At 41.3% G+C, this 72,089-nt stretch overlaps 1 protein-coding gene across 1 annotated transcript; it reads right to left on the reverse strand.

Annotated features, from left to right (window-relative positions):
- Positions 1-7,280: 7,280 nt before the first annotated feature.
- Positions 7,281-44,003, reverse strand: LOC140994437 (transducin-like enhancer protein 3-B). Its single transcript, XM_073464057.1, is given in 23 exon segments — positions 7,281-8,675; positions 10,537-10,613; positions 12,395-12,545; positions 12,677-12,824; positions 12,992-13,239; positions 14,340-14,589; positions 14,682-14,758; positions 15,324-15,496; positions 16,702-16,837; positions 17,785-17,940; positions 18,357-18,407; positions 19,171-19,293; positions 21,906-21,963; positions 22,857-23,062; positions 25,889-25,927; positions 30,111-30,185; positions 30,922-30,984; positions 38,203-38,225; positions 38,228-38,246; positions 41,900-41,963; positions 42,174-42,274; positions 42,824-43,037; positions 43,555-44,003. Coding segments are annotated over 22 exon segments (2,370 nt in total). The 5' UTR covers positions 42,848-43,037; positions 43,555-44,003; the 3' UTR covers positions 7,281-8,567.
- Positions 44,004-72,089: the final 28,086 nt, after the last annotated feature.

A 72,089-nucleotide genomic window follows, 5' to 3' on the forward strand; every position in this document is an offset into this window, starting at 1 on the left:
GAAGCACCGGCGCTCTCTGCCTCTACACAAGCTCCCTTTAATCTCCCACTGCTCTCCCAAAACACTTGCTTATCCAGTGAGTGAGAGACAGCAGAGAGCTCCTCGTTTTTTATCTTTTCCTGTCTTTTTTCTTTTAAAGTACACACCTCTCCGTTTTCTTTGGGCTGCTTGGTTCAGCTTAACGGATGCCCTGAAGAGGGGAGACACAGAGAAGACAGATGAGGAGGGGTGTAACTGCTGACAATGGGATGGAGAAATGGAGACGGTGGAAGAGGAAGATGAAACCATAAAAGGCTGTCTCGGTGAGAAAAGAGAGAAAAGGCTCATCATTTCGCCCTCCATTTGGTCGCACAGAGCTATAAAAGAGAGATGAAATCAGAAGGCTGTCAGGTAAAGGAGAGGAAAACCTCTGCCTACCCGCTGAAATGGGCCGAGCAAAGAGAGAGGAGAGAGGCAGGGCGCCCCGCATCACTTCTCCTTCACAGCAAAAGCTCTCGACTGTCAGGAGAACAAAAACACCTTCATCAGGACTTTACAGGCCGATCTTTCAAAGTGGTTAAAAGCCTTTACTGGAGCACGGTCGGCCTTTAGAGGCGATCAGAGGAAAATGTCCTGTGTGAATGGAAATGGAGAGATTCACTACTCAAAATTAGTCAGGGATATTTTAGTGTTTCACTTGCTTGCTTTTATTCTGTGACACATCTGAATTTTTATTTTTGTGTTTTGTGAATATTTTTGGTCCCCAATTTAGAATTACTCTAGTCAGTAACAAAATCCAAGTATCACAGTATTAAAGTAATGTAACTTGATTACTTTCTGTTACTTTTGGATTACCTCAGTACCAAACATATTTAAATAAAGACGAGAGAAAGATGAGGATGACTTTTAGTTACTTTTAGTTACCCTTTATTGTGTATTTGGTGTCAGTCAAGACCTCTCATGTGGATGGTTACAGACGAGTTTATCATTCTTTATTTTAAGAAACCCTGTTAGTAATCCTCTTTTTTACTGAATGTATCTGTAATCTAATTACACCTTTTTTTCTATGAATTTACCAGAAAACAGTTACCTCTTTTTTGTGAACCCTGATCATGTAATCCCATTACATGTATTCTGTTACTCCCCAATGACTGGGCAATATGGCCTTATAATAATATTAACAATAATAATAATAATAATAATAATAATAATAATAATAATAATAATAATAATATACAACATATATCTTGATATTTTTAAACCACCTCAAAAACATTTCATAAATGCTGGGACTGGGCGACAGAATCAAATATCACAATATTTTTGAACAGATATGGATATTGTGACAATATTTTAGGGATGACTAACTTTCACTTTAGTACCTTAACAAGAGATTTTTGACCAATAATCATCAGTAACATGGATATAATGAAGACTAAGTGGGTAAAGGCAAGTATTAGAACAAGTACAGTGTGGTAAGTTCAGAAAGTCAAGTTTGTAGTACAACATTCACTCCTCCTGTTACTTTACCTCTGTGGAGCTCCCTGACGAAACAGAAAATAATGGAATTTTGCACTAAAATGTCCAAAACGCTGACAGATACACACTTGGATTAACAGAGAAATTGCATAATTTTCCATTTGTCGCAGCCAAATTTCTCTTCACGATTCAGTTGAAGCTCTTGTTAAGGTTACTGAATAATCTTTGTCTTGGTCAAAGTCAACAGTGAATCAAGACAGGATGTGTTTACTCTCCCATTTATCTCAGTATTTCTCAATATTTAACCAAAGCCACTTTCTTTACTGAAGTTTAGTTTCTTAAACTGAACCACATGTGATAAAGCAGAACACAAACCCTGTTTTATTGTCCAACCTGACCACCTTCTCATGACTTGTTGTGAGCCACTTTATGAAAAACCAGTGAACATGATCCATACAACAACTCAGTTACCCTTAAAACCTGATAGGGAGAACTTAAAGGAAAAGTTCACATAAAAATGTAAATCTTGTCATTATCTACTCACCCACATGTTGAGGGTCAAGTTTTGTAGTTCACAAAACATTTCTGGAGCTTCACAGCAAAACAGCACTGCAACATTCACATAAACGACTGAAGTAGATGGGGACTTGTTTTAAAACCTAAAAAAACAAAACAACATGGCTCCATCCAGCACTCCCGGAAGTGGGTGTGTACGAGAGTACGGAAGCCCTGAAGGGCAAGAGAAGAAATGTTTTTTGTTTTTTTTTTCTTGTGATCCATTTTCTAAGTCTGATCTAAATTATTTTCTCTCCTGTGTTTATATCTGGAGAACTGGTGGAAAAAAAGTTTTGCTAAGCTAATATTTATTTTTTCATCTGTGAAAACTATTTTTTTTGCCGTCACTGTCACAGGTGAACAGTGGAAGAAGACATGAATGCTTGATGACTCATAATTTTTTTTTTCACCCAGTTTCACAAATGAAAAACACAGGTTTATTTGTAAGTTTCATTTTTCCAAGTGTTTTTGATTTGTATTACTAGTTTTTACCACAGGCTGTGCACCACTACCCCATGTTCTTAATAGGACTAAAAGCCTTCATGTTTCTTCCAGTGTCCACCTGTGACACTGACGGCAATTAAAACACATTCCTCGTCAAAAGAAAGACATGATAGTAATGTGACATAACCTGCTAAAACACAATAGATGTATGTTGTGTTTAGTGTGTGCAGAACACTCAGAGATGCTCACAAGTCAAGTCTCACTTCTCTTCTGGTTGTAATGAGCGTTCTATCGTCTGCTGCATGCCATCCTGTCTGCTTAGAACACTGCATAGTTATAAATAAGGAATTCAAAGCATGTACTGTATTATCATCACTCCTTTATCTGTTAGCATAGAGTATCATCAGCACTGATTAGTTGTTTGGTATATGATCACTTTAAACAGGCTATTGCAATGCAATATGAAAAAAACACAGTAAAATCTTTTCCTTTAAAATTAATAACTGTATTTTGCTTTGCAACATAACTATACAGCTACAGTAGCTAAATGCAAAACTTTTTATAGTTTTTTATAGTACGTCAGTCACTTGGTAATAACTTTCACATTACCAAGTGACTGACCTATCCGGGTGTGTTTTCAGGTGCCTGATAAAGTTTGATGTGGTTGATCCAGCATCCTTTATATTCATTCCTCAAACGTTGCATTTGGTGATTCTTTTGTTTGCGCCTTGTGTGTCGTTCCTGTGGGCAAAGCTCATGACAAATGGGAGAGCAGCAGCATTTGTTGTGCTCGCCGCCATAGTGCTGCATCTGTGGCCGCGCACCAGATGCATAAGGTTAGTCATGAGGGAAGCTGTGTCTCAATTCATCCAGGAATTGAGACACAGCTGGAATGATGTTCAGCTCTGCAGACATTTTCTTAATGTTGATGCGCCATACAAAATAAATTATTAAGATTGTTCACGAGTCCCAAATCTTGAGTCCGAGTCGAGTCTCAAGTCTTTTGAGGGCGAGTCTCAAGTCAAGTCTCAAGTCACAGAGATTGCGACATATGTGTGACTCGAGTCCAAGTCGCAAACTCGAGTCCCCATCTCTGCATACACAAAATGAGCCTTACAAAAAAGAGTTTTTCTTCTGAAAAACATGTTCTTTCATTCTGTTTCACACACGAAAAAAAAAAATGTCTTGGTTTCAAACATGTAAAAAAAATTGTTCTGCTAAAAAAAATCTTTTTTTCAGTCGGGTTCACAAATGAAGAAGAAAAATCTTTTGTTTTTTCCAAACCATTTTTTTTTCTCCTGAAATTTTTTTTGTGTGGAGCTTCACTGTTTTACTGTGAAGCTCCACAAATGTTTGGTGGACTACAAAGACTACAAAGCTTCCATCAGTATGACAAGAGTAGATTATGGCGGAATTTTCATTTCTGAGTGAACTGTTTCTTGAATGTTATAGTAAGCAGGGTCATACAGGGACAACTGATGTATTTGAAGAAAATATGTACATGTACGCATGCATAGCTCAGCCATATGCACAGAGCCTTAAGCCCACACAGTTTGCTGAAATGCATGGCAGAGAAAAAGCTCCATATTGCATCCCTAACCACGCTGTCTCCCCCCTCTCTCACACACACAGTCAGAAATCACAGCCTTACAGCCAGCACCCCCACACAAGTGAAAATGAATGCACTCACCACCTGTGGTGGGAGCAGAACAAGAGAGTGGGAAAGGACGTGGGAGGGGAAGAAAGACGAGGAAAAGAAAAATACATGGCGACGGCTCAGGGCCATGAGTCAGTGAAACAGGATCACAGACATTAATAGTAAAGATCATGAGTAATCTAATGACAACATACGTGACGGAAGACAAAGGATGCTGTTTCATAATTATGTCCGTTCATTCGTGAGACATTTTATCCTCAAATCCTGTTTCACAATCAGCAGTGATATCAGCACAAAGCCACAGATTCACAAAGTTTGTCTTTTTCTCAGGTGTGTGTGGGAGTGTGTGAAATGTGAGTGTGACTGAATGTGTCTGTGTGATTCAAGTGAGGCAACAGAGTAGTCACTGTGTGTGTGCGTGTGTGTGTGTGTGTGTGTGTGTGTGTGTGTGTGTGTGTGTGTGTGTGCGTGTGTGTGTGTTTGTGTGTGTGTGGTTTGCCAAGCCACACAGATCCTGGTCTGTGTGTCTCATCCCTCCCACCATTACTCCTGTCAGCAGGCCTGAAACCACAAACCATCCCGTCTGGAAACAAAGCCATTAACTCACAACAACCGTCTCCCTCACACATTCTTACTTCAGTTTAGATCTCCTCTCTCCGTCACACTTCACTTGTTCCATATCAGTGTGTGTGTGTGTGTGTGTGTGTGTGTGTGTACTGACAGATACGTTAGCAGTCTGTGTGTCACAGCCATGACATTTAACTGTTCCCATTCCCAAGAATTACACCAACAATAACGACTTCATTTCTTTGTCAACAGTGGCATTTGGTCACTGTTTTTTTTTTTTTTGTTTGTCTTTTTCATAACAATCCAATTTTACAGGCACAGAGTGTGTTTTTGAATTTGTAGTCTGAACATCAAACTGGACTGTTCATGAATACAGAACAGCACCCGGATGGTCAAGTACATTTTAAAAACATTGACTGTTCGGCTCTGGAATCTGAGGCACTCTGATGAAAAAAAAACATCTAAATCCTTTATTGAATTATTGATAAACCAACACATTTTCCCACTCAATAACACAGACTTCCATTATGCGTAGACTGAACAGTCAGTGTTTTAAACTTTACTCGATGATTGGCCTAGTCCTCGGAGAGCACCTGATTTTTTGCTTTTATATCACGTTATCACTGTTCCTGACCCACTGCAGCACTCACCACGTTTGTTCAAATGTTTACACTGGTAGATAAATGGGGAGTCACATGAGGAGATCACTAATAAATAGGCTATTTTTTGATAGCCTGTGAGATCAGTAAGGAAGGGCATAACACAAGTTATCTCTGCAAAAATGTGTCAGAACAAAACAGCTACAGCGAAGGGTAACATGTTAATCAACCTGCTGCCGTACCTGATCCTTTAACCTTAATGTAGGTCTGACTGAGCAGAACCTCACTGTGATTTGAATGTAATCAGTGCAAGACGGTTAAAATATAAAAATAATGACTTGTAGCAGCCAAACTGTGCTTTAAAATCAGGCATAATAACATCATGAATATTAATAGTAAAATAATATTTTGAAAATGTTTCAGTCCACTTTCTGTTGAATTATCACTGATCATCACTCGGCCGTTAGTAACAAAACACAGTCTTTTCTTTGCTCAGATTTACTTTGTGGTAAAATATCAGGAAATTAAGAGAAAAACAACAAACATGATTTTCAGTTGTGTGTCCGCTGTAACATTTCTTTACATTTAAACTCATACAACAACAGGTTCAGAGCGACAGTCGAGGTGTTTCAGATAACAGCTTCTGTTGGTTACGTAACGCTCACCAACATGTCGCAGCAAGAGTATGCCAGTTAAATGATTTCAAACTCTGAATGTATGTATTACATCGACCTTCATACAACTGAAGGTAGCAACTTGCAGTATGGCCTAAAAATCTATTTCCCCCACAGAGACATCTGTAAAACTGTTGACAGGACACAGAAGTTTTATATTTGTAAAACTGTCATCGAGCTTAGGGAAGGGGTTTAAAAAAACTTCTTGGGCGGGAACTTGCGGACAGGTTCAGGAGAAACTCTACTGTGCTTATTCTTTGGGCTGCAAAACCAGGAAGTAAAGCCAGAAGCTAGAACATGTTTTAAGTGTTTCTTGTCTAAGCCTGCAAAGTGTTTGTTTTGACTCATAAACAGGTCAGAATTTAACAAAAGATAGTGATGATTCATCTCATCTGCAATCTGAACATAACAAAACACCAATATCTTTCATTCTGTGTTTTCCTGTTTAATCAGAGATCAACATGGAATTTGCTAAATCGTGACGTCACACAGACAAGAGGACTGAATGAGTCACACTGAGGTGAGTCAAAACATATCCTTCAGACAAATACCAGTCTTATACAAACCTCCGATATGGGTTACTTTGTTAGATACAGAAATTATCTGACGTTAGAGGAGATTTGAGTTTGTTTGTTTTTTTTTTTACCTTTTTTTAAGCCTCCTCCGTTTCCGTTTTAGATTAGTGCTGCTCAGGGTAGCCAGGATTTCAGAAATATTATATCATGAGTCACTTTGTTGCTCCGCTCTGCTAACCTCAGAAAAATCTGGTGAGGTTTCTAACTTTTTTTTTTTTAAAATACCTGGATGTTTCAGTTACTTAATCCAGACAATGGTGTCGTCTTCAAATTTTATTATTGGAACAAGTCGTTCTGAATGCTGAAGTATTCATTACCATTTGTTGATACATTAAAATATATCGAGCATAAAAACATTCAAATCATGGATGCTTTCTAAACTAAAAATAGTATATTTTCTTTTAATAGCTCAATAAGTTGTTTTTTTATGGACCAGACTATTTCCTGGCCGGGATCAGGTACTTTCTGGAAGCGTCCTGTTGATGCCTTGATGTTGCCAGGCAACATGGCCGGACTAGCTGCTTCCCCTCTGTTTTCAGTCTTTAAGCCAACATTACCTTCTCATGATTGTAGCTTCATGTTCAGCAAGTGTTTCCAAAAATGTCTGTGTACCATTCCTCTAACTGTTCGATGTAAAGTTCTCTTTAAGTTGCTAAAACTCCACATAACACACAATAACTGATGCTTCACACAACACGCAGGCCTTCAGAAGAACATCAGAAGTGGGTAGGTCAATCACAAGGAAATGGGCCATTCTACAAAAACGGTTTTATTGATTTATTAACAACTGTACATTTCTTTTCAGTGCTGACAGCATTTGCTACATACTTTGGTGTGATTCAGAGGGACGGCTGCGGGTCGCCCCTTTAGTTCTCTTCTGGGAAATGCTGACAGGATCAGGAGCACAGTGTGCAAACCAGAATTCATCACTGTCGTCTTCACGTCAACATGGGAGACACTTGATTTACTAATTAATGATTTTGTCACCAGTCTCTCTGCTTCTCCCCATCACGGCCGACCAAACATGTTCCAGGAATATTGATAAGATACAAACGGGGCCAGAGTGATCCCAATAGCACAGATCGGACTGTTTGAGGAATCAATGGTGCAATTCAACATCCAGATTACGTCACATTAGCAAAAAGCACATTGTCACTCAGTTTGTGCCTGCTGCAGTGCTTCTGCTGCCAACTGAGGTCCAAGGGTTAGGCTAAACATTAAACGTTCCCATCTCCCACAATCTAACAAGGTAAAACAAACAGGTAGGAGGACAGCACAGACAGATGTACACTTTAAAAAGGTCTTTTTATATATATGAATTAAATTTACATCCATCTCTTCTCCTGAATCATAGCGTCCCACTCGGTCCAAAAGTGGTCCAAACCAGCCGAGGCGCCGCCTGAGTCAGGACTCCACATGTTCATCGTCCGGTAAGAGCACTGTGACAAAAGGCCATTTTAAAATCTCCACGAAACGTTCTTCTTACAAGCTTCATGCTCCTGTTTGATGTCTGAAAAAGTCAGCCTGGAGAATGTGCTTTAAGAAAATCAAAATTGTTAAAAAGTTCTTATCTATGTTCTGCTCTCCCACTCAGACATCATGGCATAAGACAGAGTGGGCCAAAAAGATCATCACAAGTACACCCAGGACATGAAAATATATATATTTTTATAATATATATAAAATGTCTTTATTTAATCCGATATGTACACTTTTCACAAGACGTCTGAGGAGCGATGTCCTCAGAAATGAAGCGCCGCTTCATCAGGTTACACCCAAATATTCTCAAGGAAAAACAGAAAAAAATTCAGAAGTCACAAAAAAGTGTAACCCAAAAATAAACCGAAACAAAAAAAGGACAAAAAACTTCTTTCCAGCACGAGTATCCTCAGGCCAACAGCTCCATTGATTTCCACCAGTTTAGTTTTCCAGATCTGTAGTCTGTCTCAGTTTGTTGTAGTCCACAGACTATGGTCAAAGGGGAAGTAAAAGTCATCTCATCAGAAGTGCTGAAGCAGAGCAGGAGCCTTGTTTGTCTCTAGTAGATGACCTCGTAGACGGTGGCCTTCTTGTCACCCGATCCTGTCACGATGTATTTATCATCTGCGGAGATGTCACAGCTCAGGACGGAGGACGACTCCTTCGACTGTGGATGTAAAAAAATAACAGTCACCATTAAATCCTCTATGTTCATCTTGATCATATCATCAGTCTTATTAGGCAGGATTAACAATTAAAGTTCCCTTGAAACAGCTAGTGGAGAGTTTTAAGTTTTTTGTTTTACAGTAGCCAATAGAGCTGGAAGGTTTTTGTACTGTAATCAGTGAGGCCTGGCTCTCAGGAACACAACACTCTGGTGACGTCCTTGTCTTTATACATCCATGGCAGCACCGTACATATTAAGAAAGCGTTAATTGGACACAGTATGAGTGTACGCCTCGAGCGCAGGATAAGTCATGTACTTTTTCAGTAGTTTCCAGGCTATTACAAACTGTACAATACCACTAGGAATACCTACAAGATGACTTTTTTTAGCCATTGTTGGGCCTGAAACTGGCGTATTGGTGAGATATTGAACAAGACGTGACTTCATGACTTTAACATCATGACAGGTGTAAGGGGACGTGTAGGTACATGAACCATTTTTCAGATTTTTTTAATTTAGTATAACTACTGTTACAAATACTTATTCAACGGATTTAGCTGTGGCTGAGATGTTGTCCACTGACTAGACCTATGAGATGAGACTAGATGCCAGTCAGATTAGCTTATATAGCGAAACAAAATCATAAACCAGAGCTGGATGAGCCTGAAGTCTGAAAGCATTACAGTTTTACAGAAAGTAAAAATATCACTAACTTACGTAGTCTTGACTGAGTTCAATGTTAGGAAACAACTACTGAATTGTATTTTAAGGTAATGAGAAATGAGCTGCATTTGTCTTGATTGACATTTTGTTCTGTTACTTTATATTTGAGTAGAGGGCTAAGGATAGGCAGATGGCCGCCCACCATTGAGTCCTGTTCTGCTCGAGGTTTCTGCCTGTTAAAAGGCTGTTCTTTCTCGCCACTGTCACAAAGTACTTGATCGTGTGGAAATGTTGGCTCTCTGTAAATATATTAATTAAAGAGTATGGTCTAGACCTGCTCAGAATGGAAAGTGCCACAAGATAACTTTTGTTGTGAATTGTGGACACTATACATATAGTTTGATTGAGGGCTGCAATGAATACTTTTTCAATCAATCAATTGTTAGTCTATTAAGGTCTCTAAGGTAAAAAAGATGAGACATCAACTGTTTTGTTTTGTCTGACTAACGGTTCAAAACCCAAGGAAATACAAAACAGAGAACAGCAACAAAACCTTCAATTTGAGAGGCTACAACTTTTTTTTTGTCTGAAAGAAATCCTTGATATAATTAATAGGTTATGAAAATAGTTGCCAATTATTTTTATGTCAGTTAATCAACTTATCATTTCAAGTTGGAGGACCAAATGCACGCTCCCACTCATAAACAAGTGATTAACATGTTTTAGCTTTTAAAGATTTACTGTGTCTGAACTGTCTGCATGATTGATGACAGCTTTATTAAAACAAGAAGGTTCATGTAACAAAATACTAATCTTCAATTTATTTTTAAAATATCCTCATTAGTTTGGGAGACATTGAGTTTTCAGAGAATTGAACTACATCTCAGAAAACTGAGTTACAATCTCCTTGCCTTTTACATACGACAAATTGTTATCAGGATCCACAGATGATTACATCTAGGCTGAAAGAGACTGAGATGAACCTTAAAGCTCCTAACATGACAGCAAATGGATTTTGAGACAATAATATGATGTCGAACAACAGTTAGTCCTTTTATTTATTTTTTCGACAAAACATAATATATAATAGAAACAATACTACTCTGAGAAATGATGTCCTCGTCCTAATTTCAGACCACTGAGGTTATTCAAACTGTAATACCTTTATACCTTTCAGCTGAAGTGTGTGTGTGTTTACCTGGAATATGCTGGCACCATAAGGAGTCCTCCATGCATTGAGCAGGTTGTCCTTCCCTGTGCTCACAAACCATTTTCCTGCAAACATACAACAGACGTGCTGAGAATATAGTCTGAAGGTATGTGTACTCACACACACCGTCGTGTTTGTCATCACTGAATAAAGATTTTTACTTTCAGCTAACGTGATGAATAACCTCCTCGAAGGCCATAAAAACCTCAGAGGAAAACACCAATGCATTAACAATCCTAAAATGCTCATAATGAAGGAGACTCACACCATTTCCACTCTGATAATTATTTAAATCACCCTCTGATTAATTACCCAACTGACTAGCTGGCTAATGATTTAATTAGTGACAGCAGAAGCTCTGAAGCAGCGAGTCTGGTCTGAATTAACCAGTTCTGTGGTGGTGGTGATATGGAGCAGTGCTGTGGGGGGTCCTGTGAGGGGAAATGAATACTGACAGTTCTGGCTAAAAGGCGATAGTAAAACCTCATTTATCTGAGCCTTAAACTTGAAACCAGCTGCTCTGCCCGACAGGCAGAATCATCCAAACTGAAGCAGCAATGACAAATTCCTCTAATGAGCCCATTTGTAAAATAACAGCTTCCTTACAGCTACAAGTCTGCTATGTGTAATTTAAACTGTACAGACAAATCTGACATGTGAACACAAAACAAACGCTCATGAATAAACAGCACTCATCAGAATTCTGACAAAAAATGTTCCGGAGCAAAAATAAACATGTTTAGTCACAACATCACCCTTCAAGTGACTCAACAACAGTCACTGGATGTTTTAATCATTCCAGCATCTACAGAAAACAAAGTCATCTCCAGATGATATTTTAGGCAACACAACCCAACAGTAACAAACTGTAGAAGATATACTGATGCTATAGCTAGTGCTTGTCTGGACTGCAAAGACAATCTAAAGGGACTGTAGCAAAATGATGTCAGCAAAAACCAGAATTAGACACAAAGAAATCTACGTTCATGACATTTAACAACAGGACAGTAACTGGGATTTTAACATTTCTCCCAACAGAATCCCTCCCACCCACCAGCTACACTACAACCAGTATTTATTCATGTAATTATTCAATTATATTATTTGGAAAAATGTTTCTCTCTACATTATGGTCTAAATGGTGTTTAAAAATCCTATCTACGCTGCCAGGCTTGTAATTCTGATGGAGAATACTACATCCCTTTCATTTTAGCCCAAAGACAGTCACATTTAATTTAGTCTTAAAAAAAACTCTTAAATATCACAATTAGTCTCAAACTGTAATATGGGTATAAATATTCAGGATTGACTGACTGTTTTTTTTTTTTTTGGATTGATACTGATTATCAGTTATCAAGGAGACTGATAACTGATATATGGAACTGATATTCATTTGCAGTAAAAGTAAAAATCTCAGTGTCAATAGCCCTGATATTTGGCCGGGCCAATAATCAGTCTATCACTATTAACTAATGTAGATTTCTCCTGACCTCCATGTCCTCAATTATAGCTACTGCTCTGCTCAACAGTCATCCAATAACCATCAAGTCTGGACTGATGGCACCGAGTGGTGCCAAAGTATTTTTCTCATGCCATCATATGGCAACAACATTCGAGTTTTCCAAACTAAAGTTGAGAAGTGTTGGAAATTTTGGTCTAACGTGGCCAAGATCCCAGGTCATGGTGTCATCAGAATCATGACAAATCTTATTCTGACACCCATGAAACTCAACAACAATTTAAAAGGGAGCCTACCAAAAAAAACCTCCTCTCTTCCACTAAAAATATTGTTTTTCTTCCCTGTAGGTCGGTGTTTGTGTGCTCACATGTATTGCCTGTGACTTACCACAGTAGGCGAACTTGAGTGAGAGGACACAGCTCTCGTGCAGGTGCAGCTGGTACTTGTCAGGCTTGGTGTGGTGAAGCACCTCCACATTGCTGCTCTCCATGCCCACAGCCAGCCACTCTCCAGTGGGACAGTAGCCAAGCGAGAAGATCTGTAACAAGGAAACAACACAATCTGATCAGCATCAAGCATCAACTATATTTAAACTTCAGAATAAAGCGTGTTTCACAACCAGCAATCACCTAAACCACTCTGAAGTGGGTGTGAAAAGCTTCTCCCTACCTGTGAGGTAAAGTCGTGTTGCTGGAGCTGCCGTCCCTCCCTCAGGTCCCAGGAGCGAACAGTGTTGTCGAGCCCTCCGGTCCACAGTTTGGTCCCATCATGCGAGATATCGATGCAGCTGGCTCCATCTGTGTGGCCCTGGAACTGCCTGCAACAACACAAGACACCAAACATCAAGTCAGAAACAGAGGAGACAGCCTTTCCAACTCTTGACAGCAACCATTTTGTTCTTCAAACACAAAGAGCTGTGTATTGAAGAATGCCTGGGGCACATTCCAGCTGAGTGAGTTAGGCCTTAACGTTTGCCACACTGACCTAACGAGGGTCTGGTTGTGGAGGTCCCACACAGCGATGTTTCCATCTGAGCAGCAGGAGAAGCAGACCTTAGCGTCGGGGCTTATGGCCAGTGCGTAGCAGGCTGGAGCAGAGGAAGTGAGCTCGGCCTTTATGCGGGGCGTCTGTGAGGCCAGGTCCCAGATGGTCAGCGTGCTGGCCTCGCCACCCACGATCAGGGTGCGGCCGTCAGGCAACAGCTTGCAGGAGCGGATGTAATTGTCCCGGTTCTAGAAGAGGAAACAAATATCGTGACTGGATGTCATTTATCTGTCAATTCTCCAACACATTAAATGTCTTCGTGAATGCGACAATTTCAGATTAAAAGGGACAGTTCACCCCAAAGTCAGAAATACATACTTTCCCTTTTATCTGTAGTGCTGGAAATCCTTGTAAAAGCTTGAATTTTAATGTGGTATTTTCTATATTTAAAAGGGGCTTGGATTTAGGATAAAGTGCTTGAAATGTAATATTTGTTGCATGGGATTTTGGGATCATTTTTCTTAAATTTTTCACCCTTCTGTGGAGTGAAACATAACATCTGATTTAAAGTGAAATAATAATTGAGTTTATATCAATAAAAAATATATATGTACTGTCCCTTTACGAACAAACTCAATTACGATTCTGTTGAACTAAAGGAGATCAGCAGCACACATCAGTGTATCAATGTCAAGACCTTCTCTATTTAAACTTGAGAGGAGCTGAGTGAAGTTTTTCGGCTGCTGCTGACTCCGTTTCATGTTTTAGTGAAGATGTGGATGTCAGCTTTAACAAGAGAAGCAGGGAGAGAGTGGCTCCAAGAGAGCAGGAAGACAGATCAATAGGACTGTGGAAGAAGCTCTTGGTCGAATTAAAACAGCACGCTGATAGCTTTATAAGACCCAACTGCACTCTGGACGCACCTTAAGGGTGTTGGAGGCCATATGAGTCGAACGGCATGAAGCCGAAGTATCAAAATGAGAAATGGGAGGCAGTTGGGAGGAAGTAATGAGCTGGGTAATGGCAGACAGGGTTGGCCAATCAGAACATCATTACTCAGCAGGCTTTTTTCCCCCCTCACCCAGGATTATTTCAGCACAGCAGCGAGACACTTTGCTGAATTATTCACATGTCTGTCTGTTGGGATCTGGGGGAAAGCTACAGTGGGATGTGGAGTCAGGCTACATTTGATGCTCAAGAAAATCTTAATGAAGGAGACCGATTGCAGAGACCTCAACATGAGCACATTATGTCTCTGCTCTGTTTGGACGCCTTGTTAGTACTTGAAGCATCCACTGTAATAACATTCTTCTGCTATGACTTCTAGAAAACATTAACGAGTAGTTACCAGGCAGTCGAGTTGGGACACCGGGCTCTTGCTGCCTGGTTGGCTGATGTCCCAGATCTTGACACAACCCTTGCCACCGGTGTAGACATGACGTGTGGGGTTGCTGATGGTGACGGCGCACACCACTTCCCCGTGGCTCAGCGTGTTGATCTGGCGAGCGTGTCGCGGGATGCCCGGGCCTATCAGTGCATCTGGAGGGAAGGGCACGGGCTGCATCTGACCATCCGCACTAACGTGAAAAGAATAAGCTCTGCAGAGGACAGAGGAATGAAAACATGGTGAGTTTGAAAGTAGGACATATGTGCTATCTGTTAATAAAAAAAAACTAAATCCAACACTCACGGTTTTCCTCCAGAAATGGACGTGAGGCTGGCTGGCAGGCCTGGAGCTCTCATGTGAGGATGAGGGTCAAACCCCGCCTGCATGAGCAAGAAGAGCAAAGAGTTAAGAAACAAACCTGCACAGATAAATTAGACTAAGCTAATATTCAAATTGAAAACTATGCTTCACTTTATCTGCTAACGCCCGGAGGAACTCTTGTACCATCGTTTCCAGGCAAATCCCTTGAAAGGCGCAGATTCAGCTTCACTGCATACTGAGAAGCTTTACACAAGGCTACAACATCCCACTTGCTAATGCTAATGAACGCCTGGGAGATTTTCAAACACGGAGATGCATTTTGGGGGGTGAGCCTTTTTTAAAGCCTTTAGAATGCTAACTAACTGACTAACATCAAAGTAAAGGAGCCAGGCCGTCTTTGTACTTTCTCATTATGTACACACAACAAGCTGCAGCCAGCCAAGCAGAAATATTCACAATGAGTTATGGAAATACACGCTGAATGCTTAAGTTACTCAAAGACTTTACAACCTACAGCCACGAAGGATAATTCATACAGATGCTGCTGAGGGCTTGTTGTGTCAAACTGATGGAGGTGGAATATATGAATGAATATATGTAAAGAGGAGAATCTGGAATAGTTACAATTGGTGAGCGTCCATAGGCGGCAGCAGCTGCAGCACTCATCTGTGGTGAGATGAGACCAGGATAGACGCCTGGGCTGGTCAGGGATCCGTTCATCTCATGATGACCCATCATCGCAAACGGGCTGGCGTAGGAGCCCGCAATGGACAGAGGTGTACGAAGGGCAGAGCCGGCTAGAGAAGAGAAAAGAAGATTTTAATATATTTATAGAAACTCTGCAGAACAGAAGACAATATTTAACAACTGGAAACACAAATTCCTTTGTTATTCAATTCTATCTGTGATATTATCGAAAGCTCCAGAGCAGATACTAAAAGAACCTTTTTATAGATTATTTTGTTAACTTTTGTTTCCACGGTCATGAATAAACTTTAAATCACAGGATTATTTCATCATCAATGAATCTGCAAATAAATTGGTCTATAAAAATCCCCATCAGAGTTTCCTAAAACCCAAACTGAGGTCATTAAAATTATAATTTTCAATAATTTTCCAACTAGAACTCCAGAACCTCAGAAAGGTGTTCGAATTGGCTCCTCTACATGCTACGATTACCCATAAAACCTGTCTCTGTGTGGGTTCATAAAGACATTAATGTGTGTCTTTGGAAAAAAGCATAACTCCAGCTCTAGTCATTTTTCAAGAATATAGCTTACTCTTTGTCAGTCGATGATTTGTTTTAGTTTTTAAATTTTCCTCCCACTAAAATCATAATTATGTCCCTGTAGAAATGTGGCAGTGCCCCTATCTGCAGAGACCCTGCCCTCTGCCTGTATTTTTTTTAAAGTATTTTGCTGTATTCGGGAAATTTCTGGGTGTCAACCTTTGGGCACTGTTGTGTACCCCTAGCCAATAACGGTGCTAGATCAGGGCTTTATTAATCCAGGTTAACAGCAAGTCTCTGTCTCTCCTTTACTCTCATGCTGTTATGGATTACTGTGTTTCTGTTTGACTGAGAGTGGGGCTGAGCTACACACATACAAGCAGAGGAAGAGCAGAGAGGCAAATAAAGAGCCAAAGTCACACCCTTTCCTGTTTACCTCATGGGACCTTATTTCGGAAGATATGTTTGGTAGTGAATGGAGAGAGAGACAAATCACTTTTTGATCCTGTTTGAAGTGTGCCATGAACTACACATATGATGTTTGTCATAAAACGAATGAAATATAAGACTGTTTGTGCTTTAGGACGTAACCACTGTGAAACAATCAGAAAATGCAACATTATTTATCTGACTCACTACTTTGTTCTCTCTTGCTCACTGTACCACTGCTGCTCTCTCTCAGTCTCGACCATTGAGCCGGTGTTTACCACAAACAACAACAAATCCTACATTGTAAGCCTATAAATGAGTGTGACAGTGAAGGTGTTTACATACCTAACGCCTCCATGCCAGGTGGTTTGCCCATCGTAAGAGGCCGCAGTCCTGGAGTGGTGCTGGTTCCTGGTGTTGGGGCCTCATTTCTTGGTGTAGGTGTGTTGGACTTCAGGCTCGGTGTAGATGACTTGTCATTCTGAAACAGATACTATTTAACCTCTGGGTGCAACTTTGTTTAATGTCCTTTTACTCACAGTTGTAAGTTCACATACTCTCAGACACACACACGAAAATGAAACAGTGTCCAAGCCAACAGTTAAAAAAAAAAATCCACCAGTGAGTCAAAAATACCCCCACTGGCAGGGAAATCCAGAGTGACAATCTAAGTGGACGGCTCAAGGTAATCCAATCTAACACTGACACGTCATTACAGCCATGTGTGTGTGTGTGTGTGTGTGTGTGTGTGTGTGTGTGTGTGTGTGTGTGTGTGTGGTGGGGGTAGAGGCATAAACCTTTGCTTAGAAGTCAAGCTTGTTAAGAGTGGCGAGACAAGCAAGATGGTGGGCCAAACACTTCTCTCATAATTAATCCATCTTTCATCCTTTGCAGATCGAGTTCAAGGACTTGGGAGGGGGGGTGACACAGACTAATGAGGGACAGAGAGAAGCTGGGTGTCATGCGAGGTGGAGTGTGGTGATGTGGGCTACAAATCTATCCTAATCCTTAACGAAATGGTTTATGTAGAACCGATGCATGAGGATTGTTTGAGCCTGGTTAGTGAGGGCTTCAGTATTAGAGAGAAAACTGGGGGGGAGGATGAGACGAAGCAAGAAAAGAGGGAGACAGCAGTTCCCTCGCCGCTGTGTCTCGGGGTTATTTACAGCCTTGGGTCGAGGAAGAAATGACCATTTATTGGGTAAGCCATAAAGGAGATTGAGAGGAGTGAGCCACAGGGTTTGATTTCCTGAGAGTGCATCCACCCTCTGCCCCTTCAAGCCCCTCATAGCAGCCAACTGCTAAGCCTCCTGCGTATTAGTCCTTCACAGACACCCACTCCACTTGACAAATGCCCTCTAGTCTGTCAGCTCACCCTTCACCCCCTCCACTGTAACCTCCTCATTTCATCTTCTCTCTAACACTCACATGGGCGTGGTCCTTGGCTTTGGAGGACGGCGTGCTGCCCGAGGAGGCGACCGAGGCAGGGCTGTTGGGGGCAGCGTCCTTCTTCAGGACTCGTGATTTATCCAGGCCGTTCTCTGGAGGAGAGTGAGCCGGGCTGACTCGAGGGGTGGCCGGATCCTACAGAGTTAAACGAGACAGACAGAGAGCGAGACTGAGCAAACAGACCGGAGGAAAGCCACTGGCATGTACATGTAGGTCAAACAAACTGGGGCCTCATGTGCAAACACAGATAAATATACCCGTGCGTGCTCGTACGCTGCCTCATACACATACACACACTTTTCATTCACCTGTCACTCCCTTTTCTCTTTGTGTTCTTTGTCTTACTTTCTGCATGAATGGCAAAAGAAATACAGCAAGTAAGCACACACTCAGGACACACACACACACACACACACACACACACAACCAATATTATGACAGACTCGTTGCTGTGAAAGGTGTCGAGGCTTCGACAGGCAAATGACAAAAGAGAGCTGTGTTTGGTTCACAGTGAGGAATGTGGCTGAGCAGCTCGGTTGAAACAGTCTTACCTCATTGGAAACATCCACCACCAGGTCGTCACTTTTGTCTCCGTCACTGTCCTGAAATCAAGGATTGACATGTTTGGTTTACTGGGAGACCACAAACAGTGATACATTTACAGTTTTTTGGACCACTAAATCAAAATGAAAGACCACACCAGATTTATGGACTTTGAAACCTGTTTTTACTGGAAAATTGAGCAAGCCGTATGATTTGTTTATTATTTAAGATACTGTATATAGACAGGAAATCAAACTGGTAACACTTCATTTTCCTAATAATCACAATTTCTTGAAAGTTTCCTGGAAAGAACTGGGTAACTTGGTAGTATAGTTATATAATTATAATAATTATAGGGAAAAACAGACAGTTTTGAGACTCTTGTACATTTATTGATATGCAGTGGAATTTCACTCAAAGAACCAGTCCACTTGAGCTCATACAACTCATAGTAAACTTTATTTAACTAACTAAAATATGCACCAGCTTAGCTTTTAATTGCAACTAATTAATTGGAAGTGTACCAATACTGTCTGTATTTTACCTATATTTAGAGCCAAATTCAATTTCTTTCCAGTACACTTTCTAGGACTTTAAACCCCATAAAATGAATCAATCCCAAAACTGTGATGGTCACATCATGACATAACTGGTAATAAACCATTTTTGAATAGTTTTCCAGATATATATTGGTTTGCTTTATGTCTGTCCTGAATTCTTACATTTTTCCCATCAAGAGTGGTCTCATATAATGAGTTAATTAAAATTCGAGCAAAAACAAGCTCAGGACCCCACAAACAATAACAACCAATAAACACTCACATATCTGCTCATGCTGTCTTTGTCATCCACTTTGCGTTTCTTGGAGTCGAGGCCGTAATCTGAAGAGCCGCGGTGCTTCTCGCTCGCTGCCCGCAGGCTGTCTGACGGCGACACAGAGTTATTCTGCCAACAACAATAACATGCAACCAGAAAACATCAGTCTCCAGTTCACTCTGAGTGTGATTTACCTTTGACCATTAGTATCCTCAAACAACTGTCAATAACCATATGTGTACTGAATATTGTGTAGACTTGCAGCTACAGCCAGCATTGTGATCTTGCTCCATCTTAACCCATCCTGACATGACATGGCATGACAAAATGTGTGCAAGATGTCAGTGACTAAAGAGCATGTCCTGTGAATGTTTTGGGCCTAAATGCAGACAGCAACAAATTCGCAGGACCCAGAAAATCCAGAAACTACCAAATGGTGTGTTTAAGTCCAGACATGGCTCTGGAGCCTTTTCGTTTGTCAGAGCTGTGACAATATTGACTGTAAGGCTAAACGGACAATGCTCCTGCACTGATTTGGGATAGAAGGTGCAGAAGAGGATTCTGGGACAGCTTAGCCTTTCTGCTGCTGCTGCCAAGGCAATGGAGCAAGAAGGAAACAGACGGGGCAGCTGAGCAAACCCACAAACACACACAACGCCTTTAGAAGACAAAAGCATTAACTCGCAAGCTAGGTGATGCATGGGGCAGACCAAGCAGAGGTGGAGAGGAAATGTGAGGTGGGAGCAGAGAGCAGCATGGGATATTTACACACACACAACCTGACATCTAATCCTCTTGTAGACCCTCGCAGTGACCTGGTCGGAGACACGCTTGAAGCAACTTAAACAATTTAAACCAAACACAGCTTACATTCCTGACTGCACTTTTTACATCTGTGTTGCATGCAAGTACATGTATATAACAACAAAAGTTACCAGGATCTGACTGTAAAACCAACGTTAATCACTGCTATAGCGTCCCTGAGTGTGTGTGTGTGTGTGTGTGTGTGTGTGCTGTGGCAGGTCAGTGACAAAACAGCAGAAAATGACAGCAGAGTTCATGAAAATCAACCAGAATCACAAAAAAGAGGATGGAAAGAAAGGGGCCATTGAGGGAACCTGGACAAGAGTGCAATGTGAAGACACAAAGAGGGTGTTGCCAGCAGAGAAAAGAGCCATGAAAGAGGCAAAGTGAGAAAATGAAAAAAAAAAGAGGAAGAAAGACAAGAGAGCAAAACAGGAAAGGAACTTGGCAAGCAATGAGAGCGTAGCAGTGTGGCAATGAGTTCTCCCGACTAGTGGGAATGCCCGGACAGGCTGGCACTCTCTCAGAAGCTGCAAACAGGGTTTTTGTAGTCTGGGCACTGGCGTGGTGGGGTAGCACTGCCAAACAGGCCGACAGGCAAGAAGAGAGGGAGGAGGAGGAGGGGGCGAAGGCGAGCAGACCCTGAGGCCAGCCCACACTGTCAGGCAGCTCAACAGATCCCTGCCTTCATCAAAAAAACAAAAAGATATGATGAAAGAAAGAGAAGGAAGATTTGTTGGCTGCAAATGACAAAAAGAGAACGAAGAGCAGCAGAGGAAGGTGAAAGTCTGAAAACTGAGTGAAAGGATGACATTAAAAAAGACCTGAGCTGAGGAGAGTGACAGTAAAAAAAGCACTGGTCTGGCAGTTTGGCACACACACTCGAACCACCACCACCAGCAGCCAACCCAGCAGCAATCTGCCATTTCCACATCCCTCCTTCTCCAGTCAAAATATGGAAATTTGTTCAGTTACTGTTGTGGAAAAGAAATCCACAGAGTTTTAGTCTGGCTCGGTGTGAAGATGCTGTCCGACAGATAAAAATCTCCTACAGCATTACAGCCTGTCTGTGTATCTGAGCCTGTGGCCTTTAAAGGATTGCTTAGACTCAATAACCCTGCACTTGCCTCCAACTCTGGTATCAGATGACCTGAGAGGTCAAGAGGACAGGAAGACTGCGTGTGGGTGTGTGTGTGAGTGTGTGTGTCTGCAGTGGGGAGATCAGGTAGGGTAGTATGGCAGCCGCTCGTCACCATACGAGATGGGGGAAGAGTTTGGGTTCCCTTCAGACATGAGTGGGCTCATTCAGGATGGCCAGTCAATGGGAACTCAATCTGGCTGAGCAGATCCAACAGAGCGTTACGCTCCAGCTAACTGAGAGCTTTAAGCCAGTCCAATAAACAAGGACTTCAACATGAGAAGGAAGAGAGAGCGAGATAAAGACAGCGAGAGGAAGAGGGGGAGAGAAGAAGTGGTGCAAAGGAGTAAATGAGTGAGATAAGAAGACAAAGAGTGCAGAAAATAAAGATATATACAGAAGAAAAGGAGAAAGGCAGATAAAAGGAGCTGAAAAGGATTTAGGTATTGGACACATGCAAGAGTGAATCCTCTAAAGTGGTGAGGGAAGAAGAGACGGAGAGTCAAAGTCGCTTTTAATTGTGCTGAAATTAAAGGAGGTAGCTGACTGCTAATCCTCGCCCAGTGATTGGAGTCATTTTCCACCTGGATTAGATGGCGCTGGCTTATTTGGCCAGACTTCATTATTTGATTTCAGTCAAACCCCAGAGTACAAAAATGTGTGTGTTCTTACACAGAGAGCATGAATTTCTATTGAACAGTGGGCTTAAAGTCTATGTAAAGTACACCTAATCACCAAACACGGTGAGCCAGACACCGGCAAAGTCAAGACACACACAGGAGACGGAGAGTCAACGTACCGTGCTCGACTCGCGTTCTTTCAGAGGAATGGCCAGGGGCGAGTGAAATGATGAGGGGCCAGGAGGGACAAAAAGCAAAACACAAATTAGTACGGGTGTCACCACGACTCAGCACACCAATCTGACAAGAGTAATAACATCATTTTCAGCAAAAAGGATTACTCTCATGCAGAATTAATTCTGCTACTCCTTTCTAATAAGACACATTTAATAGAGAAGCTATAACTAATAGATTTATTAATGCTTAATAAAACATTTACTGATGCTACATAAATCATCTATAAGCCATTACTGAGGTCATCTTGAGTATTTGGTTGTGAAAACTCAGGTGGTTATCCAGTGTATCTGATATCGCTGTGTTGGTGTTGTTCCTAGAACCTCATAATTAACGTTGCTCCAGGACCATCAATTCAACCTGGCAAAAAGCAACAAAAGCCTTGTTTGCACAGGACTGATATCATCACTGGAAATCTGTGTTTGGCGAAATAATGTAGGTAATATTCTGTGAAATTTTTATTTTACAAATTACAGACATCGCAGATTCGCACAGGATTAGGATCCCAAACGTCCTACACCATTATTACAAATTTTAAAATCGTGACACCCCTAATATCTATGAGGCATTAGTAAATGATAATAGCCAGTTATAAAGCCATTAGTTACAACATTTACATCCTTTATATAGAGTGACTAATTAGAAAATGGGACCTTAATTTCTAATGACACAAAGCTACAAAACGTACTAAAACTCCACCAGCAGCAGTGTTCAATCTTCTACAAACTCTTTCCTGTTTCCTGTATAAACTACACTTTTACCTCTGTACATAAATCATACAGTGACTTGTTTCTATGATAAATGTATCTGGCTTGTAAAACCAGTTCTTGGCGGGTACAAACAGCCATCAGTACTGCAGCCCTGCAGGCGGTGTGTGTGGCAGGCTGTGCTCCTCACCTCTGTGCTCCAGGTCGTGGTGGTTCTTCTCATCCTTCACAGGCAGGTGTGCCTGGCTGCCAAGAGCGCCCAGAGCCAGCAGGCCAGAGCCAGCGCCCGTCACAGGGGGGAGTCCGGGCGGCTGCAGGCCTGAAGGGTGTGGGGGCAGCTGTACCGGGGGGCCGTGGGCCGCGTGAGAAAGGTGCTGAGCCTGAAGCTGCTGCTGCTGTAAACAAACACAGACAGACAGAGGACAAGTGGGTCGGCTGGGAAGTGAATCCATGAATGACCGCACTCTACTCGTGCATTAGAGCCGGCTTTGACAACATTTAGTTCAAGGCCAAACCGTTTATGCATAATAGCAGCCTGACAGTGACTGCCAACATGCTGATCCAGCTCATTCACTGTGTGAGGGGAAAAAACGGATTCTGTTCATCGCTGCAGACGTTCAATGTGAATATCATCTGGCTCAAAGTGTTAGACAGCAGAACACATTCATTTACAAAACATTTCTGTGTCATTATTATTACACAATCTCCCATTCTCAACATCTTTAGCATTTGGATGTGCATTATAATCCTGAAATTGACCATGTATTAATATCATGACGCAGCAATAGGTCATATTTTAACAACATTTTTGCTGATTTATCACTTAAAAAATATACCCAAATTATAATACTTTGTTTAATGAGTGTGCTAGGACAGCAGTGCAACAATTTTTTTCATCTGTCAACTATTTTTTTGGATTGCTTAATCAACTCTAGTCTGTAAACGCCAGAAAATAATGAAAAAGGTCATTAACGCTCTCCAGAACCCAAACTGATATAATTAGATGGCTCATTTTGTTAGTCTAAAATGCAAATATATTCAATTTACAATGATTGGAACAACAAACAGAATATCTGATGGTGAACAAGAACTGATGTTGAATGATGAATAGCTTCAGCCCAAAGTTGACTGAATCAGCTCTGTGCAGAGTTTGTGCCTCCGAAAAGACCTTTAGGTTTACACTACACCTGATACTCTTCAAACTTGGGTTGGGCGATAAGCTAAAATTTACTAACCAGCAAACGCCAGCATAACAGCCAGCCATTGCAGATATATTTGTGCTACTGTGTTAACTCACTGAACAAGTCCGTCAGCGGCCCTCACTTGTTCTTCTGAGGCAGACTATAACCAGCAAAATATGATGACGAAAATTGTCAAAAAAAATCAACCACAAAACTGCAATTAAGCTCGCAGGATATTGAAAAAAAAAAACTGACATTGCGATATTTTGGTTTCCTGCGATGTGAGTGCAATTTATTTAACAACCAAGTCAGTCCAATTTCTTCTCTTGTTATAGAAAATGAGAACTGTGCGGCTTTTGTATCAAGCAGCAAAAAGTTGTAGCTGGATGTTCATTTGTCTTACTTAATAGTAAACGTCCTGCGATGTGACTATTCCTCATGCACACAAGGAGATGTGATGCTAAAACGATATATTCCTAAAACCCACCAGTGACAAGCTCATCCAGTCACGCCATCCCTATTTCATACCTCTTCACTTCTGCTACACGTGCCACTGTTGCTTTACAAATTGCTTCTCGTTTCTTATTTAAAAAGGTACGAGACCTTTACGTGACAACTATGTTTGACTTGACAACATGTCTCCTCTGCTCAGACTTGCTCACGCCCCAAACCACTGCGCTTCAATCATAGCTGGGACAGTTAAAAATCAATACGTCTACACTCGAAAACCTCAAAACCTTTCAACACTCTGGAAAACCAAGCAAGCGTGCCCACTCCTGCAAAATGCTGTTAAGCACAGACACAGAGGAGAACACACACACCTCCCAAGAGGCCGTGGAGGTCTGTGTGTGAGAGAGGCAGCCAGAGAGGAGTGAGTAGATAGACAGGAGTTAAATAGCCACTCAGGAAAGAGGGAAGCAAGTGCTTTAAAACAAGGTTAAATAACACTTAGCACATCCATCAACTGCCTCTCCAAAAAGAAAAAAAAAACATGATTGCTATTCTGCTTGCTAGATAGAACTTCAATAACCTCATCCATACATTCATTACATGAACCAGACGAGGATATATCTGGTGGCTTACCACATTTAAAGGTTTATTTAGCAGCTGGCCATTATTCAGTCAGCTCATTACGTCGAGCTGGACCCGAAATCGTACAATGGATGGAAGCAACTGAGGGGCGGCATTGTTAATCGATATTGTACTGGTGTGCCGAGCAGCCTATTTGTTGTGAAGACGGAAAAGTGAGCGGAAAGAGAGAAAGGGGCAACCAGAACAAGAAAGGAAGGGAGAGGCAGAAGCAGAAAATAACAAGAGAATGAAAGAGAGAGGGATTGAGGCAGGGACGTCCCTATTGAGCGTGCCTAATGAGGAAAAGCGTGCAGGGATCATTATCAAGAAGCCTCATTAACGAGCTATGGCTGAGGAGAGGAGCGAGGAGAGACGAGGGAGGGAGAGAGGGAGAAAAAGAGGGAAAAAATTCAGAAAATAAATTGCTTCCAATTCAATATTCATGGATAAAGAGCTGGCTTCCTTTCACACTTATCTTTTTTCATTATGTGTAAATGCAGCCGCAGCTCAGGCAACTTCCACAGGAAACAGGCAATTAAAGTTAACTAGGCGAAGCTGGCTCCCTGCAGAACAGTACTGTCAGGTGGAACAAGCGTCAACAGCAGCAGCACAAACCAGCTGGCAGACTGGCTTAATAAGTCTGGCAATGATCGCCACATTACCTACTTATCCTGTGCTTTACAACAGCGTCTGGGGCTCATCATATTTTCTGCATTTGTCGTGACAAAGATTAGACCACACTGATTGATTTCAGTTTTGGAAAACGATCGAGAGACACGAAATGTTAGTTCTGTCAAATCTATGACACCTGAGAGAGGCAGACAAAGGATGAAAATATCCAAACACACCCAAGTCATGCTTTGTCTCCATGAGGGATCATCTGACTTCACAAAGACACATGTTAGACTGCCAGCAAGCAGTTAAAAACAGATTATTTCTCTATGTTTGGTAACTTCACTGAACACTGACCATGAAGGCTGGGTAGACACTATGAGGCGGCTGCTGCTGCTGGGTGAAAGGAGAGAGGAAGAGGAGAAATTCATACAGAAATGAGCAAGCATACTGCAACTAGAGATTATTTCAATTATCAATTCAACTGCAGATATTTTCTTGATACACAGATTCATCATTTGAAGAGTTTGGGAGGAAATTTTCACTTTTTAATCCAAACTGACGTCTTCAAATTGCTTGTTTTATCCAATCAACAGCCCGAAACTCAGAAATATTCAGTTAACTATCAAAGGCGGCAAAGAAAAACATCAAATATTCACATTCAAGAGGCTAAAGGAAGCAATTTTCTGTCTCTAATGACAAAGCTAATGATCTCAAGCTAATATCTTTAAACATACAAGTTTAAATTTGGTCATCTATGCAAAATAAAAATCATGATATGTCCATGAACCATCATCCTGAAACACTGACAAAACCTCAGACATTAACTGCTTGTAGTAAGTAAGTACATCCAGTCACACCATGTGTCACTGTGGACACTTTTCCTTTATAAAAATGCCTAAACTCTCAAACCAGATGGAAATATCTAACTTCCTCTATAAACATCCGATAAAAACATGCACTATTCCCCACATAGATCACTGTTTGCAGATGAGTGACATCAAAAACAGACCCAGCCAGTTTAAAAGTGTTCGTTGTGTGTTCCTCAGATTAGTATTTACATAAGGGTTGAAGATACGCAGCACAGCACCTGTAACTGACTCGTTAGCCTTATCAGGGACAATCTCACCCTGTGTAGAACTCATGTAAATGAGACAGCACCTCTGACACTTGTCAAATCAAACTCAATCATGTCACCTCTAACCAAAACGTATGCAAAACACAGTGTGGGACAGAGGAGACTTGTTTGCATCTTTGTCTTACTTTCCCTCAAAGTTAAATATTATGGAAAATAATGTGTTAACATCGACAAGAAGCATCATATCATCAACACGTGGAGTTCTCACGCTGTCTCACCTCTGAGTCGATCTACAGGTTTTATGTGTTTTTATGTCCTGCTGCCAGTTTCACTTGCATTTGATGGACATTTATAGACATTAAGATACGCAATTCCAACCTTTGTAATATACCGTATATTTTATTCAAAATACAGATAGAAAGTTTGGGCTTTTTTTCATTCACAATTTTCAATTACCCAATTACTCATCAGGCATCAGTCAAGAATGTTGTGCAAAACAGACGTCACATCACAACTCATGACAATAGTGGACCTGTTGATTGTTTATGTTTGTCATCATCCCGTATTATATTACACTTAAGGACACAAAATTATAAAGACAATGTGGCAAAGGTGACTTTGATCCCTGCACGGATTGACTGCGATATATATGGGATTTACTGATGGGGAACTTAAGCTGTTATATCCATATGTGCTCTCTTCATATCACCAGACCACTTTGATGAAAACAGTTATTTTACCTCACAGAACTAAGAAGTTCACAGTCTATCACTGCCTCTATCAGTTAGTCTGTTTGTGACTTTGACATTTTAACATATTAATACATCATAACTGACTGGACTGGAGCCCCGGGACAGGTAGCTGAGACAAACCCAGTGATTGGCTCACTGATCAGTGGAGAAAGATCGCAGCCAGTGCTTCAGTGCTACACCAGAGGCCCCTGGGGCCCTCTTGAAGGTGCCGTTTTTCTGCCAGTCCCTGTCCTGCCTGGTCTGTGGTAAGTATCATTTTTATGTGATGATATATCTGTGTCGCAGATTTGCATATGAGCATACTATCGTAATTTGTGTCCCTGCCAGTGTGAATAGTTTTGATACAATGTCCCTGGCAAGTTTTTTTGTATATTCATGTCATTTAGTCATCACTTTCCAGTGTAAAGGCCCTTAATAGTCTTGTTTTGTCCAAGAGTTGCACTATTTGCACATCAAGTGACCAAACATCGAGTCCTGATCCCAAAGTTGAAAAAGCTCTGCTTCATTTGGCCTTCAGCTGCGAGGAAAGGATAATTCGGTTGGGCATTTGGGGGTACTTTAATGTAATGTATATACTGCAAGTGTGTCTGTGTTTGTGTGTAGGCTCAAATCTATTTTCTGATCTGCTGTATGAAACTGCCTCAGCCTGATTCTCTCTGAATATCACTTTAATGACAAACACCACGGCAGCTCCGCCTCACTCACACTGTGGGGACATGGAGATTGATCACCTGCCATGTCTTTGGCCCGATAATTAAAGCCTGTTTTTCCTGTGTGTTAGTGTGTGTGCGTGTTCTGTCCTGCCCTGCCCCCCTTAATGAAGACAGGGTCACTCCTGTTGTGGACAGTCTCTCTGAGCTGGTTGGGGGAAAAAGAAAAAGGAAACAGGAAGTAATTACCTAGAAAAGTGGGGGTTGTGCTCCTGGCTCATTTACCTTAATAGAATTTCAATATCTGCCTCTCATTAGACTTGACCCCCAACCACTGGGACTGGCTAACCGCTGACTCACCTCTGCTACAGAGGGCTAATCAAAAGGGTCAGTCCTCCATTTAGGTCCAAGCTGGCTATTAAAAAAATCAGATAAATAAATCCAGATGAAAGACCAAAGCACTAGGAATTACATTTGGCCGGAGTGGATTTTTGAGTGTTTAGGTTTGTGGCTACAATTAAAAGGTCAATTACTGATTTTTGAAGTGCAATCTTTTCTTCTATTAAAGTTTAAAATGCTGCAGATGCTCTCCATTGACCTTTTTGTTAGAAACATTTACTTTTTATGTAATCACGATTTAAAAACCCTGAAAGCTAAAAGTTCTTTTTGACTCTAAAAACCTACTGAGAAATACAACAGTACTGAAGCAGACATAATGCAGCGTAAACATCATGTTGTTCAGACTGAAATCACAAGCAACTGAGTGGGAAAATAATGTTTTTCTAAAATTTTATCAACTTAATGTTTTTTTGATTAAACCAGAAAATAACTGGTAGATGAATTAATGACAATAATTATTTGGAGCCATAGCAACAACAAAAGTAGGCTAGCATTGGTTGAATTTGGGCCGCAACTAATGATTATTTTCACTATCAATGAATCTGCCGATTATATCCATTAATTGATTGATTGATCGTTTAGTCTGTCAAAATCAAAACTGTGACAAATTCTCATCATAATTTCCCAATAGCCCCGAAGTGACGTGTTCAAATCGCTTCTTTTGTCTAACCAACAGTCCAAAACCCAAAGGCTGTTGTGACTCCTCACATTTAAGACATAGAATCAGCTAATGTTTGACATTTTTACTTTAAAAACTGACTGAAACGATATCGATCAAAATAGCTGGCAACTACTTTTCCTTCAAGTCAACTAATTATTGCAGCTCTGGTGCAAATCCTCCAAAGTCAAAATAACTAGAGTGTTTCCTCTTCTTCATATTCTGCCAACATTACTTGAGTGCAGCCTAAATTTTTCATCCACTACACTTTCCAAGTGTTCTGTAGCTGCTACGTCCACACTCATGTAATCTCTGTTGCGATCACAGAGCTTGTCCCAACCTGACCGCTCTAATTCCTCCTGCTATTGGGTCAGAGGTAGAGGTAAGCCTTTTGACTGGGACCTTTTATCTAATTAAAGTGCAGTCAAAGTGAAATCTGAGAAACAGCATGATCTGATCTCAGCCTGCAGTCTGTGTTACTATATATCAGATGCACTATGACTCTGCCTGAGAGGAGAGAATCAGAGCTGCTGTTAGGAGGTGCAGCCCGTGTGCTGACAGGTCACAGTTAACCAACAATCCCAGACGTCACAGCAGTGAACACCATAATGACAGCACATTGCAAACATTTTGAACTCAAATAAAAACATAATAAACCACTGCAGACAGGGGCAAGTTTGCACTTCTGAAGAGGACATGGCATTGCTAGTCTCTTTTCAGTCTGAACATTCAAATGTCACAGACAGGAGGAAAATGCTGCAGATTAATACACTAGGCTCTTACTCCATTTTCACTCCTATTTTCCTCCTGAATCTATTGCCCTTTCCCAGGCTATTCTCAACATGAAACACTTCAGCTGAAGCATATAAAGGTGAAATAAACCCGTAAGCGATATGTAGCAAGTTTAAATAGCCTCTATGTGTCTGTATCAGAAGTGCCGGTCCTCTTCTGTGCGTGCAGTTTTGCCCCTGGCCTCAGGTCAAATGAAGGAAGAAAAAGGGGGTATACACACAGTGAGAGGCAGATTGGGAAGTCCACGTACCCCGATGATAGCATTCAGCTCAGTCATTGTCACCTGCTTGGCTCGCTCAACAGCCTGAGCCACCTGCTGTTGATGCTGCAGGACACAAAAACAAAAGATTAGATTCCTGATGGAAAAGAATTCATTAAAAAAAACTGAAAAAAGAACATATTCTGGCATGTACTGATGGTGTAACTACACACGACAACAAATAGGCATCATTTCTCCCGCAAATGAAAATTCAGGCTTCATCTACTCAGCCTCATGATGATGGAAATTCAGGTAAATTTTTGTAGTTCAAATCGATTTGGGGTCTGGTCTTTCAGAGACTTGGATTGTGCCTGATGAGCTGTATGGAGCCATTTTAAGTTTTTTGGGGGGGGTTCTTTTTTTAATGTTTTAAAACAAGTCCCCATCTACTTCAGTTGTTTAGGAGAATGCTACAACACTGTTTTGCTGTGAAGCTCCAGAAATGTTTTGTGGACTACAAAACTTCACCTGACTTTCCATCAGCATGAGGGTGAGAATGACTGAATTTTCACTTGTGGGTGAACTGTGAACAAGAGCGAAAAAATATAGTATAAAAATATACTTCATACTGCACAACATCATTTACTCCCTACTTAAAGTCAAAAATACAACAGCTTAAAGCTCATAGTAGGTACAATATCATATATAAGAATGATGGATGCTAATATGTTGACAAATGATCAATCAATTTCTACCCATGTAGGTGTTTTCAGCAGCGGTGTCATCCCAGTGACAGGGTCTCGACTAACCACCCTCAGTTTCCTCAACAGTTACTGAATATAACATAGTGATTAACACTTACCTCTTGTGACAAGAACGGCATGATCTGAGCCAGAATTGCATTGAGACGTTTGGCGATCTCAGTCTGTAGAAGGAGGGAGAGGTGATATTAGATATCAGTATACTGCACTCCACGGCAGTTCAACTACCTATAAAACAAAAGGGGGCGAGCTTGTGCAAACACAAATGTTAGCACCGTCCATCTGGATGCATCGGGTATTTCTTAACTAAATTGAGGCCGCCTTAAAACAAATTTACTTCCCCCTCTGTCCTGCCTCCATTAGACTCGGCTTTATTTCATTACGAGGCTGAAATATGCTAATACCATCTGGCTGGAGAGACCATAATGAGGTCCATACTTCATAATTACAGCCCATAGAGAGGGGGGTTGGGCACACTGAAGCAGACAGGTTAACTCTGGTCCGATCTATCAGAGGCATCTTTGGTATCGACCACGCAATATTAGCTGGGACAGTAAGATGATACTATAGGGCTCAACGAACATCGAGCACTTTACAGTGCTGCATTTGGACAAATGGATATGCTGCGCTGCTCGCCTACTGCAGTTGAATGTCCCAAGACATTTTGCCCAAACCCATTTCCTTTTTTAAAATCTGCACTTTCCACAGAGGGAGGAGGAGGAGGTGGAACACAAAAGTAGAGAGCAGGATAAAGGAGATGGGGTGGGGTGTGTGCTGAATGGTGAAGTGAAACGCTCTGATTTGACACTAAGGTAATGTAGTTTGACTGAACCGGGGGAGGTGAACTAATTGATTGTGAGAGATTAGGGGTGGAGGCCCAGCAGGTGTGTGGGGGGGAGAGGTCCTTCCCGCCGTTTTATATGCTGCTGCATTCCACTCATTTTCTTCTTAACCTTGTTTGACTGTGAAAGGGGAAGGAGGGGGAGGAGAGAGGTGCCAGTAGCCTTTTGCACGACCCTCTGTGTCCGTCTTTTCATTTTGGAGGAGGGGGGGGACAGGAAAGAAGAGGAGGGGGACAGACCTTTGCTGGCCTGTCAGGAATTATCTCACAACCCCAAGTCTGACCTTAGACGCACTGAGCCTTCTCTCTCCATCTCCCTCCTTCGAACGCTCCTTCACACCCCTCCCTGCTAATCTCCACTACTCTCCTCTGTGCCTCCTCCCTCCTTCCTCCTCTTCCTCTCTCATCTTCCCCCTCTTCTGTTGCTGGGGCAACGCTATCTGGCACGGCTGATCGTTATGTAAATTGGGCTGGGGCCCTGACCAGAACAGCCTGTAAAATCATATTAGGCGCAGCAAAGAGGCAGGTCATTAAATTGAATTTTCGGCCTGTCGATCTGATCGGCACGGGAAATTAATGAGGGATAACTGGGAGAGGGGAGGTGGGGAGGGGGCTGCACTGGGGGCTGACAGAAAGAGAGAGAGAGAGAGAGAGAGAAGAAAGAGGGAGGGAGCTCTATGGAGACTCATAAACCATCATCATTAGCGGGGGCTGGATACAATGACACACAGTAGGATTAGAGTGTTTCAGCATCACACCACTTCTCTGGAAATGGCTGCAAGGGGAGCAACATGGGGCTTGTAGGACACAGCGGTATGCTGATACACTCAGCTATTAGAGCAACAACATTACAAACCCTCACCACAAACCAATTCACAAAGAAAGGCATTTGTTCATCGCAAATCACCACGCCATCCGAAGCCAAAAACATTCATGGAATTCAGGTGCATCTTTGTGTCGAGGTGTTTAGTGCGTCACGCTAAAAACACAGGTTTCTGTTAGCGGCTTTTTCTGACATTGAGCTGAAGCACCAGGTGCTCTGAGTGCTGAGATCATGCCGAGCTGAATTCAGGGTTAAATGTTCCAGAAACCTTGGCTTCCTCTGAAATTTACCCCAGAGTTAAAATATTACTTTGGAACCAGGAAATTAAACAATGGAACAGACTTCCTTTGCATCCGTTTCTGTTTTTCTTCTTGCGGCCTAATTATTGCGATGCTGATGTCGTACATTTTGCCATCATATCTCAGCAACAATTTAAGAGAAAAAGGGCAAACATGACTCACACATCAGCCCGAGAAACACACTCAACTGAATCACTGCCTTATCAGCTACATCTTGTCCTTCCTTTTCAAACTCTGCTCAGACATGTGAGGGAGGCCAAATGTTGAGCATTTACATGACGTTTTCTCTGCCATTTTGAGAGGAGAAACACTGATAACACGTCGCATCAAATGACTCGCAGCACTCTTAAATGACTCCCACTTTACTTTGGAGGCTCTATTTTCCACAGTGCTTTTAGTGGCAGAGACGGGCACTGAAAAGAGTTTATTGTCACTTAAAGCCACTGAAAACAGAAGCCTTTGAGCCTGCAGAAGCTTTTCACTGCAGCTCCACAATTACAGGTACTCAGGGTTGTCTAGTAGCACCAGAGCTTTGAGAGGCTCTCTCTCTCTCTGTTGCAGCCCTCTGTCAATGGTGCGTTGAAAGCCATTTGGCTGTTTGTCGCTTCAGGCATTAGCCCCCAAGTGGAGAGCAGAGTCTCTGACGAGGATTCAATTGGCGAGGAAAACAAGTGGCATATGATGGGGGGGGGCAGAGATGGTTGTATGGGAATTATTTTCTCAGCCAGAGCAGAGGAAGAAAGAGGCACTTAGAGGTATCTTGTTCATTACAAATGCATGAAGAATATTTTGCATGTGCATGTCATTCTATTTTGAGCTCATACACACAAAACTGAAGTGACATCCTTTTCTGCGGCAGAGGAACGGGCTGTTTTCCAACAGATTACATCTGATTACGTTAGCGTTCAACTCATCATGTTGATAATATTTTTATAGATTTCATTTAAATTATGCATTTGTATATACAGACATAGATTTAAAGTATTTTCCTCCATTTAACCACATCAGCACTGACACACAAAACCATCATCAGCTGGTTGAGTACACACACACACACACACACACACACACACACACACACACACACAGACACTAATTGGCTAACACTGTTCTACCGGTAAAGCATGTCTCACAGCCTCCAATAACCTCGTCAACCTCCCTTGAGAGAGAGTGTGTGTGTTCTCGTAGTCAGTTTGTTTTGGCTTAGAGACAGGTCGGCCATCATCACCTTGGCAAACAATTCCAGGAATCCTGTATAAATTATTCATTTGCACAAGCTCTCGCTCTCTATCTCCCTCACTCTGCTCCTCCGTTCACCCTCTTCCTCCATCCAGGAAACGGACATGACTCTCCTCGATAAAGCTTTTCCTCTGTTTTCCTCATCCACTCAACAAGTGAGCAAACGGGTACGTACTGATATCCAAAATGGCTACCCACCGTGCAACAAAACCAAGCAGCCAAATATAGTAACATAGTTTAGGACACGCTCCTTTTGCTTTCAGTTAACCAAAGAGGGAACAGAAATCAAACTGTATGCGAGCGTACAAGAGATAAACAGGGACCACAACAGAGAACAGAGGTAGTGAAACACAAAGCAACCCCCACCACAAAGTCAGCGGGGCATGTTGCTGAGGCAGCCTAATGAGCTGCGCTAATTAAAATCACTTATTGACAGCAAGCGAGGGTGATTACCTCCACCCTGCACTCTTTGCCATCATAAGAGACACTGTCAAAACAAATTACCCCCCGGCAACCACACACATCCCTCCGCGAACAACCACTCAGCTCAACAGCAGTGTTGGAAGTACAGATTTTATGATGGCTCTTTTTGCGTTTCCCATTACCTGAAGTTTGTGTATCGGCTGATACTGCATACCGATCCGATACCAGTGTGTTAAAGAAACAATACACATTATCTTTTTTACAGCGCGTTACTACTGACTCTGTATGAATGTTATGTTATGAATGTGCTTGAAGTTACAAGAATCTCTGTAGTTTATGAAATTGACTACTTGGCTACTCATTTTCTGACAGGTATCTGTAATTGGATTATTTAAAAATCTTTTTTTAGGATGTTTTAAAACTAAAGTGTGTTCTACAAGTAGCAAACTCCTTTCAGAGATAACTGAAGTTTGTGTGAGTAGCGTTAGCAAGTATGTAAGTTTGAGAGAGAAAGAAGAGCAGAGCGTGTGTGTGACGGTGAATATGAAGTTTACAGTAATGTTAAAGAGGTGAATAGAGCAGCATAGTGTGTGAACAGTTTATGCTGATTGTCAGTGAATAAATGTGACAACTCCCCAAGACTCAAGCCCTACTGATTAAAGAAAGAGGGCCACAGAGTTGGCGATGACTTCGACACAGGCTCACTTAAGGTGGACTGACATCTTCTCTGACGCCTACCCCACTGGGCCTTGATTAACTTTGTCAGATTTTCCCGGTGGTATTGAAATGGTATCTAATATTGAGATCTTTTTTAGGGTATTGTATCAAGGTTAGAAATTCCAGTATCATGATAACACTAGTGTGCATGTGTTGAGACACAACTGGTGTTACTATGTACTGATGTAAGGATATCAGAGTTTATTTGTGTGCATATCTGTGTGTGTGTGTGTTTGTTCCCATTCCCTGCTTTTCAATCCAGCTTTGGAGCGATAACGGACACACTGAGTTTATCACGGCTTTTTTCATTCTGCAATAAATCTGCAACACGAACAAAGTAATATGCTGCATCCAGTAATCCACCCCCCCTCCATCCCCTCCTTCCAATAACAGGGACAGCTAAGGGCCGTCTGTTTACCTCTCGCTGATGAGTCATCACAAACACTCGTTCACCAGGGACGGGAGAAGGGAGCAAGAGGAAGGGAGGTGGCAGGGATCATGCATTTTCAGAGCGTTCCGTCGACTCGCCTGGGCTTATTGATAAACAAAGGAGATGCACAGGAGAGGACCAGTCGATTAACCCATTTACCCCGAAGCCTCTCGCTCCTTTCCTGCCTCCAACCCACACCCCCCCCCCCCCCCCCCCCCCCCCCCCCCCCCCCCCCCCCCCCCCCCCCCCCCCCCCTCCATGTTTTGTCCACTGCACCAGCATCCACCCACAACAACCTGCTCCACCCCCACACCCTGCATCACTTCAATCTCCTTGTTGGTGATAAGTGCATGACAGACAATGCTCAAGAATAGCGAGGTGGAGGATGGGGGAGAGGCAGCGGGCTCCTTCATGAACAGAAAACACCTAGTTAGCACACACACGCACACACACACGCACGTGCCTACAAAAACGTCTACCGCTGATGAATTGTGCAGTGTGCTGCTGTTCCAACTGGGCTACCCTCCCACTGATGCCATTAACCTTCTGGATCTGAGGGCCATGAAGCCTCCACCCCACCTCTCTGCGTCTCTTTTTCTCCCTCTCTGACAGACTCCCACTCTCATACATCATAACACACAGCTAATGACACAAGGGCCATCATTCACATCACATCGTCGGGGTGGCAGGGCAGACAGCGGAGGGGGGAAGCAATGAGAAGACATGAGGGCATGAGGAGGAGGTGGAAAGGAGAATTGAGGAGGCAAAGGTTACGGAGGGAGACAGAAGGCACCACGGAATCAGAGAAAATGGAAATGTAAGTGTAGGAAGATAAAGGAGGGGCATCTTGAGATCATGTTAATCTTTTTTTCCCCTCTTTTTAAGTGAACTGAATAAAAGATTATGCTGATGTCTGTTAATATAAAAGAACACGTGGGTCTCACAGCTGACACAAAGGCCTCAGGTCACATCTTTAGCTAAACAGAGTGGTTTTGCTGTGATCTTTACAGGATAATCTGACTTTTATAGAGGGGTGTCGTCTTGCATTTAAAATATGGCGTCTACATTAGGCGTGGGATCAGCAGATGTTTTATTCTAACCACACCAAAAGTTAACCAGCCAATTACATCCAGCCAGACGGGAGGAACATGCCTTATCCTGTGGGCACGCCTAAACACTCCAGATAAAACGCTTCAGATATCTTACAAGTAATAAAGAACCTATACATGCCGTTAGTGATTAACTGTCTTCTAATCGATCTGCAACCAACAACCAGAGCTACAACTATTAGTCAATCAACCAATTAGCTGATTGAAAGAAAATGAGTTGCCAAGTTGCCAACTTGGTCGATAAACCATTAATTGTTTAAGTCATTTTAAAGCAAAAATATCAAACATTTGCTGCATCCAGCTTCTTAAATGTGTGGATTTGCTGCTTTTTTTTGTAATATATGGCAGTAAATGAAGAGTTTTTGGGTTTTGGACTGTTGGTTGGACAAAAGTAACTATGTGAAGACGTCACTTTGTGTTCTGGAAAATTGTGGTGAGCACTTTTTGCAAACTTACAGTCTATAGACTAAATAATGAATTAAAATAATCATGAAAAGAATTTAATCCAAGTTTAAAGAGGCTGAACCCATTGTTTCTTAATTACTGACTTATCAAAACTGTTCTTGATTAATCTTCTGTCTGATTTTCCCTGTTCCAACAGACAACACACTAAGATTTTAAGCACAGAGACAGACAAAAAAAAAAAACAACAAAAAAAACTCCCTGAAGAAAGCGTTATTTTCATCCAGGAGAATATCAGAGCACAGCTGACAGAACAGCACTGCTGGAGCTGCTAAACTTGCAGTGTCTTGCTCTGGGGCACGTCAGCAGGGTGCATTCTTGGAGGTGTGGTGGCTTTAAACTGAGTATTCGAGTTAAGAGACAGTTTCCACAAACACTCGAACGACCTGCCTCCAAAACTTCAGACGTGACAGTCCAAAGATCACTGGACACGTATCAACAAAGAAGCCTGAATCGTGGCCACTAGAGATGGCTAAAGTGATTTGAACATATCTGCCCCCCCCCTTCCTTCCTTCCTTCCTTCATGCCTCCGGTCTGCTGAACTGGCTCCTTGGGTGGTATAACTAAAGATATTTTTACCCTATTCATCTGTAGAAGTCTTTCACTGCAGCATGATGCCCAGTGCTGGGTGGCAGCTGAACTAATGAGCTTTTAGCCTGGCTGGCACTGGGGAGGCAGACACAGAATGATGCAGGCATATGTGTGCACAAACACGCACACACACTCAGAAGGACAAACCACACAAAAAACACATCCTCTCAGACTGTCTGCCAAATACTTCACTTTAATCTTATCAACCATCCCCATCAGGCAGCGTGCCCTTCGTGTTGTTTAGCCTGTCAGCATTTTCACTACAGGAAGCCAGTATGTGTGTGTGTGCCTCCTAAAGCCATTTAAGGATGAGGGTAGAGACTAAGGTCAGGTGTGTGTGTGTGTGTGTGTGTGTGTGTGCACCATGTGTTTATATTCCTCAATCACTAGGGTGAAAAAACTGGAGTGTTTTGGCTGTACACAGACCATCCCTGATATGGCTACATACCTGTTTGTGCATCTCAATGTTGAGCCATAGGACATTTCATAGTACTGTAAGAGAACAGAAGAGAAAGAAATCATTAGAGAACAAACTCAGCCTCAAACATGTCACAATCTATAATTACTATCTAATTATAGATTTTGATTGATTATAGACTGAGAAATCCCAGTTCCACGATTATAATGCATCAATCTAGTTCAAAATCACACAAGCATTCACTGTATTTTGCCCCCACAGCATTTCTTTTTTTGTTTTTGCTTTTTTTAACAGTTGTTGCCTTTCAGAAGAGAAATAATAGTGTTAAATAATAAACAAGCCAGGTCAGAGAGCAGTTTTAGTAAATAATGACAGACAGAAATTTAAAATGTCTCTCATGCAGGTGTTCTGCTGTTTTGGTAAGTGTTACTTTATAAAAAAAGGTGCAATGCTCCTTTTCCTGTTTTGTTTCTGCTGGTTTACAATCCACCGACAGCCCAACTCTTAACTCACAGCTACTTCAAGGATAAGTTCACCCAAAAATGAAATTTTAGTCATTATCTACTCACTGCCATGACGATGGATTGCCACAAAACATATCTGGAGCTTCACAGCTAAACAGCACCGCAGCAAAACGTAAGAAAACAGGAAAAAAACATAAAATGGTTCCAGCAGCTTGTTTGACATAATCCAAGTCTCTGGAAGCCACGAGATCCCAAATTGATTTGAAAAGACATCATTTACACCCTGGACGCCGGTGGAATTTGTGCACCCACTTTCAGACAGGATGCATGCTAATGCTTTTAGCTTAGCAGCTTCAGTGAAGACTTTGGATTTAAAGGGTGTAAATAACATCTTTTCAAATCAGTTTGGAATTTAGGGGCTTCCAGAGACATGGACAAGCTGTATGGAGCCATTTCATTTTTTTTATGTTTTAGAGCAAGTCCTCGTCTACTCCAGTTGTTTAGCAGAATGCTGAAATGTTGTTTTGCTGTGAAGCTCCAGAAATGTGTTGAAGACCAGGAAACATCACCCCACTTTCCATCGGCATCAGGGTGAGAAGACAATAACTGAATTTTAATTTTTTGGTGAATTCATCCTTTAAAAAAATAATGTACCATGAAGTCCCTGTTTTAAGATGAATAGAAGCCCTCTGTGTAGCTGAGCCTTCACGGTCACATATCTGTGACGTTTTAACCTGTGGTTAATAGTCAAATCTGTTAATCGCTGCATCCTTAGTTTTAAAGACTTTCCAATGCTTGATTTTTAATTCAAATAAGTAATTAGAGGAGCAACATGAATCCAGATATGTATACTTCATGAAATACTGCTGTTAACAAAATAGGAATCAAAAGTTTGTTTTGACGCAGAGCAAAGAAGGGAAGAGACTGTGTTTGTGCAACAAGGCTGTATAAGATGGTGTTTTACTGATGTGCCATTTTTAATTGGTCCTCGTAAGCACCCAAACAATAAAAGAGACAAGTTGAATACTTGTTGAGCCAATAAAAAACACTCTGACATTAACCGAAGAGTTTGACAACTTCATGTTATTTGTGCAACTACAGCCGACAGACGACTGGCTGCTGTTCTCATTTACTTCTTCTGGGCACTGCCAGTCTTTGAGCTACAAACATGGTCTTGAAACACCCAGGAGAGCGCCAATACTATTATTGAAAACCACATTATCTGCTGCTGATTGCCAAAAGCTGGTGAGCCCACTGACAGATACAAACTAAAGCCTCGTCGTCTTGTCTGTCTTGTTTATCAAACACACAGCGAACAGCTTCCATTTATTATAGCTACTCCCACCACCTTCTGGTTCCTCACAGGAGAAAAATAATATTTAACAAACGTACTGCTGCGTTTGGTTAAAGTCATTCCTTTCATGTACAAACAAGATAAGCACACACATACACAAACTAAGAAAGAGGTCTAGGTTACATCGCCTGTCAGATAAAGATTGTTCTTTTTCCATGCACACAATGCAGCTTTTTCCTGTATCAGAGAGAACCTTTGTGTTGAGACACAGATTTCTGTCTCTTTTTGATCATCAGGGAGCTCTGAACTGAACGCAACACGTTTTAATTTTACATGTAACCCCTTCACAACTCTTTGATAGGAATCAAATTACTCTCTCAGCTCTGAAGTGAGGTTTCCACACACATAACACACGCTCCATAAAATGTTAAATATGTAGTAGAGCTATATGGTGGTTTAATATCATTGTTTATAGACTTTTGATGGAATTATAATGATACTGGCAGGGCTGGATCTAAGGATTTGTCGACAGAAAGGGCCACAAAAACGTCTCAAAATCACTTCTTTTGTCCAATCAACAGTCCATTAATATTGTGAGTACTGTCAATGACAAAGAAAAGCAGCAAAACCTCACATTTAAGAAGCTGGAACCAGCATATGATAAACATTTCTTGTCTGAAAACTTAGGTAAAGGATTAATCAATTCTAAAAATAGTTGGCAGCTACATTTCTTTCAATCAACTAATCAAGTAATCGTTGTAGCTCTAGATATTACATATCGCATTAATCATTGAAGGTGCAGTTTGTAGGATTTAGGGGGTTCTGTTGGAGGAAATGTAATATAATATTCAAAACCGTGTTTTTATTAGTGTAAACAAAGAATCGTTGTGTTTTTGTTACCTAAGAATGAGGGTTTTATAGCAACAGAGGGAGCAAGTCCTCTTCCACGAAGTCTGCCAAGCTACACCTCCCTGTTTCTACAGTAGCCCTGAAGGGACAAACCAACACTGGCTCTAGATGGGGCCATTTGCGTTTTTCACGTTTTTAGCGGCCACGGGTAAGGATATTATCTTGGTTGCAATCTGCAACAACACCTCTAGATGCCACTAAATCTTACACAGTGCACCTTTACGTCTCTTGCGGATTGTTCTCTCGCTTAACTGATTACTCATTCAGACAATAGTGCTGATTAATCTTCTTTTGATTGACTAATCAATTTAACAAGAAGAAATTACATGACATTGTCATCATCAGTCTGGCGCCCAATGAGTTTCTATGTTACACATTTGCAGAGTTTTGTCTGATGCAACCCACAAAAAGTGGCATGAACATGTAGTTCACTGTACTCAACATCCAATTAATATTTTTATGCATTTTTGCATATATTTCTTATCATGTAATATCCAGTGGAACAATATCCCCATTAACATTGTGATATTGATTTCACTGGCACCATCTGGACCCCCAACAAGCAAGTCTATTATCTTTATGGTTGGAGAAAAACACAAGGTCTCCCCATATCTGAGAAACCCCAGGGTGTGTCAAGAGTGTCTGAATGACCCCACGGTTCACAGTGGGTGAGTAGAGGAGTAAAATAAAATACAGGCAACCCTCTGATTCATGCACAAAGCCGGCAGACCAGTCATTAACCCCCAGTGGGTCATGTTGGGTGTGTTGGGGAGGGGAGGTGGAGGGTCATAAAGAGGACCACAGGGCAGTAGAGGGGGGTCGTCACACCCGACAATCAATAGTTGGACATTTGACCCCTGCTAGAGTTCCACATACCCCCAACCCCGCACCTTCTTATCCAATGAAAAGACAGTCGTGAGTCAACAATACCAAGCGGGGACAAATGCTAACATGGCCTTTGCAAAACACCAGGGCTGCACCACCTGTGACTGTTCACCTGAGGCTAAAAGGAGGATACGGCATTAAATCAGATTCACAGCTTTACGACGGCTGCTCTTACCATGACATAGTGACGCTGCATCTCTGTCTTTTCATTGGCCAGTTTATCGTACTCCACTTTCAGACTTTAAAAAGAGAAGAGAGAAATAAAATCATGCTTTAGGGCGAGTTTGCTATACATAAACTACAGCATTCAGAACAGATATATTTACGAGTGTAACATCAAAGCATTAAGCCATAAAAATGGAACAAAACAGAAGCTGCTTCCTCTTCCTATTCTTTCCAGGAAGCCAGTGTTGTTTACAGTAGGTAAACAGGCCGGCTGTAGTCATTACCTGTGGTACTGGGCCTGCAGGAACTGAAACTCGTCTTTGATCCTGTCGCAGGACTCTGCCACTGTGAACTTGAAGCCAGGCTGCCCTGGCTGGTGAGGTGCCTGAAAAGTGCAAGGTTGGAGATACCACAGGTGTAAATAATGGTACCGCAGCGGATAATAATCTCATCGGTCTCTCTCTCTGTAAATGCTGTGTTTTTTTCCTCTTGAGGGTTTGTCCTCTCATTTCATTAGGAGGGAAAAGGCCACTTTCACTCAACAACATGTAAACGACAGGCGGGTGACTTCATCCCCCCTCAAGGTAATGTTACATGCAGAGGATGATGGGTGAGGAATATAAAGAAAACCACACACTAAGTGTTGCAAAAAGCACAATTAACCTTATAACAACCTGCAGCAGAAAATTAAGTCAGTGTACAGAAGGAGGTGATAATCTACTTTCCTGAGTTCAACCAAAAGCACTGATCTCGCTGCCAATAAACACGAACTACCAGTTTCAGTCTTGCCAGCGTGAAGCGCCTCAGCAGCACTGATGCAGACCATAAATAGTAAGGTGTGGATCAGCAGCTCCTCTCTGACGAGCTAATTAGGCTACTTTGCAGGGCGGTACATATGCATCAATTTACAAATAGTGACAAAGACACTACTTACCGGATGCCGGCCTTGTGGATACATGTCGCGTCCTTTGCACGAGGGAATTCGGTGTGTTTTCTCCCTTTAATCCCAGTGAAGGTGCGGTAATTCACCGCCACCCCCTCCCCTGTGCACGCAGGATGGCGGCGGACAAAGCCCTGTTCTCGGCTGCGAGGCGCACACTCAGACCCCGACCGCTGGATGTATCACCTCCTCGGCCTCTCCTTTGTACCTAAACAAACAGAAAACGGGGAACAGCTGAGGAGATGAATCACTTTAGCAGCACCGACAGGAATTAAAGCGTTTTAAACTTAATCGGTCTACAAAATCATAATAAAAAATTAAATGTGTTTTATTCTCGTTGTTTCTTCAAATATATCCATTTTCTGTCAAAAAAAAAAATCTTAAATGTGTCGCCTCGATTTGCATTACACAGAGAGAACGAGAGTGCCAGCAAAACGTGTTTGATCCGACGAATCAAATAAATCCCAAAGTTGGTACTTTTGATCACAGCCTCAACGACACGGTGCTTTGTTTTTCGAGTAAATCTAACGACTTGTCTCCCACAAACAGAGGAAGAACACACACACACACACACACACACAACGGCTTGTTTTGGTGGTCCGGGAAGATCACAAAACAAGGAGCTGCTGCTTTCAAAGTCGGCTGCCATAAAGCCACACCACCACCTCCTCCTCCACCTCCACCACCCGTCTTGTTAGCGGCTCTCTTCATGTCGCCCTCTTTACCTTTGTCTGGATTGATTCCTCCCCTCTCTTCTCGCACAGGTAAAAAAAATAGTATCCAGACACAAAGCGTAATATCCTTGACTTGTAATCGTCACCGCGGGGTGATGAGGGCGGAAAATGTCCGTCGCTGGTTCTGTTTTTTACACACTTCTTCTTCTTCTTCGCCCCCTGAGAGTGCTTTAAAGCCCCGGTGGCGGTCCCGAGGAGAGCGGAGAGCGTCTCTCCGTCCGGTCGGACGTTGGAAACCCCTCGATTGGGACGAGTTGTTGACCGCGGACAAGTTCAAAGAAAGCCTCTGATAGATCCAGTGGTAGCACGCGAATCTTCCAGTAAGTCCAAAGATGATTTTTCGGGTTAAATATGTTTAAAATGTCTGCCGTTGTGAAACACACCGCAGCTCTGTGTCGGGTATACCCTGCTCCTCCGCCGCGCGCTCTACCACACACAGACTGTGCACTGACACGAGGACCCGACTGCCGAGAGAGGCCCGTGCGCGAACCAATTGGCTTCTCCGAAGGAGTTTAGCAGCGGGAACCAATCACAGAGCAGTATCCCCCACGTGGGGCGTTCAGTGTACCCGCGTTTTGATTGGCCTGCGGAATGTGACCTCACATGTTCGCCATTTTGGATTTGAAGTGACATTCGGTGCGTTCAACAGCTTGTTCAAAACAAAGGCAATAATTTATATGTCCGTGCATCTCAGCCGGCGCTTCAGCGGCTCACATTAAGACTATAAACCTGCGAGGATAATCCGTAAAAACTACGCCGATTCAAGCTTACTTTGCTGGTGTAAACAGCAAAATACACCCACTACCCAAAGGCTGAATTTATCAGTTTAATACGAGCATCACGTTGATGATATGGTATGTGCTTAATACTGTATGTGAACAATTATGAATGACGCTAGTCTGACCCTGAACAATAGTTTTTAGATAGCACTTTCTGCTCTCCATTCAAGCAGAGGAAGAGATGCCAAGAAAAAGAACTAAGTCCTGTTACTATGCCAAGAAAAATAGGAGCTCGTAGAAATTCATTCAAGACCCGAAAGTGTGCAGAAGATGTGAATAGCGCTTAATCTACAGCAGAGTGTCCTCTGAGTGACTTGAATTGATCGACCTATTTCTAACGAGACCTCGAGCAGCTACAAGCTCTCCTATCAGCAGCACGAGGTAGGCTACAACACGTCTGCGCGTGAGGATATCAGCCTATCAAGTGTCGCTAGCTATGCCCAACCCCACGTGGGTCCCACTCGCCTCCCCTTCACTGCCTTCTATCCAATGGTGCCGCAGATGTCTCCCTGCGCGGCTCGCGATTGGCTGAGCGGTGGAAGAGCTGTCAGTCAGGAGCCCGAGTTGTCAATTAAACCCACGTTGGGTCCGGCGCTGACAAATGCCTGTGCTACTCTCCCTCCTGCCTGCGAATAGTGCCTGGAATGGCTGCTTAATTAGCTTCGAATGGCTTTTCCTTTCAGCTCAAACAATCTGTCACTACCATGTGGTAAAAAGAGCCTTGCATAAAACAAAAGCAGGAAAAAAAGACAGTAGGGGCTAAATATCAGTTTGATTCCCCCCTCTTCAACCCCTCCTCCATGAAAACATTTGCTGCAAAACAAAGCGTTTACCTCGCTCAAACATTGGCTTGCTTCACTTGTATGTTTCTGCCCCCATTTTCTTCTAAAATGATATTTATTATCTTATCTGGGTGTCCATTTCGTCCCTATACATTTAAATGTAAGGATAGGGCTTCTGTACTGCCTGAACACCAGGCCTGTCAATCATTTTATTGATTTAAAGGTGCAATATGTCGTTTCTGGGAAGACATTTTCACTGAATAAACAAACTGTCCTCTGAGGACAACACACTTCCATACTGTTTCACTTTGTTTATATCTGCAGGACCTCTATAAGAGCCTCTGAGGACATCTTGTTCAATCATTTATGGATCATTAACTATACACTGCTCTAAATTAGTTAGGGATATTGGGATATTTTAGTGTTTCACTTGATTGTTTATCCTGTAACATATCCGAATTTGTGTTTTGTGAATATTTTTAGTCCCCATATGATTTTGAAGCTGGGTACAATACATGTATGGCACATTTACAGACATCAGGAGGGGAACTAAGAGGAAACTTTAACGGAAGCCTGTGAAGAATATGACACAAAATGTTAACACAACCTGCACCTAAAGCAGATATTAGAAAATGTGATTTATTTGTGAATATACATTGATAAAGAACATTCAGTTCCTTCCTGAAAAATGCAGCTCAGTTTTATTTAATTCTTTATTTTTCTTCGTTTGCAACACAACCATTGTTTGAGAAAGTTTCTTCTATAGTGCGGACAGAACTACTCCAACACTTTTTGTAAACCCCAGACCTAAACTAAATTTTACATTATTTATAGCATAACAAAGTGCACAAAAGTCAAGGAGTCTACCAATTTTGAACATCACTGTAGCTAGCATGCTGTGAGCTTTAGCTGTTGCTTAGCAACAAATGTATCCCTCCTGCAGATGCTCTGACATGAGTCGGGATAATAACTCATGCACTGAGGGCATGTCAGTAAGCTACGCACTCACTGGGAGACTTTAAAGAAGGTTTTCCAACACAAAACTTCCCCAATGATAAATTAGCTTTATAGTCTTGGTTGTAATCAGAGCAGTTTGTGTAGAAACAGTTTGGAAACAGTACGAGCAACATACTGTGTGAACTTTTTGACTTCTCAAAATCCAAGCTTCCTCAGCTTCAGCTTCCTCAGGGAACTTTAGTAGTTCTCTCAGCTGCAAAACACGAGTACTGATCTACAACGACCAACAACACCATGTTGTGGATGCTGACGAAATGATTCTAAACACATATATTCATAGTTGAACATTAAAATCAAAATCCCATTTACAGTTTACACTTTCTGTCATGTTGTGGCATCAATTGTAATTATAGGTTGATTGCCAGTGACTCCCAAAACGATACATCACTGTTCCCTAAACAACATGACCATTGCAGTGTACCGGCTACAGGCTGTTGGACCTTTGTTGTCATTGACAATTTGGTTAGCTTTAGGCAACAAAAGTAATATGTTTAGGCACTACAAATACTTGACAAGGTTGAGGAAAAGACTATGGTATGGCTTAAAATAACTACGTTACTTCAGTTATGAACGTACCTACGCTATGTACCAAACTTCAATTACATAATGTACATGACATAAATAAACTACGCTAGTAAGTTAAAATAACTCACCATTTACTTTCTCTTTCATACTGGACACTAAGTGCGGTCTCCCGAATGAAAATCCTGTGCTTGTTTGACCCGACCATCCATTCCTGACCTCCTCAGCTCTGTTTCCGCTCTTCATCATTGATGTAACCTTTAAAATCTGGATACAGCTTCTGAGGCGGAGCCCTGTTTATTCCTATGAGAGCTGCTCAGTGGCGCATGAAGCCGAAACAACTTGACTTCCGGGGTATAAAATGACCCGGATCTAACACATTGTGGGGCCCACAGAGTGTGCGCAGAGTTTAGTGCTCGGCTAACTTAATGGGAAAAAGAATGACTTAATCTTTAATCTTGTAGATTTTCCAAATGTTATCAGACAGAAAGGCTCAAATTATGATAGTGAAACAAGTTATTTTGTGGATGTTGTGATGCTCAAAAAAATGTATCGACCATTTTGCAACGCACAAAGGAATCTTATGGGATAAAGTGTTCTCCGGCCCCGGTGCATCACATACCATTGTAATTACACAGTGTGGCTTCAACGAAAGTTGGCTTCAAAGCCCAGTGCTCTTCCTGGAGGCTTGCTCTTTGTACTACTTCTCCTCACTTCCTCCTGTGCCGCATTAATAATTACTATGGCCACTGGAAGTCGTCGTTAACAACAAAAGTAATATATGGGTCGTAATAAGTCGCTTTCACAGTCGACCCATATGGTTCTTTTTCTGATGAGGCCGGCCTGTAAATATCATGTGAATATATAAGACTTAATTGATGTTTAATGCTAACCTTTACTCTTATAAATGAAGTAACTTCACATACTCAATCCAGTGACAACGTCTAGACAATCTGGGAGAACTTTCTTTCCTTAGGACTGACCCACGTGAAATTCTAAGATATTGTGGTGGGAATGGCGTTGATATAGACTTAACAAATGAGGCTTCAGTATGAGGCAGCCTTGCAAAAAATGTCTAATTATACAATAAAGGTTGTGCAGAAGTTAATTACATAATTCGAGATATGGATGGAGATATAATCCAATCTTTAATATGCTTCATTTATTTCAATAAAAAAAGTATGAAAGTTCATTATTGAGTTATGGAATGAAATTCCATCAACTAATCTTTTTGTAAAGGCAAAAAAATCCCCAGAAATAATTTCCTTTCTGCCGCTCCGTCGTTTGACCTTTGACCTTTTTAACCACATACCTGCAGACTGCATGTTTAAGAAGACAAGAACAGATACATGAATTCTGGTTCCAGGAGCAATTTAGCCTCCATCTTTGTGTAACCTCTGTTGTAAAACCAAGGCCTTCTTGCCAAAAAGCATCTTAAGGCCAATACGATCATAAAATCCATCTTACAGAACTGTTTTTCAAAAACACTGTAACCAAAGACGCTCTTAGAAATGATCTTAGATTAATTAGGGCTGCAACTAACGATTATTTTCATTGTTGATTTATCTGTTCATTATTTTCTTGCTAATCGATTAATTTTTGGTCTATAAAATGTAGGAAAATGGTTGAAAATGTCAATCAAAACGCCAGCATGACGTCCTCAAAAGTCTTGTTTCATCTGCAACCCAAAAATATTCAGTTTACTGTCATAGCGGAGCAAAGAAACCAGAATAATCAATATATAATTAATCATTAATCATTAATTAATTCACTCATAAGAGGCTATAAGCATCTTAAAAACCTCCCAAACTTTCAGGAGGAACCAAACTCTACATGTACAATAGTCATTGTAAGTTTTTGCAGTTCATATCATGGTTAATTAACTATTATTCAAGATAAAAAATTGTCAACTGTTAACTGCTGAATTCATTCAACAAATCAATTTATTTGCGCAATTGATCTGCCAGTTTATGTCAACACTGTCTTCCTCGCCCTCTTCTCAATTTATCTACTCCGTATAAAATGTCACTTTCCTGATGGTATTTTTCAGGTTCCGTATATTCTCTATTTATATAAGCGTGTGTTTGTCTTACAAAGCGAGTCTAATACAGAGACGGTGACAGAATGACACGACAATAGAAGACGAGCTTATTCATGAAACGTATAGGAACCATCACTGTCTCACTGTAGGTTTAATATGAGGTGAAGCGTAACGTCTGCCTCGAGCAGTAACATCAAAGTTTACTTTCTTAAACTGACTTCCACCCAGTGACATGAATCATAAAGCACAGCGAGCTGAGAGCTGCACACTGTTGACTCCGAGTATAAAACATTTCTTTGTGTTGTTTACCCTCACACTTTGTGATATTTTTGATAAACAGCAATGACTTACAGACATTTAAATATGCAAAGTTACATTAAAGTGTTTTCAGTATCACCCTCAGCAGCTCAAACATTCGTAGAAACACTCGCAGTAAACGCTCATATCTCCTGAAATAGATCGTTATCAAGAAACAGGGCCCAGATTTTGTATCTGGGAGCAGCGGCGGTACAGTGGATCAGTGGTTCATTTCACCTCACAGCCTTTTTCTGTGTCAAGTTTGTTTGTGTTATTCCCACTGCTTGCTCTACTTTCCTCCCAATTCCAGAGACATGCTAGCCGGGTGTATTAGAGACTAAATTGCCCACAGATATGAACATTGATGTGTCTCTATCTGAACATGGCAACCTTCTCTCTACACACTATACTGTAACACTTGAAATGATTAAATGTGTTTTTATGTGTATTAAATGATTTTAGGGCCTTAAAAACTGAATAAACAACTTCTTTTTGTACAGTTTGCCTGACTGAAAAGCCCAAGAAGAAGTGTGGCAATGATAAAAACCTCCTCCACCTCAAATATGGGATGTTGCCAAGTCTAACGAGAGAGAAAATTACTGAGTATTTTATGATCACTTGTAAGTCACTTGCCAGGGCACTTTCAACCTCCTCATTTCATGTCACTGTCATCACTCAGACTCACAATTATCTCAACCTTTCCTAAGGCAGAATTATTTATTACATTTTGCATAGGAACACTGAAAACATACACATCTGTCTAGTCAATATAAAGGTCCAGTTTGCAGGATTTAGGTGGATTTAGGGGCAGAAATGTAAATTATGTTCATAATTATCTTGTTATTATCAGTTTATAGTTACCTGAAACTAAGAACCTTGTTTTCTTTACCTTAGAATGACTTCCACAGATGTTCGCTGTGTACAGTGGCCCAGAACAGACAAACCAAACACTGGCTCTAGAGAGGGATTTTAGTGTTTTTTGCTTTTTCTAAGCAGCCACCGTAGGGGAGGGTGAGGTGAGGCGAAGGGTATTTAGTTCCGCTAGATGCCACTAAATCCAACACACTGTACCTTTAATGGACTGTAAATGAGTAAAAAAGGCTATTAAGATATTCTCTAATGTCATCAGAAGAACCACCGTGCTGTACACACTCCTCAGCCAAGTAAAATCCTCCAATTATCCAAATAATACCTTCACAGAAGAGTAATTTATGACTATTTCGACATGGACTACAACCTACCTGAACCTGGCCTGAATAAATTCATTTTCAGATCAGAAAGTGCCTCAAAGACAGTCAGATCCAAACCGAACAGACCTGTGGATAGTAATACTGGGATGACCCAAAACAATCCTAATTACAGAAAGGATGCCAACACAGGCAGTAGTGTGAGGCGCCACCAATTAATGAGACGCTACAGTCCAGAACAGATCACGCTCTCGGTCTTGCATCAAAAGACACATTTTCTCCATGATAAGTCCATGATCAGATAGGTTGCTCTGATACACTTTGGTGTTCGACACATTGACATGCAAATCCCAACCCTGTGGCAATACAATGGTACCCCCTTTAGACCAAAGCGAACCAAGTGCAGGTTCTGTGCGGGTGCTAGTGCTGGTTCGGAGTTGGTTCAACCTGTTAAACTTTTAACAACTGGTTTGCTTTTTCACGGGCCACTGAGCCGGCGTCTGTGTGAATGGAAAAGCTGGTGGCGCAGATCAGGGGCGTGTCGATCTGATGGTGTTCACAGTCTGACAGCTAAACAGATCCTTCACTCATCAGATAAAAGAGAAATGACCCGCACTTCAACCCACAAAGCAATGTTACAGGACCAAAAAACAGTATTGTGGTAACTGGTAGTGTCTTTGGCAACTTATATGAGGAAAGAAATACTGCAGTTATACGTGGAAATGTGTCTGTCATCCTGTCTGTCCTACCGACTCTTCGTCACATTTCTGCCCGATGAACAGCATCTGTGTCCTGCAGCAGAGCCAGGTGGCTCCCGCAGTTGAATGGCGTTTATTATGTGACGCAATTCAGAGCAAAAAACTTGAACTTGAACCGACTCTTCGTCACATTTCTGCCCGATGAACAGCATCTGTCCCCTGCAGCAGAGCCAGGTGGCTCCCGCAGTTGAATGGCGTTTATTATGTGACGCAATTCAGAGCAAAAAACTTGAACTTCAAGTCTTTGTCAGCCTTCCCGACCGAGGCTTCAGTGAACTTTCCCCCAGAAAACAGCATCCCTCCCCGCGACTGACAGAGTCAGACAGCGTCCTGTTTACTGATAGCGATTATGTAATTATGTAGTTTAGAGCAAAAAATGTAACTTTGTCAATTTCCACGATGCATGGTGGGTCAGGATCTCAATCACAACAGGTTGAAAAAAAACACATGGATGTCAACGTCATGATGCGTACCGTCACGCCTCATTTGGTGCCAGCGTGCTGTATGAATTGACTCACTGGTGTGGCTCTACGCTGTACTGCTTGGTTCAGTGTGAACAAACAAAGGTGGAAAAATGCCGAGCCTTTGCAGCGGAGATAATGCGGAGTCTCTGTGTGAAAAGGCCTACTGTATACGTCTCCCAGCATTGCTAGGAACAACTATGGCAGACTGCATTGACTCTTTACAAGTGTTGCTCCTGGTTTTGCATAAACACATCCAAACATGACTGGTCCTCCGACCACTTTACGCTTCAATGTGGCATTCATAGTGGAAATATTCTGTTTATTCTCCCGTGGATAAGTCACAACACGCTACACTAGCTCTGGTTTTTAAAAATGGTGGTCATAAGCGGTTTGAGTTGGTTCCTTGGTCACAATAAACACGATAAAAACCTGATGAAAGCAGTTCGTGGTTCTAGACCAGCAAGTGTTGGTGCCCCTCTGGAACCAGTTTTCCTGTTCGAGAGCCAGTTCTTTGGCTGTCGAAAAGGCACAGAACTGGTTCCAGAGTAGGCACTGGCTCCGAACCAGCACCTGAGCTGCCCCGGTCGAGAGTGATCCTGGGATGCTTTCCGTTTGCATACCAATTTTCCCAACCCAATTCAGGTCTTGGTTCAGGTTTTGGTTAGTGGGAACTGAGTGAACCCATGATCACCTCTAGTTGTATGTTAAGTATGGTATAAAATTCATAGTTTTTACGCTGTCCAAAATCAACTGTCAGCATATAAACATCATCCTCTATTCATCATATCTCCAGCAAGCAGCTCCTGTTGGTTTATGCAGAATCGTTGGTTAATTGTGCTGATATTTGTCAGTTTGCTCTGCACTGAGGATCCTGGGATTGGTATGTGTGGGTCCAGTGTAAGGATGTGGGTTATCTGGGAACTGGCAAACACAGCGGTGGTCTCCACAGGCCCGCGACTCTGATTCAAGAACCACATACAAACAGACATTATCATACAGCTTCATCTTGCACATTGAGGGCCGGGGATATGTCACACACAAACACAAACACTCACACACAGATCCACTTTTCATCCCACTCAATAGAGAGCAGCCTAGATTAGATTAGGCAGCAACAAAGGAGTGGGCTTCACCTCTGGGATAAGGGGGGCCAGTCCACCCTTGTAGACCTCTGCACTGTTTATTTGCACTGGAAACCCAGACGCTGTGAAACTCCCACTCTGAGGCACTACACAAATATTGGGGCTATTTGCAGAGGTGGTTTTAATTCTTTACAGAGCAATGATTGGCTCTTTTCACTCCCATCGCTGCAAGAGCTTGGCCAATGGATTCCTTCAGCCTCCTTTGCCCCCTCCCAACACCAACCAACTCTCACCACCCCCAAAATAAATATCACTGATGTATATTTTCAATGGCTTTAGTGGCCACTGAAGACTAAAATCCCATTTATTCTGCTTATGGTATCACATTCTCTGCTCAAACAAATCTCCAGTACCGAAACCACAGCTTCTTAAGCGAACCAACGCTGGTTCCTGCTTCTGCTGTACACAAGGATCCTGATACTTCCTGAGAGGAGAAACCGTGTTCAGTCGCCTTCTGGAGGCCTGCAGTGTGAAAACAAGGAGGGGCTGTGCAAAGCAATAAAGCTGCTCTCGAGATATTTGGTGTGGCATGAAAGCAAAGGACTGCTGGCATCAACCCTCTGCGGTCGTTTAGGGCCACAACCGCTAGGAGGGGCCACGCAATCAGTGTGACTTTCTATATTGCTCGTTCTGCACTCTCTACGGTGTTAAGTTGACTCGCTCACTTCAAGAACTCGGTGTGTAGCCTTGGTAAAGAACCTGTTGGAAGCGTAGCAGCACCATCCTGTTGAGTCTGCTTGTGGTTGCAGCAATAAATCTCCACTCCCAACTTATTTTGATGAACCGAGTAACGTTACACAAACGGCTCCAAACTGAAACTTGAAGACCGTCACTCACAAGTGGAAGAGGAGAAAAAAGAAGACATGCAGTGCTTCCCACACATAGACTTTACCTAGGCGACTGCACAGGCATATTAATGGCCGCCCATTCTAGCATTTTATACTTTACGTTTTTTAATCTGTCTGAGAGAATGACGGCATCCATGATCCATCGCCATCCCCCATGACCTCTCGTATTTAATGTAGGCCTACTAATGCTGTTATTTTGTACAAACTTAGGCGCACCTGATTATTTCAATGTTGCTTGGTACACATTGGTTTTGATCTGGCTACATAATTAACAACTAGCCAACGTGAGTGGGATTGCCAGCATCAATTAACCTCCTTGACTGTAAGGCTACCTTCTCTTGTTAGCTACCTCACAGTGTTTTCTTTTGTCATGTTCTGATTTTTTCTTGCTATTTGTTTACTGACATAACTAAGGATGGCAAGCATCATTTGTAATTTATCAAGGCTAGCTTGGCTTGTTTATTAGCCATCAATGTGTTCTTGCAACATTAATTTGCTTTGATTTATTATTTTAATACATAACGTATTAAATGTCCAAATTGCCCCACATATATTCAGGTTGACCATTTGCTCTCTACCTGTGTTAAATTGTATTTTTGTAGATCATGCTTGGATATATTGGAAATTTGGATGGCGTTGCATTTGTTTTGTGGCTAATAAATACACCTAGAAGATACATGTAACCTGCCTATGCAATGTCTTTGAGCCTATATTTAAAAAATAATAATAGTAATAAAATCTTCTTTAGGGCCACCAAAATCCAATGGCCGGCCCTGTGTGAGATGGTTGTAGATGAGGAGGAGATGTATGCTGCTTCAAACACTGATTCGTGCTTTTCTTCTTGCGTAAGTAGTCTCACCTTTGTGAAGTTGTTTGATTATCAGCATCCATCAGATTAATTACTCCGTCCATTCAACTGTCCGCTCTTTCAACCGTCGCCGTCACTTGTCCTCGGAGGAGTCCAAAATGGGGCCTCGTGGTCTGTTCGCTGGGATGGTTGCAGCAGTGTTGTGAAGCACCCACTGACTGGGGATTATTGACATGCTTTCACAGGCGAGTTCAGGCCATGAAAGGAGACATTCCTCACCACAATGGACCCAGTGTGTGTCGCGGGGGCTGCAGACATGAATAGGGCCAGCTAAGTGTATCACTGTGACTCGTCAGCCTGTAATCAATGCAAACAAGATGAAAGGACCTTATCAAAAGAGACAAACACAGACATGAGCAGCGTCTGAACAAAAACGGTGAGGGCCTTTTTTGGCTGAAGTCCATGTATTTGTTTGTCCTGTTGGCTGTATACTGTATGTGTGTGTCCATGTATATAGGCTCTTTCCTCTGACGTTATCATGCATTTCATCATGCCTACAGAAGGTCTGATATACCACCTGAGAAAAGGACTAAAAATATTCTCCAAATTCTGTTTTATTCATTAACGGAGAAAGCTGAGCTGCACAGAACTGAATTTCGATTCAATTTCAGAGAGGATCTTGAGGAATTTCTTTAAAACCCTATCTGATGATTTGCTGTAATCCCTCCTTGAAAGAGGGCCCCATCCTCTGCAAAGCAAACCTGTGACAAGTAAGCTCTGTAAAAACACAGCTGTCTATCAGGGCAGTTTGTTAAGGTACTAAAGGTAAACAAGAGTGAAGAAGTGAGAAAAGACAGGAGGCTCCTCAAAGCGCCTTGACAAATTTTCTTTTTTGTTCTTGTCTTTTAAAAAGCTTGGAGATATTCACACTCAGAGCTGAAAGACTCCCTTATTCCAGCTTGTAAATGATCGATGAAAGATGTTCCGATTTATTCTTAGACACATTTTATTCAACAGTCACCACCTACAACTGGATTTGTTGACACAAAGAGGATAACTCAACAGTTCTGAAGTGGTTAAAATATGACAATACCTTGAAACGTGTTATATATGAATATGAGTCATCTGTCTAGCCGTTTTGTAAAACCAGCTCACTTGTAAAGCAGGTTAGTTGTAGTGTTGTTGTAGTCGATGGACCTTTTGCCCTGGAACACAATATTAAGCGCTCATGCAGCACTCCTGAGTGTTTGTTGTACATGCCGTGTCAATTTAAAATGAGTTCACCGTTGTTGATACCGAGTCTTTTTTCAGACTGCTCTGTGGAGCATTAATGAATTCAGAACGGCTCCGTCTCTTGTGCTGTCTATGATTAATAAGCTCATTTAGTCAGCACTCATTGTGACCAGGTCTGCAGGCCGGCTCAGTGTGAGCCTCTTTAGAGGGTTGGTGTTATTTTTTGTGATTACCGTCCAAGTGGCTGCTATAAGCAGCAGGTCAACAAAGTGACCTCATGCTGTCCTTCATCTGGAGAGTGAAAGGGAACCTAGTGATGATGGTGAGGCCCACTTTGCCTTCACCAAGCTTATGATAACACATCCAGGGAGGTGCCAAGTACCTCTTCTACTACTACTGCTACTGCCACCAATGAAAAACAGGATATAACCTGGTCCAGCAGCCCTGAAATTTCATTTCTGTGTTACTACATTGTTTACCCAATTACATTTACGTACCCCAGCAGAGTGCAGGATTGTGACTCCAGAGACCTGAGTTTACATTCAGAGCCCCGTCTTTGGTTAAGGTTTGTGAAAAGATTGTTGTTTCAGTTACATGTTAATCAAGTTGTGTCTCGTGATTCAAGTCACTGAGGACATTTTCCATATTAAACCAGACCACAATCTTTCCCTAGTTTTAAGTTTATTAAACTTTATTTAATAATAAAGCAGAATTATTAAATATGGGAAGTAACTATGGACATTTTAATAATGCTTTATTAGCATTATTAAAATGTCCATAGTTTAAAGTTTAATAATGACATAGTCACTATGAACGGATATTGTACATTTTACTGATACAATCAGTATCAACGTTTTTGCGACTCGTTAAAGGTGCAATATGTAAGAATTTTAATTGATAAATAGGATCGCTAGCTGCACGGCTAATTAAGCTAATTTAGCAGCAGTTAGCAGTGGGTAGTTCTTACATATTGCAGCTTTAATTAATAACATTTCCTCTTTATGTTAATAGAAAACTTAACTGGAATCTGGCTTTAGGTTTTGTTCAAAATGTTTTTACTGTTGCAAATCTGTTCCATATTGTAATTTCTCAGAGATGGGTTTGGGTCTAGAGGAATAATAGAATTTATGTTTCTATGACCTGGCAAAACATGTATGCAAGAAGATTTGTGTTCTTGCAAGCAGGTATCTGAAAAGGAAGTCTGACACTAGTAACATCACAACATGTTTTGTCCGGTCTTGGCTGATTCTTCAATCACATAATGAGAATGAACATATAACAGCAGCAGAAGCTGCAGCTCTGTAAATCAGAGACTGTTCATTACTGGCAGACGTCGGCTGCGTGCCTTCTTCTTCCAATGTAAAAATTCTATTAGAAAAGTGGTGGAAAAGGGATCTGACGGTATGTGAGAGCAGCCTGACATCTTAGTTAGATTTCAAATGTCTTCTCTGTTTTTTCATCAGTCACTCAGCAGGCTACCACAGAACTGAGTTCATTATGGACCGGAGCAGAATATGGTTTCCAAGGGAACAAGCCCCGACACGCAGCGCCTCAGGACTGTGGGCAAGATGAGGTGTTTGCACTCATGTACACTTCACAGGGAATTGTGTAGCATTTATGCATGTTTATTGAGAGTATGCAATAGGCTGCTCGGCCTCATGTGGACCCACTCAGCCTTGTGAGACAAATGGAATGAGGTAAATCACCTGGGAGACTGCAGCCCGGCCATCGATTTCACGGGTCATCAGATAATACTGGGGCTTGCTGAGCACATGCCCTTCAGCACTGGGCAAAGGCTATCATTTAGTCAGATCAATAGCTCTAATTACCCTGCTCCACCCACTGCAATAAATTCAGAACCTATCATATTGTCTTCAAGGAACTGGAATGGGGAAGTACAGTTATCGCTGATGTAATCACACCAAAGTTAACGTGTCGTTGACTGAATTTTTAATTAAGTATTGATTCTTTTAGCTCGATATTTAGACTGAATGGCAGTTTTTTTCCCGATAATTCCAGCATTTGGACCAACGCTACCCTCATGTTACATTTTCTATAAGGACTATTTTGACTTAACCAATCACTAGTGACGGATCCATTCGGCCTGCTCTCTGCTAGCATAACATTAGTATAACACTTCTGCAAACCTCAGCAAGTTTGCAGAAAATGGAAGTTGATAGTGGTTTTCCTTATTTAAGCAAATAGTCATCTTTCTGTTGAAGTATAAAGTATCTTGATACAGGAACATACTAGATAAGAACATCCAACCCTTTTTCTAAATCTCTCATTATTATATTTGCGTGTTGTTCTAAATATAGTAATTCAGCATTTCTGATGTTTATAATGTACCTGCAAGATTCTTCTTCAATTTTCAGGGTTTATCAACATGGTTGAATGCACTCACTGTGAGTCACTTTGGATAAAAGCATCAGCTAAGTTAATGTAATGTAATACGTCAAGATGAACAGATCCATTTTCTTTCAATTCCATCCAATTCTGATACCTGAATTTGGATAATACTGATACTGATACAGATACGAGAGCTTTTTTTTCTTGAATATCAATTTTATTATTACAAGTATTATTATTGTTGTTTCTGGTATTATTTGTACATTTACATAAGACTGCAGTAATCCCAACACTTCTTAAAAGAGTTATGAACGTATGAAAACAGGTGGAGGAGAGCAAACTGCTGTGGGCAACAGCACTTCAATGCATCATCAACTACTAGTAAGTATATTTCTATGTATGAGTTTTAAAAAAAAGAAGAGAATTTCAAAGAGTATAATGGAAAATTGACAATAGAGGAAATAAGTTAGCATTTTATTCACTTCTGGTTTCCTCTTCTCAAAGTCAATAGGTTTTTTGAATGGATTTTGGGTTAGATTCCAGAAATACAGTCAGTGGTTAACACAAGCTGGTTTCAATGTTTTGTTCTACGGTCAGTAAAGACCCCACGTTTGAATTAAAAAGCAAAAGGTTGCTAACAAGCAGCTGAATAAGACTACAGACGTTGTTGGGGAACGTTAAATGTCACGATTCTAAACACAAAAATTCATCTCCTCACTCGTCTGCTTTATAGCCGGACTTTAGTTGAAAACTTACTCTATTCTTACTTCAACTTATTTAATTATCAATCTATAGTAAGGTGTGAACAGTATAGCGTAGTAAGACGCTTAGTGGTGGTGACACTGAAGTCCGCGACAACAATGTAGTTGATTTACAGCCTGATGTTAGCTTTTACTTCTGGCTTTTGTATGTACGCTTCAAAAATCATAAAAGTGGCATTCATCTGTGAAGATTATCTTGCTGAACAAAAGTATCATGAACTTGTCACAGATCTTGTTTTCTACAATAATCCAATATTCAAGTTTGCTTTTTGTCAAAGGAACCAGGGCGATGCTTACTTCTGGGTTAGCCTATGAAAATACATCATCCTTGCCTCTCAATAAATCAATCAGACTATGGAATCTGGATCAGTGCATGGATAGGTGATGTCAGTCTGATATGATGAGTGAATTACGCCAGTATCAGCACCTGATATCTATATTGGATCGGATCAGTCCCAACTCTAGTGATAAGGCATAACTAGAAGATGAGCATAAAGCCAAGTAAGAGAGTTCACAATTCTGGATCAGCCAACGTTTATCCTGCTCACATAGACTCTGAATGGCTAACAGGCACTTTCAGTTGAATACCAGACATTTGAATCACTCGTCAAAATGTGAGAGAGGATTCAGAGGCCTGGGACAGGGCTGACATTCTGACACTGCTGTGCGTGTTTGTTAACGTGAGAATAGGAGCGAGCAGCCAAACACACCTATTAAGGAAGCACCACAGGGTGTTTCCAAAGTCTTACCAAGCAGAGCACGGTGCGGTTTTTAAGATGTTGCGTGGGTTTCAAACCTAGAACTGAAAGTAACTGTGCGATAAATACACCGCTCACGAAAATGCAACCTGTCAGTTGCAAATGTGGTTTGTGTTTTCTGACTTCGCCAGATCTGAAACAAATAGGCTCACAGAGCTTAAAAGGAAGTATGGGACTTTGTGATAGAGTTTCACCTTCACTCACCGGTCTAGTTTGATTTCCTCTCAGCACCACTTCTGCTTGATGTGTCATTAACTCACACACAGCAAACAGCATCTCCTGTTAATATCTTCAAGCTGTCCACTTAAAAGTAATGCTGTTGTCAGTGTTATGCCCTTCCTCCCTCTGTCCCTCACCTCCAACATGCTGAGTGCTGCCGTCCTGCTATCAGGTTTCTCCACACTCAAAGCTCCACTTATCGCTGAGGCTGGCACGCTGCCCACTGCCCATCACTTCCTGTCTGTCAGTCTGTCTCTCTCGGTCAGACTGAGGGAAGTGCTCTGTCGCTCACGTGGTGGTAACTTTCCTGTTAAGTTCAAATAAGGGTTGTCAGTTTCGCCCATTAACCAATAACTAACTGCTTCATTTTTAAGAAGAAACACAAAATAATGTTAAGCACAATAGGCTTTTGGTGAGGCTACCTGACATGTCCTGGACAGAGGGGCTACGTCAGTAACAAGGAAGTGGCAAGTAAGCTAGTTGTGATGGAGCTTTTGTTTGTGAGGGATATCAGAGATATTTGTCTGCCCTGGGTAGTTTGACTTTTAGCTCATCCTTCTAAAGGTTTTTTTTTAATGCATTTAGTCACGGAAGCTCCAAGCCTGTTTAGCACGCTTCAATTTTTACTGCTAGCTAGCAACACTACAATTTGTATTGCCCCGCCTTTCCAACCACCCCGGCATAATTATCATAAAAAAGGAACTGTGGATTTGCAGGTAAACACATGCATAAGTTTGTGTGCGTTAGGGGGAACTTAGTGAAGCCAGACACTCTCAAGTGTCATCACTCGTCAGGTCTTAAAACTCAACGAAATATAAATACATTTTGAATTACAAAGGAGTGTGTACTTGTTTTTACACACAGCCATGTCTGTGTTTATGGCAGTGTGTGTGTGTGTGTGTGTGTGTGTGTGTGTGTGTGTGTGTGTGTGTGTGTGTGTGTGTGTGTGTGTGTGTGTGTGTGTGTGTGTGTGTGTTCATCAGAGGTCTGTCAAACTGTGCTGCCCTCATGCTGGCAGGCCATTGCAATGCAGGCGCACATCCAAACACATTCAAACATGCCCGGCAGCTGGCCTCAGGGCCAGTGTAGCTGTTTAGCCCATAATAGTGACTGATTAGAATACCAGAGGCGAGAACTGAACCCAAAGCAGTTGTTGACAAGGGATATTAAGCAAAGTGGGGAGTCCAGCCGCGGGGATTTGATGATGCCACCAGGGAAACATGTGCTGGCCCACACAGTGGCTCTCTTTAACACCATAACATCCAAACAGCTGATCACTCTATCCAAGAGACCAGAGGAGGGTGAGACTGCGTCACCCTACAGCCCTGCAGGAAGACACAACAATTCTGAAGAAAGAGGACTTGTGTTACAACACATCCATGGTATTGTTTTTTATTGTGTTCTAGGTTGGTTTCACCATGAAGTGCCAAACCAAACCTGAAAATTTGATGTGCTGTAACTGCAGCTTAATTATACTCAATCATATCTTTCCAAGTTCTCAACATTAAAGTGAGGAAACACTTAAAACCACATTTGTTTTCATTGTCTCTGTCATTGCATGTCCAAGCTCTCACTAACACTTGTCAAACAAGCTCTGGGTTTTTAAACTGGTTCTGTTCAAGATTCTTGGAAGAGTGGTGGTATCCAGCAAACTAGGCTGGGTTCCACCATATTTTGAGCAGAACCACTGTATTCATAATCGAGGCTGTGTCATCAATGGAGGGATGAAGTGGAATGAAGTTCCAAACCAATTCAATTTTGGTGGAAATGCTCCGAACAGTTAACAATTAAGTGAGCGAACAGAACCTGTTTCATGTTGATGGATATGGATCTACAGTGAATTTGTTCACTTCCGCTGGCCCCATGAGAACTGAAAGACACTGAGATAATAAATAAGTCACTTTTCATAATACAGCACTTCACCTCTTTATGTGAGTTTGCACATCAATTATGTTCATTTAGAGCCAAAAACAAAACAAAGGTATTATCAAACACCTATTGATCCTCGTCAGACGACATACTATAGTTAGAGTAATTAGGCTCGGTTATACTGTGTATTGATAATCATCGTTATGGTGATTTGAGATTATATGTTAGATTTTGGATGTTGTGTTATAAGTGTTTTCTTTTCCTGGTTTTAAATGCTGCATTACAGTAAAGTGATGTAATTTTCTGAACATGACAGACTGTTGCTGTTGCTTTTACCCACTTAGTCATTACATCCACATTACTTTTAGTGTTAATATTTTGTAAAAGTAATATTCATCCCCACAATATTGTTGCAATATCGATGTCAAGGTGATATTTGATTTCGTCGCCCAGTCCTTTTATGAAGCATTTATGAAGGGCTTTTGAAGAGATTTAGAAATATCGAGGTACATACTGCGTATTCCAATTTAGTCTAAAAGTATCACTATACTATTTTAAGGCCACATTGCTCAGCCCTGTAGTGCACCAAAGTGTTTTAAAGGACCAGTTTAGTTTGACATTTATATACGTATTTGCTTCCTTGTCGAGAGTAAGCTGAAAAGATCATTACCACTTACATGTATGAGCTTAACATAACCACTGGTAAAAGGTTGCAATTGCATACTGATACATGTGCGAGCTCATTAGACCTGTCAGTTAAATGAGAGACAAAGTACCATTTCACTCAGCAGCTGAATCAGCACATGGCAACCATGTTCATATCTACCTGTAAATCATCGCAGTAACATCTAAATCATCATAATCAAATGTCAGAATGATGATCAATGATTGTTAACAGGGTGTCATGGTTTTTAATTTCCTGTTTTATTTTGTAGATTATATCCTCATGTGTCATGTGTTAATTTCTACTTCCTGTCTTTGTCTTTTTCTATTTTCCCCATTAGTTGATCACCCCCTGTGCATTTAAGTATTTGTTTTTGTTGGTTTGTCTGTGCCTCCTGCATCTGTTTCTCTGATCCTTGTGTGTTCTTGATTTGTTCTCCGTTTTTGTATTACTCTTTTCTTGGTTGCCTGCTTTTTTGTCGACTGCCTTTTTGTTGCTTGCATTTTGGATTTTGGATCTGGGGACTTCAGCTTGGTTATTAAAGCTTGTTTATTATTTTTCAACCTGCCTGCCTCTGTGTGTCTTACATTTGTGTCCCTTTTGATAAACATAACACAGGGAAGTAATGGCTCCAAAGTAAATAAAAATGACAAAGTTCATCTCTCATAAATAATTTAAAATGTTTATAAATGCACCTTTGATTAAATCTTTACACAAAGAACTTTCTGGACTGGAAAGAACGTTGCCAGTAAACATAACATAGGCTATAATTAAGTGTTGTGTATAAACTGTATAGTAGTACAGTATGTGCTGTAACTGTACATTTTAAGAGATAAGGTTGTTACAAAAACACACACCCTCTGTTTCTTCTGTCACTTTCTGTGTTTTTATAGTTTGTCTAAAGTTGTGAAGTACTGAATCCAACAGAGCAGAAATACCATAAAAACTAATCCTGAAACGTGAAATGCACTTAAGTATTAATGAGGTTTTGGTCTTTGGGGAAATTTAATGTAATTCATTTTGTCATTGACAGAGAGCTATTAGCACCTTCCAACACTCCCCCAGAGATCCATCCTCCATGTTTGATTGTGTTTCTCTGCTCTACAAAGTGCCACCTTGGTGTAATGAGTTGTTCATAATTTGTCACCACTCTGCCTCTTTCAACAAAATAACCTTTTGTTCGGCTTTGCCGTCCACCTCACTGCACTCTCGCAGGAAGTGCTTTTAGGGACATCTACTTCAGAGAGGAAGAGCTGCGCGATGCGTGGCAAGAGAAATGTGGAAGAAGAAGCCACGTCTCTTCAACTTACATTATTCATGCAGAAAAATGCATTTAGCTCCAGTCTTTTCAAAGCTAATATTATGTTAATAAGGAGAAGGAATCGTGTGAGATATAGTGCATTTCATTAAAAGCCAACAAACATTAAAGAGATGACTGTTAATGCACCTTGCTGCCTTTTTGCTCCTGGATGCATCGTTTGATGGTAATGGTCCCACCAGGTTGATGTGAAGTCAGGGGTGATGAACCACACTGTGCTCTTCTGAGCAACAACAGCAGTGCTAATGCAGGAACAGTCTTTCATGTACAATGTATGGTCAATAGAGACCTTAACACAAAAATACTGGTGTAACAATATAAAGTAATTCATCCGATGGTTTTGTATGTTATGTATTTCTTATATGACTGTAAAGAGCCAGCAGCTTCTCATGTCTCACTGGTTAACGGGCAATTTGTAACATATGGCCAGAATTTTAGTTTAAAGTTGTAGTAACATTATCACCAGAATATGAATAAACAGTGTTGACATTACGTCAAAGATGTCAGTGTACAGTGTTACAGAGATGTCAACTGAAGTTTGCATGCTAACCAGCTAGCCCCAGCCCATCCTGTCTTGTATTGCAACAGGCATTAGTGTGATAGCTTCCGTAGTTTCAGCTAGGAGATGTTAAAGCATTAAGATCCCCAATAAATCTAAACATTAAACTGAATAAACAAACAAAAAGTCAAGAAAAGAGATATTTTTATGTCATAAATCCTCAATTCACAGAGTGAGATACGAATATTTTCCGGCTCTAAATGCCATTTTCGTCCGCTGCTGATCAAGCATTGAAAATGTATATGATTTTCAACTGGATTATGTAAACTGAGAACATTTTGATTATCTCACTCTAGTTCGCTCTACCAACTGAGCTACTGGGCGCCCCAATAAATATTACTTAGAAATTATGAGACAAGGAAATTGATACTAGTAGGTTTCTGTTATTAAGTGGTAAACAAAAGCTTTCCTCACAGCTCTTACATCAACGGACACACATACAAAATGTACTTCCATTGATTGAAGACCCGTTATTTTAAAGTGGAATAAAGGCCTTCTTATTATGCCATTATTAACAAGTAGTCTGACAAATACAAGATGTGCACAGTAGCTTGTTATTGGGATATAATATCTATATATATATATATATATATATATATATATATATATATATATATATATATATATATATATATATATAGTCAAGTAGGTTATATATATAAATGTTCCTGAGGACTAATCAGATCTGACTAAAATGCAGCTTCACATTGATGTCACTGTCATCTGTATGAATGTGTTTGTCGTCAGCACATTCATTCTAATTATAACCGTGGAAACATGTTGAGAAGATACATAATGGCTCCCTGTCTACAAATACACAACTGCATCGCCTGCACACATCCTCTCAGTGGACATATGTTCCCCCACTTTACTGTATTCACTTGTAACTAAATGAATATGCAAAAGAGGGCTTTCAGTTCAATCAGGAGCACAGAGCTGTCAAGTAGAGAAGATTGTTGCCAGAGGGGCTTCGCCAAAATTACAATTAAGCTGTCACAGCCAGAGTCAAGAACACCCTCTTAAAGCCTTTCTCTCATTAATTGGGATTTGGGGAGTACCTGGGTCTCCTTGGTAGCGAGGTTCAAGTGGTTGTTAGTGAATGACAGAGCTACTCCTTGAGCCGCTCGGTCTTCCCAGCCTGAGCAGATGAGATTGTTACGAAACGTGATCAACAGCCTCTCAGGGGTCACGGTGTGGAGCTTTAGCAGCTACAGAAGTATGTACTTTAGTTCATGGTCTTTGTAGCATCACTCACAAATATGCTTTAGACGCTGACTGAAGAGCCTCTCAAACAGAGGACAGTTCTCGCATACAAAGAGGCACGCACACAGAGCACCACCTCATCCACAGCCGGGCTGTTTTTAAGTGGCTGTGGCAGCTGATATCTTTATAATGTGCAGACGGCCGACTGCTCTAAGATTTACAGATGAATACTGTACAAGTATAAAGTCTACTTATAAATACTGAATAACAAAACTGAGGCTGTATTTAGGATTTAGGCACAGCGGTGCTTTGAGCTCAGCGGTAGCATGGCAGCATGCTTCGGGCTGAAACTAACAACTGATTTCATTATTGATTAATCTGCCAGCTATTTTCTAGGCTAATCAATTAATCATTTTGTATTTTAGAAAATAGTGAAACATGTACATCTATGTATCTCACAGTCCAAGGTGATGTTTTTAAATGTCTTGTTTTATCAGTCCAATACACAAAGATGTTCAGTTTGATAAGACATAAAACAGAGAAAAATAATTCTACAATTTTTGCATGAAAAACGACTTCAATGATTAATCGATTATCACAATAGTTGGCAGTTATTTTTCTGTCGACTAATCGTTGTAGCTCTAAACTTGCTCACAATAACAATGTTAGCATGCATTTTTTATTAAAAGATAAATATAACAAGGCTCATGTACTTTGGGTTAAAGAACATTAGCATCAAAGTTACTTTGGTACTGACATGTCTATACTGCAAAAAATGAGTATTGAAACTGTTTCAAATATCCAGAATGGATATAAATCCATATTTCAATATATTTGACAGTACTAGGGATTTTTAATACTATACTATACATGACAATATCAGTAAAATGATAAGGTATAAGGTAAAAGTAACATTGCTACCATCTCCGTGTTGATGGAATAACGGTGCGTTCCATTGCAAGTCAGAAGCTGGAATTCCAATTTAAAAGTGTCCCAGTGCATTTGCTCCGAAAAACTTCTAGTGAGCACAGATCAACTGAATCAAAGTGAAAATGGCAACTACAAAGTTGTATTGACTGCACATTTCACAAACACTACATGAAGTAAAAAGTGATGAAGAGGTAAAAAGTAATTGTTCACTAGGTGCGCTGCCATACTGCTGTGATGACATCTGTGTTTATGCCGCAAACTCAGGCCATGCAGATCTTGCCCGACTTGGAATTCCGACTTGGATGACGCACCATCAGTTCCAGAAAAGGGAGTGATATGGGAGTGTTGAAGTGGTCTGGTTACAAATGATCAGATGTGCAATAAACTACAGTAATGTGTAAGATGTGTAAGAAGCCTGTAACAACAGAAGGAGGCAACACAACAAACTTATTTCACCAACTCAAGCTGAAATATCCAGTTAAGTATGAGGCAAGCCAAAAATCCTGCGAGGAGAGCTCTATTGTAAATAACCAAAATTATTTAGTCAAAAACATCATTATGGCAGAAATACCCTGAAATTTTGTGATTTTATTTAGGACCATATCACCCACCCCTACGAGGATCCATCCTCTGGGGACCATGAGACACAACTTCAAGGTAATCCATTTCATAGTTCTTGAGATATGACAGTCTGAGAGCTATGCCGTTATAATGGCTAAAAGTGGCACATAAAGCTCCACATTAAAACACATTAATGTATACAGAGACACACACCAAAGGTCACAGACTGAATAAAGACGTGGTGATTAGACAGGGAAGATTTGGCCTTCCTGCCAAGCTGTTTTAAGCAGTAAGACAGCAGTTACAATAGTCTGGGTCAGAGAGGTAGCAACAATTAAATCTGTACTAAACTACATCATCTGCCTTAAAGTCATTTAGATGTGCTCCCAAAGATAGCAGTTAATGAGATTAAAGAACTGCGATCAGGCAGCAAGTGGCCAGCTGAAGTAGGCTGATAGAGCTGAAGACAAGTTGTACTGGCTCAGAGCGGTGAGAGCCCGAGCAGAAACCAGCACATCACATATCTATAACAGTCACATGAGAGAATCAGGGTGAAAACACAGACGTTACAATTAGTCATACATTATCATATAATATGTGTCAAGGGCATTTATTTGAAAGATGTATTATATAAGGCAATGTGTATGAACATGAGGAGGATTACTTAGTCTGACACTGTTCATGGAAACACGGCTACATTTGATGACATAGAAAACCAATATGCCCATCATCAGGGTACCAGTGTGCTGTTATTTTTACAGGATGAGAAAATCACCAAAGTCATAACTCTGCCAACAAAATGAGACAATGGCATCAGTCGAGGCCAATTACAAATGATAATTGATGTCTTTTTGACAAAATCATTAAAGAGAGAGAACATGTTTCTGCCAGTTTTGTTGAATAAAATATGAAATAAAAATGTATTTTTTAATCAAATGACAAAGATATAGGGAAGTGAAATGTGATGATCTCCTGTTTTTCTTTGTTTTACATCAATGAAGGTGACATTAGTTAATCGTTTAATTGTAGTATTCTATATTAAAATTGTATAATTCGGTATTCTACAAATGAATAGATAATTGATGCAGCCCAACTTCAGGCTGAAAATCTGACTTTCTGTAGGTGTCCTTGGCCAGACAAAACCTTTAAAGTTCAATGCTTTATATACACACAGTTTTGATTAGTGTCTGTAAATATGGTGTTCAACGGAAAGAAATGTATTTCTTTACAGCAACACTAAATTGTTAGAGAATCTAATTTGGAGAATTATCGATACAAAAACAGGTCCAAAAATAATGCATGGCGACAAATAAGTGAGGAGGTCGACCTGCCAGGTGTTCAGCCAGTTTTGTGAAATATCCCGTCAAAAGTTGTATGAACCAATATCGATGCATCAGTATTAGTCCTTGTACGCTACCTTAGCTTGCACTCTTATACAGCTAGCATGCTACCAATGTTAGCTAAATTTGATGTGTGATATGAATGTATAAATAGAGATGTATTAAATGTTACCTCCTTCCTGTGGCACACAGGGTTACGGACTGTCCAATTCTTATGCGAAAGTTAAAAAATGTTACACACTTGAGGCATGTTCTGGACAGAAAGAGATAACGGTGGTTTCCGTAGAAATGACTGGACTTCCAGTAGCACACAGAGCTAGGTGGAAATGAGGTGTAAGAAAACCTGGTGCTGAGGAGAAGAGGAACATACCAGGGACCACAGATATCTATTATGGTGAGCTGTTGTTGAGCTGTTGTCAAGGGCCCCAAACTCCTCATGGCACCTCTGTGACTAAAGCTACAGCAGCAGCAGCGACAGGGTGCCTCTGCTGATACATCCCACATCTGCCTATAGTGCAAAAAACAAAAGGCTATCTGTCTCTGGAGGCACTCCTGTGATACATTTCTAAGTGTCAGGTCCACAACCTTGTTTGGGAAGAAAAAAAAATCAAACCCCTTTGGCTCCTCCGCTGTTCCTCTGCTTGTTTTTGCCACACAGAGATACAACCGAAAGCCCCTCCAGGCACAAGACTTCACACAAGCTCTTCAATGCTTGGCAACTGACACAGGGGGCCTAGTTAAAAATACCCCGGCTTCTTTACCAGCACGCAGCCTAAGAACAGCATCTCATTCCAGCCACTACATTGAAAAAATATGAGCGGGAAGAGCAGACTGATGAGACGAGAGAATACATTAACATCCAAAAGAGAAATACATTTCATTCAAAGCAAATGGGCCTCTGTGTCTCAACCTGGCGAGGAAGAGGAAGAAGACACTTAACATAACTCAGCAACATGATGGTAAGTCATGCATTAGGACTCTGCATTAGGGCTGCTGCAATATGACTTTAAAACAACAGTAAATCCCAATATTTTTAGAATATATTGTGATACATGAGATTAAGGATTGTTGGATTATCGGCCAGACGGATTATCAGGGCCGATAGTCAGTGTTTTTCTGTTTTTTTGTATCTGACCAACAATGAAATTATCTAAAAATTAGCGCCTGACCAATATATTGGTTGGCAGATGTTGGCCTATCACAGAAATCAGCTGATATCGGTATCAGCCTGTATGTAATTGATATTGGCTGATATGAAACTTTTTGGTTTTACAGAACATAGTGCAGATAAAGATGCTTGGGGTGTATTATAATTATTACCTTTTGAGTGAAGTTTACTGTTTCAGTTCACTGACATTATGGGCTCGGCTTGGCTCTATTAGAAATTGCACTATTTTGGCTCTGATGGAGTATTCTGTCTCTGTCTGTAGTCACCACTCTGTGGTCTCACTCAATGTCCCACCCACAACACTATCTGATTGGCTACACATCACAAATAATATCTGATCAACACTCAATCATCTAAATATCTATTCTGGAGCAAGATCCTGATTAACTTTTACGGAGGAGCAATAGAAAGCATCCTGACTGGAACCATCACAAACTGGCATAGTTTGTGTATTGCCCAGGACAGGAAGGCTCTACAGCGGGTGATTAAAACCACCCAGAACATCACTGGTACCATCTACAGAGTATCAGCCACATCGGTGAAGCTAGATGTCTGCACAGAGCCCACAGGATACTAAAAGACAACACCCATCCCAACCTATCTGTTCACCCTGCTGCTGTCTGGCAAAAGATACAGAAGTATCCGCTGCCGTACCACCAGACTACAGAGCAGCTTCATTCCATTCATTTGTTTAACCACAGATATATTTATATATATATAAATATCTCTGATCGTCTCCAGTATCAGTATTGGCCCTAAAAAAAGTTAATGGTCGATCCCTACACGACATATATCTTGATATTTTAAAATCTCATCAAAAGCACTTGACTCAGACTGGGCAACAAAAATGTAATAACACCATATTTTTGACCAAATACCATGATAATGATATTGCAAGAATATTGTCGGGATGGTACTTTCACAAAATATGAACAAAATTAGATTTTTGATAAAAAGCATCAGTAATGTGGATATACTGACTAAGAAATGACATCACTTTACTGTCATGCAGCCTTTAACACCAGGTAAAGACAACACTTATGTCATATCACGATCTAACGATATCTAAAATACAATAAGACGATATATAGTCTCATATAACGATATAATGCTCAGCTCTGCTCTGCACGGATCAACACAAGATGCACCCAAATTCCTGACTGATAGAATATTGATTGCAGCGCTTCCTTGCTTCCAATTTAACCCCATTACACATCCAGCACTCCGGTTTAATTATCTGACTTCAGTATTATAACACCTCGCTTTGCTGAGTGCCGGGGCTGTAAACATCTTGATGTGATCTGGGGCTGACACACTCTGAGAGTGATTAAGCAAATCAACATAAATTAATGAAACTAATAAATCACTGCATGTGATGGCAATTTTCTCGCTTGTCTATGCTGATGAAGATCTCAAATACACTTCCCCTACAATGCTTTAATTACGTGCTTGTGCCATGAGATTTCTGTAAAACAACCCCACTACGACGCTGCCACACACACTACAAACACAAGCAATTATGATGAAGAGAAAGCGGGAAACAGAACTGAGATTTAGTCCTCTGGCTAATGAGATTAATTTACTGTATATGAAGATTCACTCGACAGACATCATGCTGTGTTCAAACACGTTTTCTTTTATTCGTCCAACTTCTCGCATTTCAATTAAACTTCTGGACCGTCATCAGCATTAAAAAGAACTACAAGAACCTTTCAAACCTGGTTCCCAGCCAACACTGACCATCTGTGCTCCACATTTCGAGTAAAGGTTGAAAAAGCCGGGAGTATCAAGGAGATTTTCCTCGTGCGCCTCAAGCAGCCAACACATAAAAGGATTGGATGAAGAAGTGCAGGCGCAATCTGGATATTATTCAGAAGATAGTTCCATTAAAAGCAGCAGCTGACAAGGCGAACAAGCCAAGAGTCTCCTCACTGTCTCAGTTAACCGCAGTCCTGCTTTTCAAAACAGCACTGACAGGCTGGGTTTGAACATAATTGGACGAGCGACTGATTACATTTACAGCTGAGTGACAACGCACCAGGAGAGGAAATGAAGTCACGAAAGTTTACCCTGTGCAATTTTGTAAATCATTACTCTGAAACGGGACTAAGATCACATTCGCTGGCACGGCGCTGAGTGGGCCTGGCCAAACATCACATTTGGGAAATATAAACTTAACTCTACAAAACAAGGAATTCATATTAGCGAGTGCGGCTGGATTTTGTCAAATGATTGTGCAGTTTATGGACAATTTATGAGACAGAAAGTCCCGAGCAATGATGAGAAAACAATCTCAGCGTGGCAGAAATGGTTAGGTTTTTACGCTCCTGGGAGCCGGAGCGGTGCAGGTTGCTAACTTCCCCTCAGATGTCCTTACCAACATTATAATGTGGTTTCCTTTGAGAGCTATAGTACTTAGCTCTGCTGCCAAGGCTGAGTGAGCAGCTTCCCCGCTGGACACCTTAATGAGATCTGCACAGGTGTCACCATAGTTTCACAGCTGTCTGGAGGCTCCAACATAAGAAGACAATGTACAGAAGCTGATACAGACTGAAACAAGGCTTACCTCCCCTGTTTCACATTTACTGTATATACTGTACAACATGATAATGAGAACAGAGATTACCTATAACAGGCTGGCTACATTGAACACGTATCGTATGTTGATCATTCGTGGGAACGGCTCCTGCAACCCGACGCTTCACTGTAATCTGTCTGTTTGTTGAATTAAACTACCTGTATACAGAAAATGAGTCTAGCTGGTTTCCACTTTGGGGTCTTGATCCTCCTGACAACAAACAGCTGGTGGTTGTTTAGTCACTTTCTAGCTTACTGTCTGTGGATGTTAACTTACCCATATTATACAAACTCTGAATGAAAAGTAGCCATTTCACAGTGCTGTGCTGCTTCCAATCCCAGAAATGAAAGTTTGTCGTCTTGTTTCGCCTG

Source organism: Pagrus major, chromosome 4 (assembly GCF_040436345.1).
Source record: "Pagrus major chromosome 4, Pma_NU_1.0".
Lineage (NCBI taxonomy): Eukaryota > Metazoa > Chordata > Actinopteri > Spariformes > Sparidae > Pagrus > Pagrus major.